This window comes from Mauremys mutica, chromosome 12 (genome assembly GCF_020497125.1).
Source record: "Mauremys mutica isolate MM-2020 ecotype Southern chromosome 12, ASM2049712v1, whole genome shotgun sequence".
NCBI classification, from domain to species: domain Eukaryota; kingdom Metazoa; phylum Chordata; order Testudines; family Geoemydidae; genus Mauremys; species Mauremys mutica.
This window is the reverse complement of record NC_059083.1, coordinates 30,926,263-30,997,340: the sequence shown is the minus strand read 5'-3', so window position 1 is coordinate 30,997,340 and position 71,078 is coordinate 30,926,263. Positions and strand designations below refer to the sequence as shown.

Below are 71,078 nucleotides of genomic sequence, written 5' to 3'. Positions count from 1 at the left end.
CCCTTTTCTTTAACAAAACACAGTGATCCTGTCTGATTGGTTACCCTGAGATATCTGTTAATTGGCACTCCTGTTTTGTCCCATGTAAGATTGTGTTGGACTGGATCTTTTACTTTAGCCGGTGGCATCCAAGTCATATTAGCAGTGGTCAGGGGAATGGGTGTGAAGGGGAGTCCCTGTTCTGCATTTACTGGAAATTGAGTACATACCCAGCAATTACTTCTATTTCCTAAAATACGAGTTTTAACCTCGTGGGAATATCTAATAAAAGCATTATCTTTATAAGCAGAAAATAAACTAAAAAGGCATGATAAAAAACATACAGTTGTCAGAATAAAAGGTCCTCTCATTTTTTTCGAGTCAATTTAAGTCTGATGTCTGAAAGAGGTAAGCTGGTTTACTGGTCAGAGGCAGTGTCCTCAGTGGTGGCAAGAGCTGCTGGTCCGTCACTGTGGTCCACTACGGCTGGCTTGACGTGGGAGTGGTGGATCCAGGATTTGCGTCCTTCCAGGAACACTGCAGTCTGGGTTGTTAAAAGAACCTGGTGGGGTCCAGTAAACCTCGGCTGGAGGGCGTCGCCACGAACGAACTTTTTGGCCCAGACAAAGTCCCCTGGTTGGAACGGGTGGATCTGTTTTTCTAGTGGCACGGTCTGGGAAAACTGCGAGGCTTTCCAAAGGGTACGGAGGCGAGCCTGTAGGGAGAGAAACTGGCACGCGGTCATATGATCCCCTCTCAATAGTGAAACATCAGCATGTGGTAGCGCCCCGCCTTTGAAAGGGGTGTGTCCATAGAGCAGTTTAAAGGGGGATAATCCCAATACACGGGTTGGGCGAGTACGAAGGTGAAACCGGACCAAGGGAAGTACCTGAGGCCACTTTAACCCTGTTTCCTGACAGTATTTAGCCAATGTAAGCTTAAGCTCCCTATTTATACGCTTAACTTTTCCGCTAGACTGGGGGTGGTAGGGTGTATGAAAGGAGTGTGAAATGCCCAGTCCTTGTTCTAAACGGCCAAGGACATTACCAGTAAAGTGGGGTCCGCGATCTGAATTAAGTATGAGAGGGATGCCAAAACGGGGTACAATGTCTCTAAGGAGGATCTTCGCCACTGTGGCAGCAGTACAATTAGCAGTAGGAAAAGCTTCGACCCATGAAGTCAGAGGGCAAACCAAAACAAGGAGGTGCTTTTTTCCAAAAGCCTTTGGCATATCTGCAAAGTTAATTTGAAGATGTTGAAATGGAGCAGCAGGCGGAGGTCTTTTACCCTTAATTTTGTTAAGAGGCGGAGCAGGTTCATTACGCTGACATGTGCTGCATGCTTTCACTATTGACAGGCAGTAGGGTTGAATGCCTGGAGCATACCAAAAGCGAGTGATGGTGTCCACAAGGGCGTGCGTGCCGTAGTGCCCCCCCTTATCATGGTGCCAGCGAACTGCCACGGGGTATGTGGAGCGAGGGAGGCAGGCTCGGCCATCCGGCATAAGCCAGGTCCCTTTGACCAGAGTGGCTCCGAGGCTCTCCCACGACTGTAGTTCAGCAGCGGGTACCAGTACGGGGTGCGGTGGAGTAAAGGAGGAGGTTACAACAGCCAACGTGGGCATGGCTAAGGATAAGACGGCAGCCGCCTTGGTGGAGGCGTCAGCCAGGGCATTCCCACGGGTGACGGGGCTATCATTTTTAGTATGGGCCCGGCAGTGAACTACAGCCAGGACCGAGGGTTCTTGGAGGGCATTCAAAAGCTTGTGGATGAGGGGGAGGTGCTGAATGGGTTTACCGGCAGCTGTCTGGAAACCTTGAAACTTCCAGAGGTGGATGTGACAATGCACAACTCCAAAAGCATACTTGCTATCAGTAAAAATGGTAACGGTCTTACCAGCGGCCAACTGGCAAGCTCGGGCCAGGGCATAGAGTTCGGCGGCTTGGGCTCCCCAGTTGCCTGGCAGTGAGGCGGCCTCTTGAATATCCCATTCAGAGGTGACTGCATAACCGGTGAAACGCTTGCCATTAACATAGAAGGAGCTTCCGTCCGAGAAGAGGATGCAATCAGGGTTGTCCAGTGGCAAGTTAAACAGGTTGTTTCTTATCTGTAAGATGCTATGAACTACTTCCACACAGTTGTGCTGATCCTGGAGGACTGGCAGGTTAGGAAGCAAGGTAGCTGGATTAAGGGGCCCACACCTTTTAAAAATTAGGTTAGTGTTTTCTAGGAGTTCGGCCTTTAGCTGCTGCTGACGATGGGCCGAAAAGACTTGGGTCGTGCCCCTACGCAGAAGGGCTGACAAGGCATGAGAGGTCCAGACCGTGGTAAAATGACCCAGGGTCAGGCTCTTTGCCTTTGTGATCAGCAGGGCAGCTGCTGCCAGAGTCCGGGTGCAGGATGGGGTTCCCTGAGCGACAGGGTCGATCTGCTGGGAGTAAAAAGCAAGCGGGAAATGGTGGGGCCCGCTCAGCTGGGTAAGGACGCCACTAGCAATTCCGCCCCTCTCGTGGACAAAAAGGTGAAAGGGTTTGCTGTAATTGGGGGGGCGGAGAGACATGGAGGAGGCCACACTGTCCTTGAGTAACTGAAAGGCTTGGATCGTGTCTGGGGACCACTGCAAAGGGTCAGGAGCAAGGTTAGCAGAGAGTCGGTGGAGCGGTTTGCTCAACTCCCCGCAGGACGGCAACCAAGGGCGACAGAAGCCAATTAATCCTAAGAAACCTCGAAGTTGTTTCTTGGTGTTTGGCAGAGGGCAGTTTTGGATAGTCTTTATGCGGACTGGGTCCATTTGTTTCCCCTCTGGGGTTAACAGGAAGCCCAGATATCGGACCTTCTGTGAGACCCACTGAATCTTGTTAGGGTTTACCTTGTGGCCTCTGGTGTGTAGGTATAATAAAAGTGCCTTACCATCGATGCGGAGGGCGGCTTTTTCGCAGTTACCTAGTAGGATGTTATCTACGTATAGGACTAACGTGGATCCCTGCGGACTGGTGAAGCCTTCCAAGTCGTGGCGGAGGCATTGGCTGAAAATCGTGGGGCTGTCTCTGTAGCCTTGAGGAAGTCGTTGCCAGACATAACTTTGTCCCTCCCAGGTGAAACCAAAGAGATATTGAGAGTCTGGGTGCACAGGAATGCTGAAAAAGGCTGATTTTAAGTCAATAACAGTGAACCACTCAGCATCCCAGGGGATTTGGCTGATGATAGTAGCTGGATCAGGAACTACTGCATGAAGAGGGACCACATACTGATTAATAACCTGTAGATCCTGTACAAAGCGCCAACGAATAGGGTCTCCGTCCTTTTTAGGAGGCTTTTTGACAGGCAGTATAGGGGTATTACAGGGAGTGCGCTGAGGGCGGACTAGCTTTTGTGCAATGAATCCCTTGACAATGGGGCGGATGCCCTTCCAGGCTTCCAGCGACAGGGGGTATTGGGGGACTGACGGGGGGGCTAAGGAGGGCTTCACTTGAATCCTTACTGGCTCTGCCGAAAGGAGCAGGCCAACATCAGTGTCAGAAATTCCCCAGAGGGTTGAAGGCAAGTCAGTGAGGTCAGGGGAGGGGGGGGGGGGTTCCAATTACCCTGAGTTGGGGCCGGATCTCCTAACACTGTCATCAATAATCCTACCCCTTCAGGAGTGCAGGTTAAAGTAGCCTCAAGCTTACAGAGTAAATCCCGGCCCATCAAAGGGATCGGACAAGCTGGGGAAAAAAGAAAACGGTGAGAAAAACATTTATCAGCATAAATAACATTTAGAGGCAAAGTGAGTCCCAGAGACTGTGGGTTGCCTTCCACCCCAGTTGCAGTTTTAACCTCAGAGGATAGCCAGGGAGAGGGGGCATGATTTAAAAGAGAGAAAGTAGCTCCAGTATCAATGAGGAAAGAGACAGGCAGTCCTTGGACTGAAAGGGTTAGACGAGGCTCTTTGCTGGGAGGGGAGAAAGTGAGGAAGGAGCCGGCTAAAGACATTAAGGAAATAAGACCATCACATTGTTTGCCTTCGCTCCCGGGGTACCGTCATTGAGAAGGCTGAGTTTGCTGCAGCTGCTGCTGTTGCCCGTAGTTGATCCAGGCCTGAGGAACGGGCTGGGCTGGTGGTGCAGGGGTGTATTCGTCCCTGGTGTAAGTATCTGCGGATGCGACCGGACCCTCTGGGCGTTCCCAGGGGCATTCACGTTTAAAGTGACCGGGCTGTCCGCACTGAAAACAATTTCCTGGTGGCTGGGGTTGCCAGGACCCTCTTCCCCGAGCACCCTGAAATCCCCTGCCACGGCCACGGCTTCTGCCTCGAATACCACCGCGAAAAGCTAAAGCCATCAACTTATATTCTTCCTTTTTTTTTCTTTTTACTACTTTCCCTTTCTTTCTCCCATGCAAAATCAGCTACATCCAACACTGAAGTGACTGACTCACCTTCCCAGCCAGGGCGAAACTTTAAGAAATAATCCCTTACAGGGGGTACTGACTGATTCACAAAAAATGAAATAAGAGTAGGGTGGTCTGCTTCTCTCTCAGGATTCATCTGAGTGAACATTCGGGCCCCCTCCAATAGCCTCGACCAGAACTTTCTGGGTGGCTCATCAGATTCCTGCCGAATCTGCATGAACTTAGCCTGATTAGGCGAGCGGCGAGCCATTTCTTTGAGTTTCTCTAACAATCGCTCTCGATCTGTCCACAGCTGAGTCAGCCTTTGCTGACTCCAGTCTAGGGGATTCCAGCCAGCGGCTTGATCCCGCCTATCCATCCAAGTGGTATTAACCGCATTGCTATCCCCCCATGTCCTTTTTGCCATCCACAATTTACTACGTTCCTCTCCGGTCAAAACTCTACTTAACAACTGATCTACATCCGTATAAGTAGGATTATGACTTGAAAACAATCTTTCTAAAAGTTCAGTGATCTTTCGGGGATTTTTCCCAAAGGACCCTGACAACCGTCCCCACTCTTTCAAGTCCCATTCTAGCCATCCTTTATATTCCACAATATTAGTATGTTGTAACTGGCCATTATTGTTCACAAAAGGTTGGTCGTGCACCTGTAAAGGCATTTCTTTACTCACAAAAAGTTTGGCAGAGGCAGCCTCTGGGCTATCCTCAGGGGAGGGGTATGCATCCTGCTGCATCTGCTTGATCTTTTGCCTAGTAATTACTCCTCCCAAGGTGTGCCCCTCCATTTCCTCCTTATCACTCTGCAGAGATTCCAATTTGGAGTCCTGCAGATTCCCCTCTGCGCTCTGGAGAGAGTCCCCTTGCGGAGGAATATGGGCAGGATTCAGTGGGGACCAACTGATGAGTTAAAACACGCCTTCATCGAAATAACATGGAGGGGGTTCACTCTCGGGAGAATACCTGACTGCCATAATTTTTAAAGATTTTCACAGCTCTGCTGCTGTGTCCCAACAAAACCAGTAACATAACTGTCCCGGATGGTCTTTTTCGATCTGCCTCCTTACTCCTCTTAAGGCAGCCTGTTCGAAAGAGCCATACGAAGGCCACCTCATCTCCGGGTCGGCCAATACCGCGGTATACCCAGTCCAATTCCTTACACACAGTGTGTACAACTTCCTCCTAGACATTCCTGTCTGTACTGGGAGTTTCCCTTCATTCCATAACTTATTTACAATTCCCAGCGGACTCTCAAGAGGCACGCTAGTCCCTTGACCCATGGTGTCTGACAGGAGCCCTCCAACTGGCGTTTATCCTGCTGTCCAGTACACGACCCCTCAATATTGAATTGACTGGGAGAAATCTCCCGTGGCGCCTGCCAATTCGTATGTGAGTGGTCTGGCCACTGGACAGAGGCACCGCACCAGAAGAAAATCCCGGACGAGCCCCCAAATTGTTAGGTAAAAAGCAAGTCCTTACTCACCTCTCCAGCACCCGAGTTTGTGCGGAGTTGGTATGGGGCTCACAATCTGTCAGAGACCAGACAACAATTCGTTGATCAACGGGCTCACACCATTCTTAGCTTAAAAAAAGCTTCGGAGTAAGTGTGGCAAGTTTATTAGGGGTGAGCATCAATGTTTATACACAGAAGTAAACAAAGTGATTAACAGATCATAATGGTCATGCATAATCAATCAAGATTCTACAGGTTAAAATGTAAATTAGAGAAGACAAAGGGGGAAATGGCTACTTAAAGGGAGGGGGGGTGTCATGAGCAGTTCGCAGGTCAGAGCTTTGATTAAAAGTTTCAGATAGAGACATCAAGTCTGGAGTAAGTTTAAACTCATGAAAAGTTCAGACTCAACATAATCATAGTATATTAAAATCAATTTTTTGTGCAAAGTTCAAAAAGGTTTCAGTTACAAATATATGTACATATATTTCTGCCTCAACAATGCAATTGCAAACAAAGGAATTCTCTTTTATCAATCACAGTTTTGTTTTTTAAGTTTTTTTTTAATTTGTTATTAAAAAAAAAAAAGTAAGGGAAAACCTCAACATTAAGGTAAAGATAATATTAACAAATGTCAATTTCTTGTTTGGGCTTTTTATATACTTGTTTGCACTTTTAATTATAGTTATAAGAATGTCATTACCAAAATGTTTTAAAATAACAATTTATGCATAAAGCTAACCAAACAATTTCAACAGGTTTCCACATTTTCAACAGGTTTCCACCTTTGGTTCCCAAACATAACAAAGCATCATAAAAGTATACCCTCAAAGTATTTGCATGTATCTGTATTTAAAATTTATTTTGGTTTAATTTTATAGTTGGTTTGTATTTGTTATACTGCTCTCCCTCACAACATCTTTGCTCACTGCTCTCCCTCACAACATCTTTGCCCACAGAGCCCTTAGGTGAGGGTGGACTACAAACTTGGTTTGCCACCTACTGGGTGCAGGAGGTCAGCGGAAACCAGTCCCTGTCAGCGCTGAGTCCAGAAGATTGTCTTGTTTGCTCCACTCAGTTCTCACCTAAATATCCATTACCCTTTCAATTTGTACCAATAGTTTATAATTTTTCTTCATTTAATATATCTAGTGTAAATTGTTCCCCCCCTCCCATGTGCGGTGGGCTGCTTCTAGTGTTTGGAATAATTGTTCTTCACAATTTAATTCTTATGTGTTTCCGGTTTTTAATGCTTCAGGTCGAAGTGATCATAGCTTTCCTTTAATTGAGAGTATTAAAGTTTCAGCATCTCATTGTTGGATTTTTATTGGTAATAGTTTAACCCCAGCCCTTCTTGGGTTGGTACTTATTCTAATTGTTCTATGTGGAGTTTCACTTATGCTAATACCTCCCTAACTAAACCCACTCTTAATTTTACCTACCCCCCTCCCATTAATTTTCTTATCGTCTTAATTATAATATTTTTTTGGAACCTCCTATACCTCCATAACACATACGTATCTGTTTCATGCCCAGCATATGCATCATGCTGAGGCTGCATGTATCAATCGTGCATCCAGCTTTTATTCTGTAACCAATAATGGGTGGAGCCATACCACAGTTTCTTCCTTAAGACCCAGTCATTTTTGGATTTGTGATAATGTTGCATTTGCTGTGCTTCCTCCCAATCCCCGGGGTATATGCACCATTGGCACCCTGTATCTACAGGGCGGAGGTATTTATACCTTGCCATCTAGCCACCGAAGCCATTGTAGCACCCACTCTTTTTGGACCTGTTTGCAAACAGCAGCTTCCTCCCTCGCCGCCTCTATTGTTAGTTTTAACCCTGTTGGTTATATGATGTTACGTGATCAAGTGCTGTTTCAATCCCTTGCTATTGAAATGCTTGCTAATACTACGGGCAAGGGCCTCTTCTTAATTAATCAGCAGTTAACTTCCCTTGTTCAGTATAGTATTCAAAATAGATTAATGATTCAATATTTGTTACAATCTTCCTCATTTTGTACTAAATTTGCTGAAGTATATCCCAACTTTGCTGATAAATGCTGCGTTTCTTTGCCTTCTATTTCTCCTAATTTGTCCTCAATTGTTAAAGACCTGCAAATATTGAGCTCTACTGTCAGAGAGTCACGAGAGTCCTTCCAGTTTTGGTCATGACTCGATTGGCTTGGCCTTGCGCCCTACAAATCCTATTTCCAATCCCTGTTTGTGTCCCTTCTGGTTGGGCTCGCTCTTCTCTGTCTCGGATGTTCCTTCATTAAAGCCTGCATTCACAAGTTTGTTGCCTCGGCCTACATCGCTTCCACCCCCGAAGCGCATCCCCTCGTAGGTGGGGATGAGGAGTCGGACTCGGAAGTTTAGTTTTTCGGCCTAACTATTTCGGCCAGAGCACGGGGGCATGCTGAGATGAGTTCCTGTCTGCATCCTGTAAAACTTGACCATACCGGTATTGCCCTGGCCTCTTCTTTTGTCATTCAGTGTTGAATGCATTCTAAAACAATATGCATTTCCTCACCTTTTGGGGGCGAAGCCAGACTTTAAGGCACCTGCTCCCCTACTTGGTGTAAACTTTGCTTGTGCCAATCAGAAACGAACACAAACAGGTTTTGGGCCCCGTCCCCTATGACACTTCTATGATGTCATAGTTGGTACTTTAGGCCTGCCTGCCATGTACAGGCAGGGAGAGGAGAAAGAAAAACGAATCCTGTGTATCCTGTGTACACCCGTAACCGAGCCTGATCACCTCGAAGCCTCTCTCTCAGCTCACGTGTATCAAACAGAGCTTCTACGTTTACTGGTCATTATGCGTTGGTTTGTGTTTGTAAGTATCAGTTATTACTAAATGCTGCATCTTTGTTTATAAATATTGTTAGTAGATATTTAGTCATTGTGTGTTTTAAGTTTCATTAACTCTATTAGCTAATCATACGCTGCTCCCTTACCCCTTGTAATTATCCCCAATAAAACTTTAAATTGATTAATTTTAGTTGTGTGTGTGTGTCTGCAGTTTGCATCGTGGCCCATACTCTCCTTGCATCCCTTACCAATATAGTCTATTGCCACGTGCAGCCTGGTAAATAACAGGCCTGCATTTTCTTTCGCCCCTGCGTGTACATGGCAATCCACACTGACCTGGGCTGGTGTCTGGGGGGCCTGGGAGCAGCCCCCAGGCCATGTTTACACTCCCCAGAGTGCATCACCCCAGGGCAGGTGGAAGGTGCAGGGTTCCCCAGTACTGTCAGAGCTCCCTGAGTGACAGCTGAGCTCTGGCTTCTGGCCTGGCCAGGGCCTTGGGGGAAGCAGGGGTGGGGTCTGAGAGGGGCCAGTGCTGGAAAGAGGCTGCGACCTCACCCTGTCTGTGTGCCCCGAGTGGTTCCCCTCTTTTTGTCTCCAGTGCAGACGGCAGAGTGTCCGGAGGGGGAAAGGATAAGAGAGGGGAGATTTCAGGCTTTCGTATTTATACCAGCATCCCCACTCTGAACTCAGAGCTGTGTTTTCATCATGACAGAGAGACCCAGAGACACACTCAGATATTTAATATAAAAAGGTCTGAAACTGTCTCTTTCCTCTCTCATTCAAGCACCTCTCAGCAATGGAACCAACATCCTTGCAGTCTCACAACCATCCCAGGACCTACAATCTGCAAGTGCGATTTGCTTTTCACCTCATCATCCCTTCCCTCCCTTCAAACTTCACTTACTGCGTTTTGGCACAACCCAGATACAGATCATACAAAGACATCGTCATAAGAGCAACTTTACCCACTTTGGTCCCTTTGACACTAACCGGGATGTTGAGAGGCTGGAATTGCTCTGGGCCCATTGGAATGATTTTTAGAGTAGGGGGGCGGTGCCCCCTTATCCCTCTCTGTGCCCCCTATACCCCCTTGAGTGGGGCCGGGAGCAGGGCCATGGCTCTGGGAGGGGGGGAGTCAGGACACAGGGGTAAGGGGCCTGAGGCTGGACGTGGAAGCTGATGAAGTCATCCACATCCTACTGGCATTTGCCCCCTGCCATGGCCTGCACCCCGTGGAACCCTGGGGGCGGGGGCAGGGACAGAACTAGGTCAGCAACCAGTAGTGCTCAAAGATTACAAGTCTGCCCCCCACCCCTCCAATAAATTTACAGAGTTTACCAAGTTCGAGGGCTTTTTATCTGCCCTCTGGATTTGCACCTTTCCAGGGACACCGGGAAGAAGGGTCCTGTCACCTAGAGCCTGAGGGCGTGTGGCCACCGCCAGAGCAGGTCTCTGACCTGCAGCATCCCTGCAGCACAGCCAGGGCCTGGGCAGGAGGCCTGGGACGGGGGAGGGACAGACTGTGACCTGCCTGGGCATCCCACAGATGCTGTTTGTGCTTCCCCCAGGCCCGCAGAGTGGGGTGAAGTGTTTTCCTTTCACCTTCCCCGTTGTTTCCTGATTTCTTTTATTAGCTGCTGTTTAGTAAATTGCATTTGTTCTGGGGTATAGACAATGGTCAGGGAAGCGTCCAGAGTGGAGGAAGTGCCCCAGAGTGGGGACGCTCTAGCCCCTGTCCTGAGTGGTCACAACCAGGGTGGGGGACGAGCCCCACAGGAAGCCTGGGCCCAGCCTTGTCGGGGATATAAGGACTTTGCCACACAGCAGAGTGGAGGGGGAGCCCTCGAGGTGAGGCAGGCTCTGGGTGAAGGGCGCGAGGACTCAGATCCTTCTGCTATTCGATTCCACCCGGGGCGTGTTTAAGTCAGGAAAGTTCCCCCCAATAGTGGGGTCATTTCCCCGCTTACCTCTGCGCATCTTTACTGGATTCCCCTAAAGTTCAGTAAGTATTTTAGAAAAACGTGTCACCCATTCCCCCCGCTAGATGGAAGAGGGTCCCTCCCTTCTGACCTTAGAGCCTGGGAGTGGAACAGGAGCCGGAGCCAGAGATGCTGCAGCGCGATCCCTTCAGCGCTAGGACCCAGGAACAGCCGGGAGGCGGCTCCGGGCAGCGAGCGCTGGGCTCAGGCCAGGCCGCAGGAAGTGACTCGCAGCCGCTGCGGTGACTCTGGCTCCCAGGCTCCTGGCGAGATCCCCGAGCCCCGGGGGGCGGCTGGTGCTGGGAGCCCGGAGCCCTGGCTGCAGCCGGGAGAGGGGAATCTCCAGCAGGGCCCTTCCCGCTGCTCCCCCCACAGGAGCCTCTCCCAGGGCAGAGCCCCCAGCCCGGCCCGGCCCCTGCCCCGGGGGGCCCCGCTCGGAGGGAAGGTGAGAGAGACCCGCCCCCCCCGGCACCCCCGGGCTGCAGGGGGAGGTTTGGCCCCAGGCTGCTCCCCGCGGAGCTGGCTGCGATTCCCGCCCGGGGCCCGGGAAAGCTGCCGCCGGGATCACGTTACCCCCCGCCCCCCATCCGCTGCTTTGTTTCCCTGCCCCTGGCTGCAGCTCAGGGAGATCTGAGGCGGGGGGAGGGAGGGGGCGATATTGCCCCACCTGCTGAGCGCGTGGGCCCAGCCTGAGCCCCGGGGCAGCCTAAGGAGAAACCTGACCCGCTCCCCACAGGGGCCCTGCACCCACCTCCGCACTCAGCTGTGACTCTCAGCTGGCCTGGAAAACAGAAGGTTTATTGGTCGCTGGGAACACAGGGTAGAACAGAGCTTGTTAGCACAGAAATCAGGAGCTCCCAGCAAAGTCCGTCTGGGGGGGAATCCAGAGTCCTGAGCCCTGGACTCTCCCCGCTGAGTCCCAAACCAGGAGGAAACTGAGGCACACACACTGTATTCAGAGAAAATATTAAGAACATTCCTGATTCATCCCACCCCCCTGAGACCAACCCAGTGGCACTTTCTCCAGTGGCTGGAACCCCTCTAACCACACCAGCCCCTGAGCCTCCAGGTGATGGAGAGACCTGGGGAAAGGGCTGGAGCCGGGCAGGGAAATGACTCTGCACAAAGGGCCCCTTTTGCGGGACCAGCTGGGGAGTTTGGCCTACAGGGGGAGGGGCTCCCTGCGTTGGTGAGTCTCAGAGCTGCTGCCCTCAGTGGCACAGCCGGGTTCAACCCCCGTTAGCAGTGTCAGTGGCTGAGCTGCCTGATGAGAGCAAAGGCCCAGGGCAATGGGGCATCGCCTGTTCTCCCAGGGCAAGGGAGAAGATAAAAGGGAGAGCGGAGAGACTGGAAGGGGCTGCTGGAACAGGTCAGTGGCAAGTGGGGGGAAGAGGAAACATTCCCCCATTTCTAAACGAGGACTCTGCCCTGCTCCGTGTGCTGGGGGGACAAAGAGCTCTCATCTTCTCCCACCTCCTGAAGCCTCCTGGCTGCTCTGAGCAGGGTGGGAGTGGGATTCTGTTTCTCCAGGCCTCTCCCCCTCCCGCCCCCGTGACTAGCAGGATTGTGCCTGGGGCAGCAGGTGCTGAGCGGGGGACTCTTCTTGTTTCAGATGCCGGTGACCTTTGACGATGTGGCTGTGTATTTCACACAGGGGCAGGGGGCTCTGCTGGACCCCACCCAGAGAGCCCTCTACAGGGAAGTCATGCAGGAGAACTACGAGACAGTGACCTCGCTGGGTAAGGGATTCCCGTCCCCTTGCATATTGGAAGCTGCAGAGGGTCTGTGTGTCTGACACCGCAATGAGACCAGGGTGTCAAAACCTAAGGCACAGGGGTTTAACGCTGGAGCTGGGTGTGCACCACAATTCCCCTCATCTCCCCAGACGTCTGCCTCCCCCAAGGGGGCTCAGTGACCACATTCCCCAGCAGAGCACAGGGACAGGTGTCGCTCACGGAATGTCCTTTCTTACAAATACTCCCACTTTCGGAGAGACGCTCTCAGTCCTCCACACACCCTGATCTGATTTCACTCCCTGCACAGGATTCCCCCTTCCCAAACCTGACCTGATCAGCCGACTGGAACGAGGGGAAGAGCCGTGGGTGCCTGATCTCCAGTCCTGTGAGAGAAGAGAGATTCTGAGAGGTGCCCACACAGGTGAGGACTGACACAGAAACCATCTGGTGAATGAAGGAAAAAGTTGAGAATCCCCAAAATGAGGTATCAGTAAATGCCCTTAGTTCCTTCCTCTTCTCACCCAGGGCGGGCTGCAGGCAGCAGATGTCACTGACATCGCTTCCCACATGTCCTGTTCACTGCAGGAGTTTCCTTCCCTACTTTCCTTCTTTTTAAAAGTATGGGTGGGAAGTGGAGGCAGAATCCAGTTGCTCCGTCTGTGCAGCTTTAGTATGTTGGGTTTTCCCTTGGTGCTATTCCTCTGAATTTCTCCCCAGCACAATGACTCCTATTTGGATTGTGTCTCTCTCCCAGCAGGTGACGAGACAGTGAGTGAGACCGAGGAGGGGAATCAAGAGAAGGAAGTTCCTGGGCACGGAGAATCACAGGGGACCTTTTTGGGAAGAGCTGAAGGGAATTTTTCCCAGTGCTGGGAACAGGGAGATGATGGGGGAAATTGGCGGAGGTCAGATAGGCTTCCGGGAAACCACTCAAGGAAGCAAATGGATAAATCTATTATATGTGGGGAAGGACACAGCGATCCCACAGCCCGACAGACAACCTCCAAGAAAGACAAAAGCTATGAATGTCTTGGTTTTGGGAAAGGAATCGTTCTGAGACCACAGCTTGTTACACCTCAGGAAATCCAAACTGGAAAGAAATCACTTAAATGCTTGGACCGTGGGGAAAGCTTCAATAACCGCTCAGATCTTAATAACCATGGGAGAAGCCACACAGGAGAGAGACCCTCTCAGTGCCTTGAGGGCAGGAATTATTTAAATTTGAAGTCAACACTGATTACACATGAGACAGTCCACACTGGAGAGAGACCCCATAAGTGCTTAGAGTGTGGGAAAAGTTTCGTATGGAGGTCAGTCCTACTTAGTCATCAGGCAATCCACACTGGAGAGAGACCCCATAAGTGCTTAGAGTGTGGGAAAAGTTTCGTATGGAGGTCAGCCCTACTTAGTCATCATGCAATCCACACTGGAGAGAGACCCCATCAATGCTTAATCTGTGGGAAAAATTTCATACGGAGGTCAACCCTTCTTATACATCAAGCAGTCCACACTGGAGAGAGACCCCATAAGTGCTTAATCTGTGGGAAAAGTTTCATGTGGAGGTCAGGCCTTGTTTTTCATCAGAGAAAACACACGGGAGAGAGACCTCATAAGTGCTTAGAGTGTGGAAAAAGTTTCATAGAGAGGTCAGGCCTTGCTAAACATCAGATCATCCACACAGGAGAGAGATCCCATAAGTGTTTGGACTGTGGGAAAAGTTTCCCACAAAGATCAAATCTTATGGAACATCAGATAATCCACACAGGAGAGAGATCCCATACGTGCTTAGACTGTGGGAAAAGTTTCACACGGAGATCTGCCCTCGTTAAACATGGGAGAATCCACACTGGAGAGAGACCCCACAAGTGCTTAGACTGTGGGAAGAGTTTCACATGGAGATATGCCCTCATTAAACATGGGAAAATCCACACTGGAGAGAGACCCCACAAATGCTTAGACTGTGGGAAAAGTTTTATACAGAGATCAGCCCTTCTTCTTCATCAGGCAGTCCACACTGGAGAGAGACCCCATAAGTGCTTAGAGTGTGGAAAAAGTTTCATACAGAAGTCACACCTTGTTGCACATCAGGTAATCCACACTGGAGAGAGACCCCATCAATGCTTAATCTGTGGGAAAAGTTTCATGTGGAGGTCAGGCCTTGTTTTTCATAAGAGAAAACATACGGGAGAGAGACTTCATAAGTGCTTAGAGTGTGGAAAAAGTTTCATAGCGAGGTCAGGCCTTGCTAAACATCAGATCATCCACACAGGAGAGAGATCCCATAAGTGTTTGGACTGTGGGAAAAGTTTCATACAGAAATCAACCCTTCTTCTTCATCAGAAAATCCACACAGGAGAGAGACCCCACAAATGCTTAGACTGTGGGAAAAGTTTTATACAGAGATCAGCCCTACTTAGTCACCAGGCAATCCACACTGGAGAGAGACCCCATAAGTGCTTAGAGTGTGGAAAAAGTTTCATACAGAAGTCACACCTTGTTGCACATCAGGCAGTCCACACTGGAGAGAGACCCCATCAATGCTTAATCTGTGGGACAAGTTTCATACGGAGGTCAGACCTTCTTGCACATCAGGAAATCCACACTGGAGAGAGACCCCATAAGTGTTTAGACTGTGAAAAAAGTTTCGTACGGAGATCAACCCTACTTGTACATCAAAAAATCCATACCGGAGAAAGACCCCATAAGTGCTTAGACTGTGGGAAAAGTTTCATACGGAGGCCTGACCTTGTTAAACATCAAGCAATCCATACAAGAGGGAGACCATAAGAGTTCAGAAAGTGTGTAAATGGTATTTGGGACCATTCCAAGAAATAGAGACTAGAGCTTTGAAATGTAACCTGGTGTTGTTAAGAAATTGAAAGCAGATAGTAGTGCTGTTGATTAATTGCAATTGACTCAAGTAATTAACTCAAAAAAAATTCATTGTGGTTAGAAATATGAATCTTGATGAGTCACATTGTTAAATAAAAGAAGAGCAATTGGAATTTTTTTGGATGTTTTTCTACGTTTTCTTATATATTGATTTCTACCTCAACAAAGAAGAGAAAGTGTACAGTGCTCACTTTATATTATTTTTATTACAAATATGTGTACTGTAAACATGCAAAATAAAAATAGTATTTTCCAGTTCACCTCATACAAGTACTGTAGTGCAATCGCTTTATCAGGAAAGTGTAGCTTAAAAACAGATTATTTTACTTACATAAGTGCACTCAAAAATAAAGCAGTTAAAAATTTAGAACTAGATGTCTACTGTTCATTTTCTGCCGATCACTAAAGCAAACAAGTTTGTTTACATTTATGGGGGAGAATGCTGCCTGCTTTTAATTTATGATGTCACCAGAAAGTGTGAGAAGGTGTTCACATGGCATGTTTGTAGCTGGCCGTGCAGGTATTTATGTGCAAGATATGCTAAACCTGCCTACGTCCCTTCATGCTTCAGCCACCATTCCAGTGGACATGCTTCCATGCTGATGATGCTCACTTAAAAAAAGAATGTATTAATTAAATTTGTGACTGAACTCCTTGGAAGAGAATTGTATGTCCCCTGTTCTGTTTTACACACATTCTGGCAAATATTTCATAATATGGCAGTCATGGATAATGACCTAGCACATGTTCATTTTAAGGACACTTTCACTGCAGATTTGACAAAACACAAAGGAAGTAACCATCTGAGATTTCTAAAGGTAGCTACAGCATTCGGCCCACGGTTTAAGAATCTGAAATACCTTCTAAAATCTGAGAGGGACGAGGTGTGAAGCATGCTTTCAGAAATCTTAAAAGAGCAACACACTGATTGGGAAACTACAGAACCCGAACCATCAAAATAGAAAATCAGCCCTCTGCTGGTGGCATCTGACTCAGTTGATGGAAATGAACACGTGTTGGTCTGGTCTGCTTTGGATCATTATTGATTAGGACCCGTCATTAGCATGGAGGCATGTCCTCTGGAATGGCGGTTCCAGCAGGAAGGGACACATGACTCTTTAGCGCGTCTGGCACATAAATATCTTGCGACGCCAGCTGCAATAGTGCCACGAGAACGCCTGTTCTCACTTTCAGGTGACATTGTAAACAAGAAGCGGGCAGTATTATCTCCTGCAAATTGTAACCACACTTGTTTTTCTGAGTGATTGGCTGTATAAGAAGGAGGACTGAGTGGCGTTGTAGGCTCTAGTTTTATATTGTTTTATTTTTCAACGCAGGTATTTTTTGTACGTAATACTACATTTGTAAGTTCAACTTTCATGATAAAGAGATTGCACTACAGTACTTGCACTTGGTGAATTGAAAAATACTATTCTTTTGGTTTTTTACAGTGTAAAAGCATGGAGAATGGCGTGGATTGCACCCTCAGCAAGTTTGCAGATGACACTAAACTGGGAGGAGTGGTAGATGTGCTGGAGGGTAGGGATAGGATATAGAGGGACCTGATGAGGTTCAGCAAGGACAAGTGCAGAGTCCTGCATTTATGAAGGAAGAATCCCGGACACTGCTACAGACTAGAGACCCAGTGGCTAGGCAACAGTTCTGCAGAAAAGGACTTAGGGGTTACAGTGTACGAGAAGCTGGATATGAGTCAACAGTGTGCCCTTGCTGCTAAGAATACATACAGCCCCAAATGCTGTTAAAGTAGGAACATTGCCAGCAGATTGAGGGACATGATAATTCCCCTCTATTTGGCATTGGTGAGGCCTCACCTGGAGTATTGTGTCCTGTTTGGGGCCCCACACTACAAGAAGGATGTGGAAAAATTGGAAAGAGTCCAGCGGAGGGCAACAAAAATGATGGAGCACATGATTTATGAGGAGAGACTGAGAGAATTGGGATTATTTAGTCTGCAGAAGAGAAGAATAAGGGGGGATTTGATAGCTGCTTTCAACTACCTGAAAGGAGGTTCCAAAGAGGATGGATCTAGACGGTTCTCAGTGGTAGCATAGGACAGAACAAGAAGTATTGGTCTCAAGTTACAGTGAGGGAGGTTTAGGTTGATATTAGGAAAAAGTTTTTCACTAGGAGAGTGGGGAAGCACTGGAATGGGATATGTAAGGAGGTGGTAGAATCTCCTTCCTTAGAGGTTTTTAAGGTCAGGCTTGACAAAGCCCTGTCTGGGTTGATTTAGTTGGGGATTAGCTCCTGCTTTGAGCAGGGGGTTGGACTAGATGACCTCCTGAGGTCCCTTCCAACCCTGATATTCTATGATTCTATAGGGATAATTACTTTGTTAATCCATGTAGTTTAATTACCTGTGATGTTTGGGAAATAGGAGGTTACTTCTACAACCTATTGTTCATCCAAGGACTGCCTGCTGTGAAGAGGCTGCAAAAATGTCTATATAAATTCTTGAGACCTGATCCTTTTATCTCAGATCTTCTTAAGCTTTATTCGGGGGGCGCTTGAGTCTTAAGACTGAGATCTCCAGTCCCCTCTGGACTGCTCTGATATTGAACATTTGGACATTGGACTAGAACGTGATGAAATGATTCTGAAAAGGACAATTTTCAGTTCTAACCCGCCATCTCTGGTGAAACTGACCTAAGGACTCTATTTGCATTTGTATGTCTAATGATCTTTTTGCCAATACTGTCTTTTCTTCTTTTAATAAATCGTAGTTTAGTTCACAGGACTTGGCCGTAAGTGTGTACAGTAACTCCTCATTTAACGTTGTAGTTCTGTTCCTGAAAAATGCGACTTTAAGTGAAACGATGTTAAGCGAATCCAAGTTCCCCAATAAGAATGAATGTAAAGGGGGGGAGGGGTAGGTTCCAGGGATTTATTTTTTTTTGCCATACAGTACAGTACTGTAGTTGGGAGGTGCCCCTGCCTTACCCCACTCAGGCACAGCCCACTGGCACTGGAGATGAGTCAGGCAAGGAGGCTGAAGGTGCTGTAGGCTCGGAGAAGCACGTTGCACAGCAGCAATGGCAGCTTCCCCTACTCTGCAAGCACCAGGGGTGGGGAGCTCAACCCTCAGCCTGCTCACTCCACCCCTTCCCCCCAAACCTCCATCCTTGACCTGCCTCTTCCCCCCCCCACTTTACTCCACATGCCGCATCCTTGCTCCTCCCCGTTCCCTCCCCTGTCCGCGGCAATCAACTGGCTTGCGGCATTCAACGGAGGAGCAAGGACGCAGCACGCAGGCTCCCCTCTCTCCCCTGCCTCCTGAATGCTGCAAGCCAGCTGATTGCTGCGGACAGGAGGCGGGAGGAGAAGGAGGAATGCACTGATCCATGGGGTCTGCCAGCAGGCGGGAGGTGCTGTGCGGGGAGGGCATAGGGAAGAGGATAGGGGGCTGCCAGCTGTGGACAAAGCAGGCAGCCAAATGATGTTATAGTGAAGCATTGCACAACTTAAAATGGAGCATGTTCTGTAATTGAGCAGGGACGTAAGATTGAAACAACATTAAGCGAGAGGACGTTAAGTGAGGAGTTCCTGTGGTTGGGTAAGAATTGAAGTTTCATTAACTTGATGGGTAATTTGTCTGCTCCTTGGGGATTGGTAGAATTCTTGATATGACGACAATTTTCAGGAATCTCCATCAGAATCTCAGAGGACATTTTCCCACATCAGGTATCATTAAAAGACTTGCCTCTGTTGCCACTCTGTCAAATCAGTTATTTTGTTACAGCATCTCCCATACCCTGAAGGGTTTACAGAGCTGAATGATGTGTCATGCCTGTGCCAGGGAACTTTCAGTGAAATTAGCCTGTCATTAAAATCCAAAGCTAAGTTATTACCCATTAAACTTAACAGCAGTTCCCTACCTTGTACTCCTGGGCAGCCTCTTCTATGGGAACCACCATGTGAGCTCTTTGAGCCCGAGACAGATGGCAAACCAGACAGATGGAAGTTTGATCCTCTTCACAGAAGTTTCAGAGCCTCCTGGTGGTCCCCACCCACCCCTTTCCCTCCTGCTCCTTTTGCTGCCTGGAAACTCAGCTGCTTGGCGATTTCTACCATGTTTGCCAGCTGCATGTTCAGCTTGATGTTTCTCTGTTGCACAGGTTCTGAGGCCAGGAGACGGCTGTATCGGATTCCTCCCAGCACTGACTGACCTGCCTGTACTGCAGAGTGACAGCTTCTGTGAATACTGCAGACAAATGGGACGTGGAGCTTCCTCCTGGAGACTTTCCAGGGGGTTCTCTGCAGCCATGGCTCCCTCTGGAGTATTTAGTGGAAAATGTACCGCTAGGGCTCTGGTCTTGCAATCAGAGGCACCCCGCTGTGAGGATGAGCCTGCAGGAGCAGGCGCTGAGTGTCTAAGGCATGATAGGCTTGGTAGAATTTTTTTTATATATTTAATATATATAAAATGCTAAAAATATCTGTCAAAATTTTATATTTATTGATTTAAACTTTCACAGTTGCACAAAAATTTGGGTTTAAGCATTTCATTCCAATTGTTGTTAAGGGAAAGGCCAGCTAGTGAAGGAGTCAGTGTGAAATCAGGAAAGTTTGCAACAACCCCAATGTGATGTTTTGTGATTTGACGTGAACAGGAAACAGCTGCATGTGTGTAGCTATTGCAGGCCCCTATCTGGCCCCCATCACGGCACTACCTGAGCGCAAACTTCTTCAAACTTCTTATCCCCATTTTAGAAACAGGAAAGTCAGGCCCAGGCAGAATTGGTAATTCACCTCCATGAGAAGCATAGAGCTTTCTGCGCCAGGGCTGGAGCGCCGTGGTGCCAGTGTGGATGCTCTGATCTATTACTGCACTCTGATTGGCCTCCAGGATGTGTCCCAAAATGCCTGTTCTAACCACTCTGGTCATCACTTTGAACTCTACTGCCCTGTCCTCATGTGACCAACCATCAGACCCGCCCTTTAAATTCTCTGGGAATTTTGAAAATCCTCTTCCTGTTTGCCCAGCCAGGCGTGGAGTGCTCTCAGCCCATCTTTCCACATGACCGTGGCTCCACACACCGGGCGATCACCAGCCTGGAACAAGGCTGAGGTTCTGGACTCAGCAGTGTTTGGGAAGAGGAAGCTGTCCACTCCCAGCTGCCCTCCAGCCATAGGAATTACGATACCTAGGAGCAGATATCAAGGGCCATGATGGAAAGGAGCCATGACCGGGACGCAGTGCAGGGTTAAAGTGAAGGAGCTGCGGAATGCCTACCACAAAGCGAGGGAGGCAAACCACCACTCTGGTGCTGCCCCCACGAGCTGCCGGTACTACAAAGAGCTGGTGAGCCCACCTCTACTCCAAAGAGCATCGGACACTTCAGAGGCTGTGCCAGCCCAGAGTGCAATGAGCCAGGAGGTGGAAAGCGGAATGAGGAAGAAGGGGGTTGTTGGGTGTGGTCTGTTGGGGCAAGTAGGGTTGCAGAAAGAAGGATTGGGGCTGTGTGCATGCCTGAATGCGGAATAGGGCATTGATGTGCTCTCTCCCGTCGCAGTAATCAGCCTCCGTGATCTCATCGAAGGTCTGATGCAGAAGCTGGCCAATCTGCTTGTGCAGGTTCCTTGGCAGCACAGCTGTGCTCCCGGTCCCAGTAAGGGTAACACACCCACGCCACTGTGCCATGAGTTGGGGGCGGAGACCATTGCTGCACACAGGCAAGCCACATAAGGGCCAGGGCAGAAACCGCATTGTTGCAGAAGACCCTCCCTGGCTTCCCAGGTCACCCTCAGCAGTGAGATATCTTCCAGGAGGAACCCAGCCTGTGGAAAAAGGACTATTCAAATTAAGTGCTTCCTCAGGACTGACAATAAACCCTGGGAGACACCAATCCACATCTGATGAGCCTTCCTGGGAACATTCAAGGTATCAGGTGGACAATGGCTGCTACCTGTAAGGAACTGAGTCATGCATGAGCATGTGACTTGCCCATGTGACCCAAAACTCCATTTTGCTGTTGTGATTTTCCAAGGGGTTTTCCTTCTATATGACAAAGGGTATAAAAGGCCCTGGAAACCCTTCCATTTTGTCTTCTCTCTTGCTTCTGGAGGAACTTTGCTACAAACTGAAGCTCTAAACAAGAACTAAGACCTTTGCAATTGTTGTATGTATTTGATTCCTTTAACTGATTATAACTCTCATCTATATTTTGTTCTTTTTATGAATAAACCTTTAGATTTTAGGTTCTAAAGGATTGGCAACATCATGATTTGGGGGTAAGAGCTGATTTGTATGTTGACCTGGGTTTGTGCTAGTTCTTTGGGATCAGGAGAACCTTTAATTGGGGATACTGGTTTTCACAATCAGTCATCCCTGTAAGGAGTGCTCCCAGTGCGACAAGGGGGCTGCAGGATCTGAGGGAATTGCTTGTATGGCTTCTTGTTAGCTAGTGTGGTGAAACCGAAGTGCTGGTTTGGTGTGCCTTAGAGGTGGAGAATCACCAGGCTGGGGCTGTAACGGCCCTGTTTCTTAGCAATTTGCCCTGAATTGGCACTCTCAGTAGTGTCCCACTAGAGCACACCTTGTTACACTGCCATCACCACACCCGCCTGTCCCCAGCTGTTAATTTTGCCCCCAATCCGACATCACCTCTGCCACCAGCCCCTCCCTACGTTCCGAATCTTCAGCCTCCACATCTGCCCCTCAGGACTCCTCTGCTTCTTGAAGCTCCAAGGGTTCTTCCCCTTCCCCCTCTCATCTCTGGGGCTGCAGGAAATAATCGGGGAGAAGCTTCCAAGGGTCATAGAATTAAGAGGCCAGAGGTTTGGGTAGACAGGAGTCCTCCAGGCTGTAGGGGCTAGGTTAACGTGGGAAGAGAAGCCCATTTTTCCATCCCCAACATGTCTCAGTGACACTGTCTGACCCAGGATCCCCAGAGTCCTCCTGGATCATAGAGGACGGTGGCAAACAGGCTGAACAATCCCTGGGGCAATGATGAGGTTGTCTTCTCTACCTCAGTCACTGAATGGTTTGACAGTTCAGAGGCTGCACAGAGCTGAGTCTGGAAGCAACATTTAGGCTTATAGAGACAGCATGGTAGAAAGTCCACAGGCAGAGGTCATACAGACTAGGGTGTGTGAGGCTAGAGAGGCTGATCACAGGGTCCCTAGTGGGATATTCCCCCTCCCCTCACCCCCCATGTCTCCCCCCCACCTCCACCTTCCAGCAATATCTCCCCGATGCAAATCCCTCACAGCCCAGCACACAGAGCTCAGTGTCAAATCTCTCAGGGGTGATGGGCAGTCGCTGCCATCTGTCTCCCTGTCTCACGCTTTTCCAATCCTTAGCCTACGTCTTCACTACCCGCCGTATCGGCAGGTAGCGATCGATTTTTCAGGGATCGATATATCGCGTCTCATCTAGACGCGATATATCGATCCCCGAAGGCGCTCCTGTCGATTCCGGAATTCCACCACCGCGAACGGCGGTGGCGGAGTCGACATGGAGAGCCCCGGACATCGATCCCGCGCCGTGAGGACGGGTAAGTGATCGATATAAGATACTTCGATTTCAGCTACGTTATTCACGTAGCTGAAGTTGCGTATCTTATATCGATTTTCCCCCTTAGTGTAGACCAGCCCTTAGATAGGATGAGTTCGGGATGAGCCGTGTCTGGATCCAGAGTCATATTCAGTGGGGTGAGGGTATAATAGAATCAGAGCGTTAGGGGCAGAGCTCAGCCCTGGGGGAGGCTGAGACAATTTTTCATTCTCCCCAGCAGCCCTGTTCTCACTGTCGCTGGGACAGGCCTCCATCCCAGGGGGCTGCCTCTGTCCTGGCCACATGAGGCTGAGCAGAGATATGTCTGCGGTTCCTCAGCCAGTTTCTCATTTTTTTTTGCAAAAGCTTCAGCTCCCAGCTCCCCCTGCTGGGGCTGCTCCATTCCCAGCAGCAGAGAAACAGCCAGGAAGGCGTCAGAAGCTTTTATTGAGGAGGGGATGGGTACCAGCTTAAAAACCCAGTGAGAAACTCCCTCCCCTAAGGCAGCCTCCACTCCCAGGCCAGGGAACAGAGAGGAAGATGCAGCAGTGGGGAAGAGCCGTTTAACATCAGAGAGTAGGAGGTGGCATTGGGTGGGGAAGCCCCATCCCCAGCCCAGAGAAGAGGGAGGAGCTGCCAGCCTCACAGGGAGAACATCTCCCCAATCCAGGAAGCAGTGAGCAGCTCCAATGGGGAGCCCAGAGCCCTTTAAATCCCAGCCGCGGCCGGGAGTCAGAGGGCTCTGGGCTGCCCGCGGCTGCTGGCAGCCCAGAGCCCTCCGATTCCCGGCCGTGGCCGCTGATTGCCCCCTCCCCAGACCCCTGCCCCAACTGCCTCTCAGGACCCCCACCCCCTATCTAAGCACCACTGGTCCTTGTCCCTGGATTACCCCCTCCCGAGACCCCTGCCCCTAACTGCCCCTTGGGACCCCAGCCCCTATCTAAGCCTCCCTTCTCCTTGTCCCCAACTGCCCCCTCCTGAGACCCCACCCAACTTCCCCCCAGGACCCTCCTACCTGTCCCCTGATAAACCTCCTGGACTCCCATGCCTATCCAATTGCTGCCTGTCCCCTGACTACCCCTTCAAACCTCTGCCCCATCCAACCCCCCCTGCTCCTTGTCCCTTTACTGCCCCCTGGAACTCCCTACCTCTTCTCCAACCCCCAAACCGCTTACTGTGCCACTCAGACCAGCGTGTCTGGCTCCGTACAGCTCCAGACAGTTGCTGCCATGCTCCCCCATGGAGCCCACAGCCCTCTCCCACCCCCAGCACCTGCCTTCCAGATTTGAACCCCTCAAAATTCAGGAGTGCTCAACCTCGGTTTGGGCAGCTTTTACTTCATTTCTCCCAAATCAGTTTCCCCTGCAAGGTGCCAACTGAAGGTGTTGGAGAACAGAGAGATCAGGTGGCCTCCTAATGCCTGGAAAAGAGACAAAGGGCTTGGCTACACTTACAAATTTGCAGTGCTGCAGCAGGGTGTGAAAACACACCCTCTCCAGCGCTGCAAATTGCGGCGCTGCAAAGCGCCAGTGTGGTCAAAGCCCCAGCGCTGGGAGCGCGGCTCCCAGCGCTGTCCGTTATTCCCCACAGGGAGGTGGAGTACGGACAGCGCTGGGAGAGCTCTCTCCCAGCACTGGTGCTTTGACTACACTTAGCGCTTCAAAGCGCTGCCGCGGCAGCGCTACCGCGGCAGCGCTTTGAAGTGCTAAGTGTAGCCACAGCCAAAGGCCGGAGGAGGGAGTGTCAGTGCCTGTGCGGACTTCTGGGAAGTGCATGGTGTGGAAGGGGATGCTGTGATGCTTTGGAACAACTCCATACAAAGCCAGTCAGGACTCTGGGGGAGCCTCCTCTCTCTGAGCATACTGTCTCCAGGGCAAGAAGCTTACACCTTCCTGGGTCTGACCTCAGAGCATTCAGCTTGCCCTTCCACATCATGCACTTTCCACAGCGAGTCTGCCCAGGCGGGTCCTGGTGCAACCAGAGGTCCCTGCACCCCAACTCCGCAGTCAGATGTGACTCTCAGCCAGACAGTAAAACAGAAGTTTTATTAGATGACGGGAACACAGTTTAAACAGAGCTTGTTGGTACAGAAAACAGAACCCCTCTGTCAGGTCCATCTTGGGGGCTGGGGAGCCCAGAACCAAGTTCTGGGTCTCTCCCCATTTCCCCAGCCAGCTCCAAACTGACACTCCCTCTGGCCTCTGTGTCTCTTCCGGACAGGGAGGCCACCTGATCTCTTTGTCCCCAACACCTTCAGTTGGCATCTTGCAGGGGAAACTGAGGCACCCACACAGTATTCAGAGAAAATATTAAGAACATTCCCAGTTCATCACAACAGGTGCAACAAAATATAATACTGTATAGTGAAGTAGGCAAGTGCTGCTTCTGACTTTCCACTTTTAATTGACCCTTGTAATCTTGTGGCACTGACACGTTGTAGCTTCATTTTATATCAGCTTACAGGGCGGGAGCGGGGGGGGGGCACCACCATTTTGGGCCCCACCAAAAATTATACTAACCTGCCGCCTATGCTCTCAGCTCACGTGTATCAAACAGAGCTTCTACGTTTACCGGTCATTATGCTTTGGTTTGTGTTTGTAAGTATCAGTTATTACTAAATGCTGCATCTTTGTTTATAAATATTGTTAGTAGATATTTAGTCATTGTGTGTTTTAAGTTTCATTAACTCTATTAGCTAATCATACGCTGCTCCCTTACCCCTTGTAATTATCCCCAATAAAACTTTAAATTGATTAATTTTAGTTGTGTGTGTGTGTCTGCAGTTTGCATCGTGGCCCATACTCTCCTTGCATCCCTTACCAATATAGTCTATTGCCACGTGCAGCCTGGTAAATAACAGGCCTGCATTTTCTTTCGCCCCTGCGTGTACGTGGCAATCCACATGGCGTCACGAACAGGATGCAGGGGAGTTGGGCCATGCCCGTGGCATGCTACAGACCGCGCAGATAATGAAACTGAACAGTTCCAACATTTGCAGTTTCACCTTTTTACTAGCCAAAATTCGACTAATCCAAAAATAGGATGGATCTGTTCCCTTGGCTCGGGCAAAACTCTAAAAGGCTATACTGTGCCATTAACCCTGGCAGATACTCTGAGGATGTTTCCACAGTCCTGTTTAGCATGATATGCAAGGCCCTTGATCTGTGCTCTGTCCTCCACGGGGGCACAATGTTTGCAGCTAAACAGGCAGCCCCAGGCTCTCCTAAAGATGATAATGAGGAGAAGACAGAAAAGGTAGAGCTCATCACTCCTGCCCCCAAGTCCCTCTCAGAAAATTTTGCCACCCCCATATGAAGCTCCTAAAACTCCTCTGTATCCAGCTCTGCCAACAGCCCCAGAATTTACTGAATCTAAAACTGTAGCAGAAGCTTTGCCTATTGCGATAACTAACCTCGATGGAGTTAATCTTTCTTGGCTCAGGTCTCGCTACCTTCCTAGGTTGCTCTTCACCCCCCCTCCTTCCCCCTCTCCGCCTCTCCTCACTTTGGCTCTCTCTTTTTGTTTTAAAAATTAAAAGCTATAGTTTTTACAGAAACCTCCAAAAAATAAAGCAATTGAAAACAGAACAAAACAAGAAACAAAAAGAAAACAAGGTAAAAACTTTAAATACAGTAAATTAATTATTTTAACCCTTCAGGAATGCAACAGCTGGAATTATTCCTAACTTTCTTGAAGATATGGTTGCCAAGCAACAGAAGTGCACTCTCTGCTTCTTATTCTAACCACTAACTAATATTTGAAACATGGGCTTTTCTTATTTCCATATAGCAGAGTTTTAAAATAATGTTAAATATAAAGTAATGCAAAATTCCTTGTTACCGAATTAATACAATACATTTGGCAAATACTAATATATTTTTATCAAATTTATGCTACAAGTTTTAAATAAGGTAATAATTTGTTTATTCAAATGTTTAACCCTTTTTATTTTTGGTTGTGTTATTTTGTATAAATATGAATAGAATTTTGGAGCCATTTGTTTTTAATTGTAAGTTTGTCCTGTATGTCATGTGTGTGTGTTGTGTCTATGTTGTGTGTGTCACGTGACTATTTTTTTTTCTTTTCAAAAAATTATTTTTATTTTGTTGCAACAAAAGTCAATTTTATACCCTTTTAAAAATATATATATATAAGATGTGGTACCACACTATTTTAAAATCATGGTTGGGGTGTAATTGTTAGGTAAAAAGCAAGTCCTTACTCACCTCTCCAGCACCCGAGTTCGTGCGGAGTTGGTATGGGGCTCAGAAATCTGTCAGAGACCAGACAACAATTCGTTGATCAACGGGCTCACACCATCCTTAGCTTAAAAAAAGCTTCGGAGTAAGTGTGGCAAGTTTATTAGGGGTGAGCATCAATGTTTATACACAGAAGTAAACAAAGTGATTAACAGATCATAATGGTCATGCATAATCAATCAAGATTCTACAGGTTAAAATGTAAATTAGAGAAGACAAAGGGGGAAATGGCTACTTAAAGGGAGGGGGGGTGTCATGAGCAGTTCGCAGGTCAGAGCTTTGATTAAAAGTTTCAGATAGAGACATCAAGTCTGGAGTAAGTTTAAACTCATGAAAAGTTCAGACTCAACATTCCTCCATTTGTAGCTTTGGGATAACTATTTACCAAAGCTACAACCCATTTTAAGGAGCCAAGGGCCGCTTGGCAATTTCAGCCTGGGCCAACTCGAAGAGAGTAAGGCCTTTGGCTGAAGTAGGAAAAGAATAAACTGACCCACATGAGTTTATGAGGGAGGGGATACACTGAATACAGCAACACAGTATTATAAGGATTACTATGGCCCCAACAATACCCACCAAGAGTTTTTTAACCCACCCAAATCCAGGCAGCCAATTTCATAAGGCTTCCCACCAATCATAAGGTGGCTGGCCAGAGGAGTAGTTCTTAGCCATTTTTCTTAGATGTTTGGTACGTTGAAAAGTGTCAGGGTAGGTATCGTTTACAAAAACACAGCATTTTTTATTTATGAGGGCGCAAGTTCCTCCTTGGGCTGCTAACATTATGTCTAAAGCCATTTGGTTTTGCAAAGCTAACTGGCGCAGCTGGGACATTTTCCCGGCCTGATTTTCAAATAGGGTCGCAGTTTCATTGGTTAAAGATTCTAGTAGTCCCTGTAGACGGATGACACCACCCCTTAAGCTAATAAGACCAGCCCACCGCTGCCACGACAAACCATCACGGATATTAATATTTCTGAAGGTTTCACGGATGTTACGAACGTGGGGAAAATGGGGGGGGGGGTGAGGGAGATGCGAGAAGGCGGTGTGAGCCACGCTAAATAACATGACCCTGCCCAATCAGGGGAGAGAAAGTAATAAGCTTTGGGCCCGCACACCCAGTATGTTTCATACATTGCGTTTCGGGTATTCCATTTCTCAAAGTAGGAGGTAACCCACCACCCGTTGGACCACTGTTCCCCTGGTAACGCAGAGGGGTCGTTGTGCGAACCGCAGAGGCACAATTTGGTAGTGGTGTTTTTAAAGTGCAGTGTAGTACTGCTTGAGCAGTTGTAGAAGGCAATCGTATATCCCTTAACAATTAGTTGGACACCCTTGTGATCTGAGCAGGGTTTCTTAAAAGCTGACTCTGAAGCCTTGTGAGGGATTCACATATGGGATAAGTGGGATGCGCAAGGCTTGAAGCCAAGATTTTTACTAAAGGCGGTGCCATTAAAATACATGTTGCATTTACTTGTTCCCACAAAAGTTGACCCCTTTTCTTTAACAAAACACAGTGATCCTGTCTGATTGGTTACCCTGAGATATCTGTTAATTGGCACTCCTGTTTTGTCCCATGTAAGATTGTGTTGGACTGGATCTTTTACTTTAGCCGGTGGCATCCAAGTCATATTAGCAGTGGTCAGGGGAATGGGTGTGAAGGGGAGTCCCTGTTCTGCATTTACTGGAAATTGAGTACATACCCAGCAATTACTTCTATTTCCTAAAATACGAGTTTTAACCTCGTGGGAATATCTAATAAAAGCATTATCTTTATAAGCAGAAAATAAACTAAAAAGGCATGATAAAAAACATACAGTTGTCAGAATAAAAGGTCCTCTCATTTTTTTCGAGTCAATTTAAGTCTGATGTCTGAAAGAGGTAAGCTGGTTTACTGGTCAGAGGCAGTGTCCTCAGTGGTGGCAAGAGCTGCTGGTCCGTCACTGTGGTCCACTACGGCTGGCTTGACGTGGGAGTGGTGGATCCAGGATTTGCGTCCTTCCAGGAACACTGCAGTCTGGGTTGTTAAAAGAACCTGGTGGGGTCCAGTAAACCTCGGCTGGAGGGCGTCGCCACGAACGAACTTTTTGGCCCAGACAAAGTCCCCTGGTTGGAACGGGTGGATCTGTTTTTCTAGTGGCACGGTCTGGGAAAACTGCGAGGCTTTCCAAAGGGTACGGAGGCGAGCCTGTAGGGAGAGAAACTGGCACGCGGTCATATGATCCCCTCTCAATAGTGAAACATCAGCATGTGGTAGCGCCCCGCCTTTGAAAGGGGGGTGTCCATAGAGCAGTTTAAAGGGGGATAATCCCAATACACGGGTTGGGCGAGTACGAAGGTGAAACAGGACCAAGGGAAGTACCTGAGGCCACTTTAACCCTGTTTCCTGACAGTATTTAGCCAATGTAAGCTTAAGCTCCCTATTTATACGCTTAACTTTTCCGCTAGACTGGGGGTGGTAGGGTGTATGAAAGGAGTGTGAAATGCCCAGTCCTTGTTCTAAACGGCCAAGGACATTACCAGTAAAGTGGGGTCCGCGATCTGAATTAAGTATGAGAGGGATGCCAAAACGGGGTACAATGTCTCTAAGGAGGATCTTCGCCACTGTGGCAGCAGTACAATTAGCAGTAGGAAAAGCTTCGACCCATGAAGTCAGAGGGCAAACCAAAACAAGGAGGTGCTTTTTTCCAAAAGCCTTTGGCATATCTGCAAAGTTAATTTGAAGATGTTGAAATGGAGCAGCAGGCGGAGGTCTTTTACCCTTAATTTTGTTAAGAGGCGGAGCAGGTTCATTACGCTGACATGTGCTGCATGCTTTCACTATTGACAGGCAGTAGAGTTGAATGCCTGGAGCATACCAAAAGCGAGTGATGGTGTCCACAAGGGAGTGCGTGCCGTAGTGCCCCCCCTTATCATGGTGCCAGCGAACTGCCACGGGGTATGTGGAGCGAGGGAGGCAGGCTCGGCCATCCGGCATAAGCCAGGTCCCTTTGACCAGAGTGGCTCCGAGGCTCTCCCACGACTGTATTTCAGGAGCGGGTACCAGTACGGGGTGCGGTGGAGTAAAGGAGGAGGTTACAACAGCCAACGTGGGCATGGCTAAGGGTAAGACGGCAGCCGCCTTGGCGGAGGCGTCAGCCAGGGCATTCCCACGGGTGACGGGGCTATCATTTTTAGTATGGGCCCGGCAGTGAACTACAGCCAGGACCGAGGGTTCTTGGAGGGCATTCAAAAGCTTGTGGATGAGGGGGAGGTGCTGAATGGGTTTACCGGCAGCTGTCTGGAAACCTTGAAACTTCCAGAGGTGGATGTGACAATGCACAACTCCAAAAGCATACTTGCTATCAGTAAAAATGGTAACGGTCTTACCAGCGGCCAACTGGCAAGCTCGGGCCAGGGCATAGAGTTCGGCGGCTTGGGCTCCCCAGTTGCCTGGCAGTGAGGCGGCCTCTTGAATATCCCATTCAGAGGTGACTGCATAACCGGTGAAACGCTTGCCATTAACATAGAAGGAGCTTCCGTCCGAGAAGAAGATGCAATCAGGGTTGTCCAGTGGCAAGTTAAACAGGTTGTTTCTTATCTGTAAGATGCTATGAACTACTTCCACACAGTCGTGCTGATCCTGGAGGACTGGCAGGTTAGGAAGCAAGGTAGCTGGATTAAGGGGCCCACACCTTTTAAAAATTAGGTTAGTGTTTTCTAGGAGTTCGGCCTTTAGCTGCTGCTGACGATGGGCCGAAAAGACTTGGGTCGTGCCCCTACGCAGAAGGGCTGACAAGGCATGAGAGGTCCAGACCGTGGTAAAATGACCCAGGGTCAGGCTCTTTGCCTTTGTGATCAGCAGGGCAGCTGCTGCCAGAGTCCGGGTGCAGGATGGGGTTCCCTGAGCGACAGGGTCGATCTGCTGGGAGTAAAAAGCAAGCGGGAAATGGTGGGGCCTGCTCAGCTGGGTAAGGACGCCACTAGCAATTCCGCCCCTCTCGTGGACAAAAAGGTGAAAGGGTTTGCTGTAATTGGGGGGGCGGAGAGACATGGAGGAGGCCACACTGTCCTTGAGTAACTGAAAGGCTTGGATCGTGTCTGGGGACCACTGCAAAGGGTCAGGAGCAAGGTTAGCAGTCAGTCGGTGGAGCAGTTTGCTTAACTTCCTGCAGGACGGCAACCAAGGGCGACAGAAGCCAATTAATCCTAAGAAACCTCGAAGTTGTTTCTTGGTGTTTGGCAGAGGGCAGTTTTGGATAATCTTTATGCAGACTGGGTCCATTTGTTTCCCCTCTGGGGTTAACAGGAAGCCCAGATATCGGACCTTCTGTGAGACCCACTGAATCTTGTTAGGGTCTACCTTGTGGCCTCTGGTGTGTAGGTATAATAAAAGTGCCTTACCATCGATGCGGAGGGCGGCTTTTTCGCAGTTACCTAGTAGGATGTTATCTACGTATAGGACTAACGTGGATCCCTGCGGACTGGTGAAGCCTTCCAAGTCGTGGCGGAGGCATTGGCTGAAAATCGTGGGGCTGTCTCTGTAGCCTTGAGGAAGTCGTTGCCAGACATAACTTTGTCCCTCCCAGGTGAAACCAAAGAGATATTGAGAGTCTGGGTGCACAGGAATGCTGAAAAAGGCTGATTTTAAGTCAATAACAGTGAACCACTCAGCATCCCAGGGGATTTGGCTGATGATAGTAGCTGGATCAGGAACTACTGCATGAAGAGGGACCACATACTGATTAATAACCCGTAGATCCTGTACAAAGCGCCAACGAATAGGGTCTCCGTCCTTTTTAGGAGGCTTTTTGACAGGCAGTATAGGGGTATTACAGGGAGTGCGCTGAGGGCGGACTAGCTTTTGTGCAATGAATCCCTTGACAATGGGGCGGATGCCTTCCCGGGCTTCCAGCGACAGGGGGTATTGGGGGACTGTCGGGGGGGCTAAGGAAGGCTTCACTTGAATCCTTACTGGCTCTGCTGAAAGGAGCAGGCCAACATCAATGTCAGAAATTCCCCAGAGGGTTGAAGGCAAGTCAGTGAGGTCAGGGGAGAGGGGGGGGGGGTCCAATTACCCTGAGTTGGGGCCGGATCTCCTAACACTGTCATCAATAATCCTACCCCTTCAGGAGTGCAGGTTAAAGTAGCCTCAAGCTTACAGAGTAAATCCCGGCCCATCAAAGGGATCGGACAAGCTGGGGAAAAAAGAAAACGGTGAGAAAAACATTTATCAGCATAAATAACATTTAGAGGCAAAGTGAGTCCCAGAGACTGTGGGTTGCCCTCCACCCCAGTTGCAGTTTTAACCTCAGAGGATAGCCAGGGAGAGGGGGCATGATTTAAAAGAGAGAAAGTAGCTCCAGTATCAATGAGGAAAGAGACAGGCAGTCCTTGGACTGAAAGGGTTAGACGAGGCTCTTTGCTGGGAGGGGAGAAAGTGAGGAAGGAGCCGGCTAAAGACATTAAGGAAATAAGACCATCACATTGTTTGCCTTCGCCCCCGGGGTACCGTCATTGAGAAGGCTGAGTTTGCTGCAGCTGCTGCTGTTGCCCGTAGTTGATCCAGGCCTGAGGAACGGGCTGGGCTGGTGGTGCAGGGGTGTATTCGTCCCTGGTGTAAGTATCTGCGGATGCGACCGGACCCTCTGGGCGTTCCCAGGGGCATTCACGTTTAAAGTGACCGGGCTGTTCGCACTGAAAACAATTTCCTGGTGGCTGGGGTTGCCAGGACCCTCTTCCCCGAGCACCCTGAAATCCCCTGCCACGGCCACGGCTTCTGCCTCGAATACCACCGCGAAAAGCTAAAGCCATCAACTTATATTCTTCCTTTTTTTTTTCTTTTTACTACTTTCCCTTTCTTTCTCCCATGCAAAATCAGCTACGTCCAACACTGAAGTGACTGACTCACCTTCCCAGCCAGGGCGAAACTTTAAGAAATAATCCCTTACAGGGGGTACTGACTGATTCACAAAAAATGAAATAAGAGTAGGGTGGTCTGCTTCTCTCTCAGGATTCATCTGAGTGAACATTCGGGCCCCCTCCAATAGCCTCGACCAGAACTTTCTGGGTGGCTCATCAGATTCCTGCCGAATCTGCATGAACTTAGCCTGATTAGGCGAGCGGCGAGCCATTTCTTTGAGTTTCTCTAACAATCGCTCTCGATCTGTCCACAGCTGAGTCAGCCTTTGCTGACTCCAGTCTAGGGGATTCCAGCCAGCGGCTTGATCCCGCCTATCCATCCAAGTGGTATTAACCGCATTGCTATCCCCCCATGTCCTTTTTGCCATCCACAATTTACTACGTTCCTCTCCGGTCAAAACTCTACTTAACAACTGATCTACATCCGTATAAGTAGGATTATGACTTGAAAACAATCTTTCTAAAAGTTCAGTGATCTTTCGGGGATTTTTCCCAAAGGACCCTGACAACCGTCCCCACTCTTTCAAGTCCCATTCTAGCCATCCTTTATATTCCACAATATTAGTATGTTGTAACTGGCCATTATTGTTCACAAAAGGTTGGTCGTGCACCTGTAAAGGCATTTCTTTACTCACAAAAAGTTTGGCAGAGGCAGCCTCTGGGCTATCCTCAGGGGAGGGGTATGCATCCTGCTGCATCTGCTTGATCTTTTGCCTAGTAATTACTCCTCCCAAGGTGTGCCCCTCCATTTCCTCCTTATCACTCTGCAGAGATTCCAATTTGGAGTCCTGCAGATTCCCCTCTGCGCTCTGGAGAGAGTCCCCTTGCGGAGGAATAGGGGCAGGTGCAGTGGGGACCAACTGATGAGTTAAAACACGCCGTGGTTTACACCCTTCATCGAAATAACATGGAGGGGGTTCACTCTCGGGAGAATACCTGACTGCCATAATTTTTAAAGATTTTCACAGCTCTGCTGCTGTGTCCCAACAAAACCAGTAACATAACTGTCCCGGATGGTCTTTTTCGATCTGGCTCCTTACTCCTCTTAAGGCAGCCTGTTCGAAAGAGCCATACGAAGGCCACCTCATCTCCGGGTCGGCCAATACCGCGGTATACCCAGTCCAATTCCTTACACACAGTGTGTACAACTTCCTCCTAGACATTCCTGTCTGTACTGGGAGTTTCCCTTCATTCCATAACTTATTTACAATCCCCAGCGGACTCTCAAGAGGCACGCTAGTCCCTTGACCCATGGTGTCTGACAGGAGCCCTCCAACTGGCGTTTATCCTGCTGTCCAGTACACGACCCCTCAATATTGAATTGACTGGGAGAAATCTCCCGTGGCGCCTGCCAATTCCTATGTGAGTGGTCTGGCCACTGGACAGAGGCACCGCACCAGAAGAAAATCCCGGACGAGCCCCCAAATTGTTAGGTAAAAAGCAAGTCCTTACTCACCTCTCCAGCACCCGAGTTCGTGCGGAGTTGGTATGGGGCTCACAAATCTGTCAGAGACCAGACAACAATTCGTTGATCAACGGGCTCACACCATTCTTAGCTTAAAAAAAGCTTCGGAGTAAGTGTGGCAAGTTTATTAGGGGTGAGCATCAATGTTTATACACAGAAGTAAACAAAGTGATTAACAGATCATAATGGTCATGCATAATCAATCAAGATTCTACAGGTTAAAATGTAAATTAGAGAAGACAAAGGGGGAAATGGCTACTTAAAGGGAGGGGGGGTGTCATGAGCAGTTCGCAGGTCAGAGCTTTGATTAAAAGTTTCAGATAGAGACATCAAGTCTGGAGTAAGTTTAAACTCATGAAAAGTTCAGACTCAACATAATCATAGTATATTAAAATCAATTTTTTGTGCAAAGTTCAAAAAGGTTTCAGTTACAAATATATGTACATATATTTCTGCCTCAACAATGCAATTGCAAACAAAGGAATTCTCTTTTATCAATCACAGTTTTGTTTTTTAAGTTTTTTTTTAATTTGTTATTAAAAAAAAAAAAGTAAGGGGAAACCTCAACATTAAGGTAAAGATAATATTAACAAATGTCAATTTCTTGTTTGGGCTTTTTATATACTTGTTTGCACTTTTAATTATAGTTATAAGAATGTCATAACCAAAATGTTTTAAAATAACAATTTATGCATAAAGCTAACCAAACAATTTCAACAGGTTTCCACATTTTCAACAGGTTTCCACCTTTGGTTCCCAAACATAACAAAGCATCATAAAAGTATACCCTCAAAGTATTTGCATGTATCTGTATTTAAAATTTATTTTGGTTTAATTTTATAGTTGGTTTGTATTTGTTATACTGCTCTCCCTCACAACATCTTTGCCCACTGCTCTCCCTCACAACATCTTTGCCCACAGAGCCCTTAGGTGAGGGTGGACTACAAACTTGGTTTGCCGCCTACTGGGTGCAGGAGGTCAGCGGAAACCAGTCCCTGTCAGCGCTGAGTCCAGAAGATTGTCTTGTTTGCTCCACTCAGTTCTCACCTAAATATCCATTACCCTTTCAGTTTGTACCAATAGTTTATAATTTTTCTTCATTTAATATATCTAGTGTAAATTGTTCCCCCCCTCCCATGTGCGGTGGGCTGCTTCTAGTGTTTGGAATAATTGTTCTTCACAATTTAATTCTTATGTGTTTCCGGTTTTTAATGCTTCAGGTCGAAGTGATCATAGCTTTCCTTTAATTGAGAGTATTAAAGTTTCAGCATCTCATTGTTGGATTTTTATTGGTAATAGTTTAACCCCAGCCCTTCTTGGGTTGGTACTTATTCTAATTGTTCTATGTGGAGTTTCACTTATGCTAATACCTCCCTAACTAAACCCACTCTTAATTTTACCTACCCCCCTCCCATTAATTTTCTTATCGTCTTAATTATAATATTTTTTTTGGAACCTCCTATACCTCCATAACACATACGTATCTGTTTCATGCCCAGCATATGCATCATGCTGAGGCTGCATGTATCAATCGTGCATCCAGCTTTTATTCTGTAACCAATAATGGGTGGAGCCATACCACAGTTTCTTCCTTAAGACCCGGTCATTTTTGGATTTGTGGTAATGTTGCATTTGCTGTGCTTCCTCCCAATCCCCGGGGTATATGCACCATTGGCACCCTGTATCTACAGGGCGGAGGTATTTATACCTTGCCATCTAGCCACCGAAGCCATTGTAGCACCCACTCTTTTTGGACCTGTTTGCAAACAGCAGCTTCCTCCCTCGCCGCCTCTATTGTTAGTTTTAACCCTGTTGGTTATATGATGTTACGTGATCAAGTGCTGTTTCAATCCCTTGCTATTGAAATGCTTGCTAATACTACGGGCAAGGGCCTCTTCTTAATTAATCAGCAGTTAACTTCCCTTGTTCAGTATAGTATTCAAAATAGATTAATGATTCAATATTTGTTACAATCTTCCTCATTTTGTACTAAATTTGCTGAAGTATATCCCAACTTTGCTGATAAATGCTGCGTTTCTTTGCCTTCTATTTCTCCTAATTTGTCCTCAATTGTTAAAGACCTGCAAACATTGAGCTCTACTGTCAGAGAGTCACGAGAGTCCTTCCAGTTTTGGTCATGACTCAATTGGCTTGGCCTTGCGCCCTACAAATCCTATTTCCAATCCCTGTTTGTGTCCCTTCTGGTTGGGCTCGCTCTTCTCTGTCTCGGATGTGCCTTCATTAAAGCCTGCATTCACAAGTTTGTTGCCTCGGCCTACATCGCTTCCACCCCCGAAGCGCATCCCCTCGTAGGTGGGGATGAGGAGTCGGACTCGGAAGTTTAGTTTTTCGGCCTAACTATTTCGGCCAGAGCACGGGGGCATGTTGAGATGAGTTCCTGTCTGCATCCTGTAAAACTTGCCCATACCGGTATTGCCCTGGCCTCTTCTTTTGTCATTCAGTGTTGAATGCATTCTAAAACAATATGCATTTCCTCACCTTTTGGGGGCGAAGCCAGACTTTAAGGCACCTGCTCCCCTACTTGGTGTAAACTTTGCTTGTGCCAATCAGAAACGAACACAAACAGGTTTTGGGCCCCGTCCCCTATGACACTTCTATGATGTCATAGTTGGTACTTTAGGCCTGCCTGCCATGTGCAGGCAGGGAGAGGAGAAAGAAAAACGAATCCTGTGTATCCTGTGTACACCCGTAACCGAGCCTGATCACCTCGAAGCCTCTCTCTCAGCACACGTGTATCAAACAGAGCTTACATAAGAACATAAGAGAGGCCGTACCGGGTCAGACCAAAGGTCCATCTAGCCCAGTATCTGTCTACCGACAGTGGCCAATGCCAGGTGCCCCTGAGGGAGTGAACCTAACAGGCAATGATCAAGTGATCTCTCTCCTGCCATCCATCTCCATCCTCTGACGAACAGAGGCTAGGGACACCATTCTTACCCATCCTGGCTAATAGCCATTTATGGACTTAGCCACCATGAATTTATCCAGTTCCCTTTTAAACATTGTTATAGTCCTAGCCTTCACAACCTCCTCAGGGAAGGAGTTCCACAAGTTGACTGTGCGCTGCGTGAAGAAGAACTTCCTTTTATTTGTTTTAAACCTGCTGCCTATTAATTTCATTTGGTGACCCCTAGTTCTTGTATTATGGGAATAAGTAAATAACTTTTCCTTATCCACTTTCTCAACATCACTCATGATTTTATATACCTCTATCATGTCCCCCCTTAGTCTCCTCTTTTCCAAACTGAAGAGTCCTAGCCTCTTTAATCTTTCCTCATATGGGACCCTCTCTAAACCCCTAATCATTTTAGTTGCTCTTTTCTGAACCTTTTCTAGTGCTAGAATATCTTTTTTGAGGTGAGGAGACCACATCTGTACACAGTATTCGAGATGTGGGCGTACCATGGATTTATATAAGGGCAATAATATATTCTCAGTCTTATCCTCTATCCCCTTTTTAATGATTCCTAACATCCTGTTTGCTTTTTTGACCGCCTCTGCACACTGCGTGGACATCTTCAGAGAACTATCCACGATAACTCCAAGATCTTTTTCCTGACTCGTTGTAGCTAAATTAGCCCCCATCATGTTGTATGTATAGTTGGGGTTATTTTTTCCAATGTGCATTACTTTACATTTATCCACATTAAATTTCATTTGCCATTTTGTTGCCCAATCACTTAGTTTTGTGAGATCTTTTTGAAGTTCTTCACAATCTGCTTTGGTCTTAACTATCTTGAGTAGTTTAGTGTCATCTGCAAACTTTGCCACCTCACTGTTTACCCCTTTCTCCAGATCATTTATGAATAAATTGAATAGGATTGGTCCTAGGACTGACCCTTGGGGAACACCACTAGTTACCCCTCTCCATTCTGAGAATTTACCATTAATTCCTACCCTTTGTTCCCTGTCCTTTAACCAGTTCTCAATCCATGAAAGGACCTTTCCTTTTATCCCATGACAGTTTAATTTACGTAAGAGCCTTTGGTGAGGGACCTTGTCAAAGGCTTTCTGGAAATCTAAGTACACTATGTCCACCGGATCCCCCTTGTCCACATGTTTGTTGACCCCTTCAAAGAACTCTAATAGATTAGTAAGACACGATTTCCCTTTACAGAAACCATGTTGACTATTGCTCAAGAGTTTATGTTTTTCTATGTGTCTGACAATTTTATTCTTTACTATTGTTTCAACTAATTTGCCCGGTACCGACGTTAGACTTACCGGTCTGTAATTGCCAGGATCACCCCTAGAGCCCTTTTTAAATATTGGCGTTACATTAGCTAACTTCCAGTTTACCGGTCGTTATGCGTTGGTTTGTGTTTGTAAGTATCAGTTATTACTAAATGCTGCATCTTTGTTTATAAATATTGTTAGTAGATATTTAGTCACTGTGTGTTTTAAGTTTCATTAACTCTATTAGCTAATCATACGCTGCTCCCTTACCCCTTGTAATTATCCCCAATAAAACTTTAAATTGATTAATTTTAGTTGTGTGTGTGTGTCTGCAGTTTGCATCATGGCCCATACTCTCCTTGCATCCCTTACCAATATAGTCTATTGCCACGTGCTGCCTGGTAAATAACAGGCCTGCATTTTCTTTCACCCCTGCGTGTACGTGGCAATCCACACTGACCTGGGCTGGTGTCTGGGGGGCCTGGGAGCAGCCCCCAGGCCATGTTTACACTCCCCAGAGTGCATCACCCCAGGGCAGGTGGAAGGTGCAGGGTTCCCCAGTACTGTCAGAGCTCCCTGAGTGACAGCTGAGCTCTGGCTTCTGGCCTGGCCAGGGCCTTGAGGGAAGCAGGGGTGGGGTCTGAGAGGGGCCAGCGCTGGAAAGAGGCTGCGACCTCACCCTGTCTGTGTGCCCCGAGTGGTTCCCCTCTTTTTGTCTCCAGTGCAGGCGGCAGAGTGTCCGGAGGGGGAAAGGATAAGAGAGGGGAGATTTCAGGCTTTCGTATTTATACCAGCATCCCCACTCTGAACTCAAAGAGCTGTGTTTTCATCATGACAGAGACAGACAGAGAGACCCAGAGACACACTCAGATATTTAATATAAAAAGGTCTGAAACTGTCTCTTTCCTCTCTCATTCAAGCACCTCCCAGCAATGGAACCAACATCCCTGCAGTCTCACAACCATCCCAGGACCCACAATCTGCAAGTGCGATTTGCTTTTCACCTCATCATCCCTTCCCGCCCTTCAAACTTCACTTACTGCGTTTTAGCACAACCTAGATACAGATCATGCAAAGAAATCATCATAAGAGCAACTTTACCCACTTTGGTCCCTTTGACACTAACCGGGATGTTGAGAGGCTGGAATTGCTCTGGGCCCATTGGAATGATTTTTAGAGTAGGGGGGCGGTGCCTCCTTATCCCTCTCCGTGCCCCCTATACCCCCTTGAGTGGGGCCAGGAGCAGGGCCATGGCTCTGGGAGGGAGGGAGTCAGGACACAGACAGGGGTAAGGGGCCTGAGGCTGGACGTGGAAGCTGATGAAGTCATCCACATCCTACTGGCATTTGCCCCCTGCCATGGCCTGCACCCCGTGGAACCCTGGGGGCGGGGGCAGGGACAGAACTAGGTCAGCAACCAGAAGTGCTCAAAGATCACGAGTCTGCCCCCCACCCCTCCAATAAATTTACAGAGTTTACCAAGTTCAAGGGCTTTTTATCTGCCCTCTGGGTTTGCACCTTTCCAGGGACACTGGGAAGAAGGGTCCTGTCCCCTAGAGCCTGAGGGCGTGTGGCCACTGCCAGAGCAGGTGTCTGACCCGCAGCATCCCTGCAGCACAGCCAGGGCCTGGGCAGGAGGCCTGGGACTGGGGAAGGACAGATTGTGACCTGCCCGGGCATCCCACAGACGCTGTTTGTGCTTCCCCCAGGCCCGCAGAGTGGGGTGAAGTGTTTTCCTTTCGCCTTCCCCATTGTTTCCTGATTTCTTTTATTAGCTGCTGTTTAGTAAATTGCATTTGTTCTGGGGTAGAGACAATGGTCAGGGAAGCGTCCAGAGCGGAGGAAGTGCCCCAGAGTGGGGACGCTCTAGCCCCTGTCCTGAGTGGTCACAACCAGGGTGGGGGACGAGCCCCACAGTAAGCCTGCGCCCAGCCTTGTCGGGGATATAAGGACTTTGCCACACAGCAGAGTGGAAGGGGAGCCCTCGGGGTCAGGCAGGCTCTGGGTGAAGGGAGCGAGGACTCAGATCCTTCTGCTATTCGATTCCACCCGGGGGGTGTTTAAGTCAGGAAAGTTCCCCCCAATAGTGGGGCCATTTCCCCGCTTACCTCTGTGCATCTTTACTGGTTTCCCTAAAGTTCAGTAAGTATTTTAGGAAAACGTGTCACCCATTCCCCCCGCTAGATGGAAGAGGGTCCCTCCCTTCTGTCCTGAGAGCCTGGGAGTGGAACAGGAGCCGGACCCAGAGATGCTGCAGCGCGATCCCTTCAGCGCTAGGACCCAGGAGCAGCCGGGAGGCGGCTCCGGGGCAGCGAGCGCTGGGCTCCGGCCCGGCAGCAGGAAGTGACTCGCAGCCGCTGCGGTGACTCTGGCTCCCAGGCTCCTGGCGAGATCCCCGAGCCCCGGGGGCGGCTGGTGCTGGGAGCCCGGAGCCCTGGCTGCAGCCGGGAGAGGGGAATCTCCAGCAGGGCCCTTCCCGCTGCTCCCCCCCCAGGAGCCTCTCCCAGGGCAGAGCCCCCAGCCCGGCCCGGCCCCTGCCCCGGGGGGCCCCGCTCGGAGGGAAGGTGAGAGAGACCCGCCCCCCCCCGGCACCCCCGGGCTGCAGGGGGAGGTTTGGCCCCAGGCTGCTCCCCGCGGAGCTGGCTGCGATTCCCGCCCGGGGCCCGGGAAAGCTGCCGCCGGGATCACGTTACCTCCCCGCCCCCCCATCCGCTGCTTTGTTTCCCTGCCCCTGGCCGCGCTGGTGCGGACGGAGGCTGCAGCTCAAGGAGATGCGGGCGGGGAACCCAGCCTGAGCCCTGGGGGCAGCCTAAGGAGACGCCTGACCCGCTCCCCACAGGGGCCCTGCACCCACCTCCGCACTCAGCTGTGACTCTCAGCCGGCCTGGAAAACAGAAGGTTTGTTGGTCGCTGGGAACACAGCGTAGAACAGAGCTTGTTAGCACAGAAATCAGGAGCTCTCAGCAAAGTCCATCTGGGGGGGAATCCAGGGTCCCGAGCCCTGGACTCTTCTCCTGTGAGTCCCAAACCAGGAGGAAACTGAGGCACACACATGGTATTCACAGTAAATATTAAGAGCATTCCTGCTTCATCCCACCCCACTGAGACCAGCCCAGGGGCACTTTCTCCAGTGGCTGGAACCCCTCTAACCACACCAGCCCCTGAGCCTGCAGGTGATGGAGAGACCTGGGGAAAGGGCTGGAGCCGGGCAGGGAAATGACTCTGCACAGAGGGTCCCTTTTGCGGGACCAGCTGGGGAGTTCGGCCTACAAGGGGAGCGGCTCCCTGTGTCGGTGAGTCCCAGAGCTGCTGCCCTCAGTGGCACAGCCGGGTTCAACCCCCGTTAGCAGTGTCAGTGGCTGAGCTGCCTGATGAGAACAAAGGCCCAGGGCAATGGGGCAGTCGCCCGTTCTCCCAGGGCGAGGGAAGAAGATAAAAGGGAGAGCGGAGAGACTGGAAGGGGCTGCTGGAACAGGTCAGTGGCAAGTGGGGGGAGGAGGAAACATTCCCCCATTTCTGAACCAGGACCCTGCCCTGCTCCATGTGCTGGGGGGACAAGGAGCTCTCACCTTCTCCCACCTCCTGAAGCCTCCTGGCTGCTCTCAGCAGAGTGGGGGTGGGATTCTGTTTCTACAGGCCTCTCCCCCAGCCCCCCATGACTAGCAGAATTGTGGCTGGAGCAGCAGGTGCTGAGCGGGGGACTCTTCTTGTTTCAGATGCCGGTGACCTTCGAGGATGTGGCTGTGTATTTCACCCAGGGGCAGGGGGCTCTGCTGGACCCCGCTCAGAGAGCCCTCTACAGGGACGTCATGCAGGAGAACTATGAGACAGTGACTTCGCTGGGTAAGGGATTCCTGGCCCCTTGCATATTGGAAGCTGCAGAGGGTCTGTGTGTCTGACACCGCAATGAGACCAGGGTGTCAAAACCTAAGGCACAGGGGTTTAACACTGGAGCTGGGTGTGCACCACAATTCCCCTCACCTCCCCAGACGTCTGCCTTCCCCAAGGGGGCTCAGTGACCATATTCCCCAGCAGAGCACAGGGACAGGTGCCGCTCACGGAATGTCCTTTCTGACAAATACTCCCACTTTCAGAGAGACGCTCTCAGTCCTCCACACACCCTGATCTAATCTGATTTCACTCCCTGCACAGGATTCCCCCTTCCCAAACCTGACCTGATCAGCCAGCTGGAACGAGGGGAAGAGCCGTGGGTGCCCGATCTCCAGTCCTGTGAGAGAAGAGAGATCCCGAGAGGTGCCCACACAGGTGAGGACTGACACAGAAACCATCTGGTGAATGAAGGAAAAAGTTGAGAATCCCCAAACTGAGGTATCAGTAAATGCCCTTAGTTCCTTCCTCTTCTCACCCAGGGCAGGGCAGCAGGCAGCAGATGTCACTGACATCGCTTCCCACATGTCCTGTTCACTGCCAGAGTTTCCTTCCCTACTTTCCTTCTTTTTAAAAGTTTGGGTGGGAAGTGGAGGCAGAATCCAATTGCTCCGTCTGTGCAGCTTTAGTATGTTGGGTTTTCCCTCGGTGCTATTCCTCTGAATTTCTCCCCAGCACAATGACTCCTCTTTGGATTGTGTCTCCCAGCAGGTGACGAGACAGTGAGAGAGAACGAGGAGGGGAATCAAGAGAAGGAAGTTCCTGGGCACAGAGAATCACAGGGGACCTTTTTGGGAAGAGCTGAAGGGAATTTTTCCCAGTGCTGGGAACAGGGAGATGATGGGGAAAATTGGCGGAGGTCAGATAGGCTTCCGGGAAACCACTCAAGGAAGCAAATGGATAAATCTATTATATGTGGGGAAGGACACAGCGATCCCACAGCCCGACAGACAACCTCCAAGAAAGACAAAAGCTATGAATGTCCTGGTTTTGGGAAAGGAATCGTTCTGAGACCACAGCTTGTTACACCTCAGGAAATCCAAACTGGAAAGAAATCACTTCAATGCTTGGACCGTGGGGAAAGCTTCAATAACCGCTCAGATCTTAATAACCATGGAAGAAGCCACACAGAAGAGAGACCCTCTCAGTGCCTTGAGGGCAGGAATTATTTAAATTTGAAGTCAACACTGATTACACATGAGACAGTCCACACTGGAGAGAGACCCCATAAGTGCTTAGAGTGTGGGAAAAGTTTCGTATGGAGGTCAGTCCTACTTAGTCATCAGGCAATCCACACTGGAGAGAGACCCCATAAGTGCTTAGAGTGTGGGAAAAGTTTCGTATGGAGGTCAGCCCTACTTAGTCATCATGCAATCCACACTGGAGAGAGACCCCATCAATGCTTAATCTGTGGGAAAAATTTCATACGGAGGTCAACCCTTCTTATACATCAAGCAGTCCACACTGGAGAGAGACCCCATCAGTGCTTAATCTGTGGGAAAAGTTTCATGTGGAGGTCAGGCCTTGTTTTTCATCAGAGAAAACACACGGGAGAGAGACCTCATAAGTGCTTAGAGTGTGGAAAAAGTTTCATAGAGAGGTCAGGCCTTGCTAAACATCAGATCATCCACACAGGAGAGAGATCCCATAAGTGTTTGGACTGTGGGAAAAGTTTCATACAGAAATCAACCCTTCTTCTTCATCAGAAAATCCACACAGGAGAGAGACCCCACAAATGCTTAGACTGTGGGAAAAGTTTTATACAGAGATCAGCCCTACTTAGTCACCAGGCAATCCACACTGGAGAGAGACCCCATAAGTGCTTAGAGTGTGGAAAAAGTTTCATAGAGAGGTCAGGCCTTGCTAAACATCAGATCATCCACACAGGAGAGAGATCCCATAAGTGTTTGGACTGTGGGAAAAGTTTCCCACAAAGATCAAATCTTATGGAACATCAGATAATCCACACAGGAGAGAGATCCCATAAGTGCTTAGGGTGTGGGAAAAGTTTCACACGGAGATCTGCCCTCATTAAACATGGGAGAATCCACACTGGAGAGAGACCCCACAAGTGCTTAGACTGTGGGAAGAGTTTCACATGGAGATATGCCCTCATTAAACATGGGAAAATCCACACTGGAGAGAGACCCCACAAATGCTTAGACTGTGGGAAAAGTTTTATACAGAGATCAGCCCTTCTTCTTCATCAGGCAGTCCACACTGGAGAGAGACCCCATAAGTGCTTAGAGTGTGGAAAAAGTTTCATACAGAAGTCACACCTTGTTGCACATCAGGTAATCCACACTGGAGAGAGACCCCATCAATGCTTAATCTGTGGGAAAAGTTTCATGTGGAGGTCAGGCCTTGTTTTTCATCAGAGAAAACACATGGGAGAGAGACCTCATAAGTGCTTAGAGTGTGGAAAAAGTTTCATAGAGAGGTCAGGCCTTGCTAAACATCAGATCATCCACACAGGAGAGAGATCCCATAAGTGTTTGGACTGTGGGAAAAGTTTCATACAGAAATCAACCCTTCTTCTTCATCAGAAAATCCACACAGGAGAGAGACCCCACAAATGCTTAGACTGTGGGAAAAGTTTTATACAGAGATCAGCCCTACTTAGTCACCAGGCAATCCACACTGGAGAGAGACCCCATAAGTGCTTAGAGTGTGGAAAAAGTTTCATACAGAAGTCACACCTTGTTGCACATCAGGCAGTCCACACTGGAGAGAGACCCCATCAATGCTTAATCTGTGGGACAAGTTTCATACGGAGGTCAGACCTTGTTGCACATCAGGCAGTCCACACTGGAGAGAGACCCCATACGTGTTTAGACTGTGAAAAAAGTTTCGTACGGAGATCAACCCTACTTGTACATCAAAAAATCCATACCGGAGAAAGACCCCATAAGTGCTTAGACTGTGGGAAAAGTTTCATACGGAGGCCTGACTTTGTTAAACATCAAGCAATCCATACAAGAGGGAGACCATAAGAGTCCAGAAAGAGTATAAATGTTATTGGGACCATTCCAAGAAATAGAGACTAGAGCTTTGAAATGTAACCTGGTGTTGTTAAGAAATTGAAAGACGATAGTAGTGCTGTTGATTAATTGCAATTGACTCAAGTAATTAACTCAAAAAAAATTCATTGTGGTTAGAAATATGAATCTTGATGAGTCACATTGTTAAATAATAAAAGAGCAATTGGAATTTTTTTGGATTTTTCTACGTTTTCTTATATATTGATTTCTACCTCAACAAAGAAGAGAAAGTGTACAGTGCTCACTTTATATTATTTTTATTACAAATATTTGTACTGTAAACATGCAAAATAAAAATAGTATTTTCCAGTTCACCTCATACAAGTACTCTAGTGCAATCGCTTTATCAGGAAAGTGTAGCTTAAAAACACAGATTATTTTACTTACATAAATGCACTCAAAAATAAAGCAGTTAAAAACTTTAGAACCTAGATGTCTACTGTTCATTTTCTGCCGATCACTAAGGCAAACTAGTTTGTTTACATTTATGGGGGAGAATGCTGCCTGCTTTTAATTTATGATGTCACCGGAAAGTGTGAGCAGGTGTTCACATGGCATGTTTGTAGCTGGCCGTGCAGGTATTTATGTGCAAGATATGCTAAACCTGCCTATGTCCCTTCATGCTTCAGCCACCATTCCAGTGGACATGCTTCCATGCTGATGATGCTCATTTAAAAAAATAATTAATTAATTTAATTTGTGGCTGAACTCCTTGGAGGAGAATTGTATGTCCCCTGTTCTGTTTTACACACATTCTGCCAAATATTTCATAATATGGCAGTCACGGATAATGACCTAGCACATGTTCATTTTAAGGACATTTTCACTGCAGATTTGACAAAACGCAAAGGAAGTAACCATCTGAGATTTCTAAAGGTAGCTACAGCATTCGGCTCACTGTTTAAGAATCTGAAGTACCTTCCAAAATCGGAGAGGGATGAGGTGTGAAGCATGCTTTCAGAAATCTTAAAAGAGCAACACACTGATTGGGAAACTACAGAACCCGAACCACCAAAATAGAAAATTAGTCCTCTGCTGGTGGCATCTGACTCAGTTGATGGAAATGAACACATGTTGGTCTGGTCTGCTTTGGATCGTTATCAATTAGAACCCGTCATTAGCATGGAGGCAGGTCCCCTGGAATGGTGGTTCCAGCAGGAAGGGACATGTGACTCTTTAGCGCATCTGGCACATAAATATCTTGCGACGCCAGCTGCAATAGTGCCACGAGAACGCCTGTTCTCACTTTCAGGTGACATTGTAAACAAGAAGCGGGCAGCATTATCTACTAAAAATTGTAACCACACTTGTTTTTCTGAGTGATTGGCTGTATAAGAAGGAGGACTGAGTGGAGTTGTAGGCTCTAGTTTTATATTGTTTTATTTTTCAACGCAGGTATTTTTTGTACGTAATACTACATTTGTAAGTTCAACTTTCATGATAAAGAGTTTGCACTACAGTACTGGCACTTGGTGAATTGAAAAATACTATTTTGTTTTTTTACAGTGCAAAAAAAGGCATGGAGAATGGCGTGGATTGCACCCTCAGCAAGTATGCAGATGACACTAAACTGGGAGAAGTGGTAGATATGCTGGAGGGTAGGGATAGGATATAGAGGGACCTGATGAGGTTCAGCAAGGACAAGTGCAGAGTCCTGCACTTACAAAGGAAGAATCCTGGACACTGCTACAGACTAGAGACCCAGTGGCTAGGCAACAGTTCTGCAGAAAAGGACTTAGGGGTTACAGTGTACGAGAAGCTGGGTATGAGTCAACAGTGTGCCCTTACTTCTAAGAAGACTAACAGCATTTTGGGCTGTATAAGTAGGAGCATTGCCAGCAGATCGAGGGACGTGATCATTCCTCTCTATTTGGCATTGGATTAGCTCCTGCTTTGAGCAGGGGGTTGGACTAGATGACCTCCTGAGGTCCCTTCCAACCCTGATATTCTGTGATTCTATAGGGATAATTACTTTGTTAATCCATGTAGTTTAATTACCTGTGATGTTTTGGAAATAGGAGGTTACTTCTACAACCTGTTGATCATCCAAGGACTGCCTGCTGTGAAGAGGCTGCAAAAATGTCTATATAAATTCTTGAGACCTGATCCTTTTATCTCAGATCTTCTTAAGCTTTATTCAGGGGGCGTTTGAGTCTTAAGACTGAGATCTCCAGTCCCCTCTGGACTGCCCTGATGTTGAACATTTGTACATTGGACTAGAACGTGATGAAATGATTCTGAAAAGGACAATTTTCAATTCTAACCGGCCATCTCTGGTGAAACTGATCTAAGGACTCTATCTGCATTTGTATGTCTAATGGTCTTTTTGCCAATACTGTCTTTTCTTCTTTTAATAAATCGTAGTTTAGTTCACAAGAATTGGCCGTAAGCGTGTACAGTAACTCCTCACTTAACATTGTAGTTCTGTTCCTGAAAAATGCGACTTTAAGTGAAACGATGTTAAGTGAATCCAAGTTCCCCAATAAGAATGAATGTAAATGGGATGGGGGGGGGGTTCCAGTGATTTTTTTTTTGCCATACAGCACAGTACTATAGTTGGGAGGTGCCCCCGCCTTACCCCACTCAGGCACAGCCCACTGGCACTGGAGATGAGTCAGGCAAGGAGGCTGAAGGTGCTGTAGGCTTGGAGAAGCACGTTGCACAGCAGCAATGGCAGCTTCTCCTACTCTACAAGCAGTGATTTCCCTACACCCCCCCTGAATTTTCCCAACCCCCCCCCAGTTTTGTGAGCTAGTTACATACCAATTTAGTGACTGTTTGGAAATCTGAATTTAAACTGAAACATTAATACACACTTTAAAAGCTTATACAGTGTATGATAAAATATGTGTATCTGAAAAAGTATAATAGATTTGAAAAGTATGAACATAGACTAGCTTCCTTGCTTCCTTATACAGCTGTTTTTTATGATGTCAGTGCATTCATTTCAGTGATGTTGGCCAACCTAATAATTTCAAATGATGGTTTGTAAGCAAAGTCTAAATGAGTTCTCCCTGACAGCTAGTGATGAGCTGGGGGCTAAGGCTTCAGGGCCAGATTATATTTACATTCACACCTAATCTACCTAGGGATCCAGCAAACAGAGCTGTGTTGTCCAAGTGATAGATTTTGGCTGGGGTTGGGTTACAAACCACTTGAATGTGGGGGGCAGGGGGGATGAAATGTTGTTCTTATTGTATGAGTAAAGGGCAGTAGAACTGTACTTAGTCTGTCATGATTTGAAGGCATCAAGAGAGAGGGTGGGCACCTGTCCCTCTCCACTGTTTAAAGACAGAGCTGATTAGGCTCCAATAGATAGTCTTTTGTTCTGTTAAGTGACCACTGCAGCTGAAATCACTGACAATCAGGTCTAAGTGCTTAGTCCTGTTGTGGGGACAGTGTTCCTGTGGGTACAGTGTTTTTGTGTAAGAGACAGCCCAGACTGCACTAGCAGCGAGGTTCCCGCACTGAGGGCTCAGCTGAAATCACTGAGAGCTGGTGGAACCTCAAGAGACCAACTCCCAGCGGTCACAGTGGCAGGTGACAGCAGAAGGTGACTGTGCAGGGTCATTGGCAACAGAGTGGTGGAGTGAAAGGTGGCACAATGAACAGCCGTGGCCAGAGCAAACCCCTCCTTTTTGTCCCCCACCTGGAAGGTGTATTCACGTGAAAGCACCTCTGAACTCTGAGTCTCCACTGACCAAGGACAACACCGGTGAGTGGAGTGCGGTGGAGGGAAAAGTGAGGGGCATGTTAAATAAACATTTGTTTGTTGGACTATATTTTAGTCACTTTGCTCCAGAATGCTGGATTTGTGACTGGGAATGGAAACTTACATAAATATGTTTCCCAGTAGGCCAAGATTTTTAAAATGCAGTATTTGCCAAGGTTGTTATCTCACATTGTTGCTAGCTTGGGAGGTCATTATGTTGGGGAGTTTCTGTACTAAACATTTTTATTATAATTAATTTTTACATAAGAATGGTCATATTGGGTCAGACCCATGGTCCATATAGCCCCGTACCCTGTCTTACAACAGTGGTCAAGGCCAGGTGCTTCAGAGGGAATGAATAGAACAGGGAATCATCAAGTGATCCATCCCCTGTTGCCCATTCCCAGCTTCTGGCAAATAGGCTAGGGACACTCAGAGCATGGCGTTGCATCCCTCTCATCCTGGCTAATAGCCACAGATGGACCTGTTCTCCAGGAATTTATCTAGTTCTTTTTAAAATCCTGTTATAGTTTTGGTCTTCACAGCATCCCCTGGCAAAGAGTTCCCTGGGCTGACTTTATATTGTGTGAAGAAATACTTCCTTTTGTTTTTTTAAAACCTGCAGCCTATTAATTTCATTGGGTGACTGCTAGTTCTTGTGTTATGTGAAGGATTAAATAAAATTTCCTTATTCACTTTCTTCGCACCAGTCAAGATTTTGTAGACCTCTATCATATCCCCATTAGTCATCTCTTTTCTAAGCTGAAAATTCCCAGTTACTTTAATCTCTCCTCCTGTTTCATACCCCTCATCATTTTAGTTGCCCATCTCTGTACCTTTTCCAATTCCAATATATATATTTTTAGGATGGGTGACCAGATCTACACACACTATTAAAGGTGTGCACGTACCATGTATTTATATAGAGGCAATATGATATTTTCTGTCTTATTATCTATCCCTTTCTTAATGATTCCCAACATTGTTTGCTTTTGTGACTGTTGCTGCACATGGAGTGGATGTTTTCAGAGAACTATCCACAATGACTCCAAGATCTTTTCCTTGAGTGTTAACAGCTAATTCGGATGCCATCATTTTGTATGTATAGTTGAGATTGCAAAGTAATGCACGTTGGAAAGCATTTATCAACATTGAATTTAATTTGCCATTTTGTTGCCCAGTCACCCAGTTTTGTGAGATCCCTTTGTAGCTCTTCGCAGTCTGCCTGGGACTTAACTATCTTGAATAGTTTTGTATCATCTGCAAATTTTGCCACCTCACTGTTTACCCATTTTTCCAGATGAAATATGTTGAATAGGACTGGTCCCAGTACTGACCCCTCAAGGATACCACTATTTATCTCTCTCCTTTCTGAAAACTGATAATTTATTCCTACCCTTTGTTTCCCATCTTTTAACCAGTTACTGATCCATGAAAGGATCTTCCCTCTTACCCCATGATGGCTTACTTTTCAAAAGTCAATTTAAATTAAATACATTTTTTTTAAATTATATATTTTTTTTAAAATCTAGATCTGTTATGTGTTTTGGTGTAACTTGCATTATTCTTATGTTAAATTTGCATTATCCTAACAAAACATTTACTTTATTCACTTTCTTCACATCAGTCAAGATTTTATAGACCTTTAGAATATCCCCCCGTAGTCGTCTCTTTTCTAAGCTGAAAATTCCCAGTCATTTTAATTTCTTCTCCTGTTTCATACCTCTAATCATTTTAGTTGCCCATCTCTGACTTTTTTGCATTTCCAGTATGTCTTTTTTGGGATGGGGTAACCAGATCTGCACACAGTATTCAAGGTGTACATATGCCATGGATTTATATAGAGGCAATATGATATTTTCTGTCTTATCTAGCCCTTTCTTAAAAAAGCAAAGGTTTCAGAGTAGCAGCCGTGTTAGTCTGTATTGCAAAAAGAACATAAGCTTTCGTGGGCTACATCCGATGAAGTGGGCTGTAGCCCACGAAAGCTTATGCTCAAATACATTTGTTAGTCTCTAAGGTGCCACAAGTGCTCCTGTTCTTTTTAAAAAAGCAAACAGAATGTTGGGAATCACTGACTGCCGCTGCACACTGAGTGAATGTTTTCAGAGAACTATCCACAATGACTATTTCTTGATTGTTAGCGCTAATTCAGACTCCTTCATTTTGTATGTATAGTTGGGATTGTTTTCCAATGTACATTACTTTGCATTTATCAACATTAAATTTCATCTGCCATTTTTCTTGCCCAGTCACCCAGTTTTATGAGATCCCTTTGTAATTCTTCGCAGTCTGCCTGGGACTTACCTATCTTGAATAGTTTTGTATCATCTGCAAATTTTGCCACCTCACTGTTTACCCATTTTTCCAGATCATTTATGAATATGTAGAAAAGCACTGGTCCCAGTACCGACCCCTCAGGGATACCAGTATTTATCTTATCATATCTCTTTTATATATCTCATTGGTCCTGACACCCCCCCTGTAAATTCGAACACCCCCCCTAATTTCAATTCCTGGGGAAACCACTGGCCATCACCACACCCGCCTGTCCCCAGACCAGCTGTTAATTTTGCCCCCAATCCGGCATCACCTCTGCTGCCAGCCCCTCCCTATGTTCCAATTCTTCAGCCCCCACATCTGCCCCTCAGGACCCCTCTGCTTCTTGCAGCTCCAGGGGTTCTTCCCCTTCCCCCTCTCATCTCTAGGGCTGCAGGAAGTAATCGGGGAGAAGCTTCCAGGGGTCATAGAATTAAGAGGCCAGAGGTTTGGGTAGACAGGAGTCCTCCAGGCTGTAGGGGCTAGGTTAACGTGGGAAGAGAAGCCCATTTTTCCATCCCCAACATGTCTCAGTGACACTGTCTGACCCAGGATCCCCAGAGTCCTCCTGGATCATAGAAGACAGTGGCAAACAGGCTGAACAATCCCTGGGGCAATGATGAGGTTGTCTTCTCTACCTCAGTCACTGAATGGTTTGACAGTTCAGAGGCTGCACAGAGCTGAGTCTGGAAGCAACATTTAGGCTTATAGAGACAGCATGGTAGAAAGTCCACAGGCAGAGGTCATACAGACTAGGGTGTGTGAGGCTAGAGAGGCTGATCACAGGGTCCCTAGTGGGATATTCCCCCTCCCCTCACCCCCCATGTCTACCCCCCACCTCCACCTTCCAGCAATATCTCCCCAATGCGAATCCCTTACAGCCCAGCACACAGAGATCAGTGTCAAATCTCTCAGGGGTGATGGGCAGTCGCTGCCATCTGTCTCCCTGTCTCACGCTTTTCCAATCCTCAGACAGGATGAGGTCAGGATGAGCCGTGTCTGGATCCAGAGTCATATTTGCTGGGGTGAGGGTATAATAGAATCAGAGCGTTAGGGGCAGAGCTCAGCCCTGGGGGAGGCTGAGACAATTTTTCATTCTCCCCAGCAGCCCTCTTCTCACTGTTGCTGGGACAGGCCTCCATCCCAGGGGGCTGCCTCTGTCCTGGCCACATGAGGCTGAGCAGAGATATGTCTGCAGTTCCTCAGCCAGTTTCTCATTTTTTTTTGCAAAAGCTTCAGCTCCCAGCTCCCCCTGCTGGGGCTGCTCCATTCCCAGCAGCAGAGAAACAGCCAGGAAGAGATCAGAAGCTTTTATTGAGGAGGGGACAGGTACCAGCTTAAAAACCCAGTGAGAAACTCCCTCCCCTAATGCAGCCTCCACTCCCAGACGAGGGAACAGAGAGGAAGATGCAGCACTGGGGAAGAGCCGTTTAACATCAGAGAGTAGGAGGTGGCATTGGGTGGGGGAGCCCCATCCCCAGCCCAGAGAAGAGGGAGGAGCTGCCAGCCTCACAGGGAGAGCATCTCTCCAATCCAGGAAGCAGTGACCAGCTCCAATGGGGAGCCCAGAGCCCTTTAAATCCCAGCCACGGCCGGGAGTCAGAGGGCTCTGGGCTGCCCGCGGCTGCTGGCAGCCCAGAGCCCTCCGATTCCCGGCCGTGGCCGCTGATTGCCCCCTCCCCAGACCCCTGCCCCAACTGCCTCTCAGGACCCCCACCCCCTATCTAAGCACCACTGGTCCTTGTCCCTGGATTACCCCCTCCCGAGACCCCTGCCCCTAACTGCCCCTTGGGACCCCAGCCCCTATCTAAGCCTCCCTTCTCCTTGTCCCCAACTGCCCCCTCCTGAGACCCCACCCAACTTCCCTCCCCAGACCGCACCCCCTACCTGTCCCCTGATAAACCCCCTGGACTCCCATGCCTATCCAATTGCTGCCTGTCCCCTGACTGCCCCTCCAAACCTCTTCCCCATCCAACCCCCCCTGCTCCTTGTCCCTTGACTGCCCCCTGGAACTACCTACCTCTTCTCCAACCCCCAAACCGCTTACTGTGCCACTCAGACCAGCGTGTCTGGCTCCGTGCAGCTCCAGACAGTTGCTGCCATGCTCCCCCGCGGAGCCCACAGCCCTCTCCCACCTCCAGCACCTGCCTTCCAGATTTGAACACCTCAAAATTCAGGAGTGCTCAAGCTCGGTTTGGGCAGCTTTTACTTCATTTCTCCCAAATCAGTTTCCCCTGCAAGGTACCAACTGAAGGTGTTGGAGAACAGAGAGATCAGGTGGCCTCCTAATGCCTGGAAAAGAGACAAAGGCCGGAGGAGGGAGTGTCAGTGCCTGTGCGGACTTCTGGGAAGTGCACGGTGTGGAAGGGGATGCTGTGATGCTTTGGAACACCTCCATACAAAGCCAGTCAGGACTCTGGGGGAGCCTCCTCTCTCTGAGCATACTGTCTCCAGGGCAAGAAGCTTACACCTTCCTGGGTCTGACCTCAGAGCATTCAGCATGCCCTTCCACGTCATGCACTTTCCACAGCGAGTCTGCCCAGGCGGGTCCTGGGGCAGCCAGAGGTCCCTGCACCCCAACTCCGCAGTCAGATGTGACTCTCAGCCAGACAGTAAAACAGAAGGTTTATTAGATGATGGGAACACAGTTTAAACAGAGCTTGTTGGTACAGAAAACAGAACCCCTCTGTCAGGTCCATCTTGGGGGGTGGGGAGCCCAGAACCAAGTTCTGGGTCTCTCCCCATTTCCCCAGCCAGCTCCAAACTGACACTCCCTCCTCTGGCCTCTGTGTCTCTTCCGGACAGGGAGGCCACCTGATCTCTTTGTCCCCAACACCTTCAGTTGGCATCTTGCAGGGGAAACTGAGGTACCCACACAGTATTCAGAGAAAATATTAAGAACATTCCCACTTCATCACAACAGGTGCAACAAAATATAATACTGTATATTGAAGTAGGCAAGTGCTGCTTCTGACTTTCCACTTTTAATTGACCCTTGTAATCTTGTGGCACTGACGCGTTGTAGCTTCATTTTATATCGGCTTACAGGGTGGGAGTGGGGGGGGGCACCATTTTGGGCCCCACCAAAAATTATACTAACCTGCCGCCTATGCTCTCAGCTCACGTGTATCAAATAGAGCTTCTACGTTTACCGGTCATTATGCTTTGGTTTGTGTTTGTAAGTATCAGTTATTACTAAATGCTGCATCTTTGTTTATAAATATTGTTAGTAGATATTTAGTCATTGTGTGTTTTAAGTTTCATTAACTCTATTAGCTAATCATACGCTGCTCCCTTACCCCTTGTAATTATCCCCAATAAAACTTTAAATTGATTAATTTTAGTTGTGTGTGTGTGTCTGCAGTTTGCATCGTGGCCCATACTCTCCTTGCATCCCTTACCAATATAGTCTATTGCCATGTGCAGCCTGGTAAATAACAGGCCTGCATTTTCTTTCGCCCCTGCGTGTACATGGCAATCCACATGGCGTCACGAACAGGATGCAGGGGAGTTGGGGCATGCCCGTGGCATGCTGCAGACCGCGCAGATAATGAAACTGAATAGTTCCAACATTTGCAGTTTCACCTTTTTACTAGCCAAAATTCGACTAATCCAAAAATAGAATGGATCTGTTCCCTTGGCTCGGGGAAAACTCTAAAAGGCTATACTGTGCCATTAACCCTGGCAGATACTCTGAGGATGTTTCCACAGTCCTGTTTAGCATGATATGCAAGGCCCTTGATCTGTGTTCTGTCCTCCACAGGGGCACAATGTTTGCAGCTAAACAGGCAGCCCCAGGCTCTCCTAAAGATGATAATGAGGAGAAGACAGAAAAGGTAGAGCCCATCACTCCCCCCCCCAGTCCCTCTCAGAAAATTTTGCCACCCCCATATGAAGCTCCTAAAACTCCTCTGTATCCAGCTCTGCCAACAGCCCCAGAATTTACTGAATCTAAAACTGTAGCAGAAGCTTTGCCTATTGCGATAACTAACCTTGATGGAGTTAATCTTTCTTGGCTCAGGTCTCGCTACCTTCCTAGGTTGCTCTTCACCCCCCCCTTCCCCCTCTCCTCACTTCGGCTCTCTCTCTTTGTTTTAAAAATTAAAAGCTATAGTTTTTACAGAAACCTCCAAAAAATAAAGCAATTGAAAACAGAACAAAACAAGAAACAAAAAGAAAACAAGGTAAAAACTTTAAATACAGTAAATTAATTATTTTAACCCTTCAGGAATGCAACAGCTGGAATTATTCCTAACTTTCTTGAAGATATGGTTGCCAAGCAACAGAAGTGCACTCTCTGCTTCTTATTCTAACCACTAACTAATATTTGAAACATGGGCTTTTCTTATTTCCATATAGCAGAGTTTTAAAATAATGTTAAATATAAAGTAATGCAAAATTCCTTGTTACCGAATTAATACAATACATTTGGCAAATACTAATATATTTTTATCAAATTTATGCTACAAGTTTTAAATAAGGTAATAATTTGTTTATTCAAATGTTTAACCCTTTTACTTTTTATTTTTGGTTGTGTTATTTTGTATAAATATGAATAGAATTTTGGAGCCATTTGTTTTTAATTGTAAGTTTGTCCTGTATGTCATGTGTGTGTGTTGTGTCTATGTTGTGTGTGTCACGTGACTATTTTTTTTTCTTTTCAAAAAATTATTTTTATTTTGTTGCAACAAAAGTCAATTTTATACCCTTTTAAATATATATATATATAAGATGTGGTACCACACTATTTTAAAATTATGGTTGGGGTGTAATCATAGTATATTAAAACCAATTTTTTGTGCAAAGTTCAAAAAGGTTTCAGTTACAAATATATGTACATATATTTCTGCCTCAACAATGCAATTGCAAACAAAGGAATTCTCTTTTATCAATCACAGTTTTGTTTTTTAAGTTTTTTTTAAATTTGTTATTCAAAAAAAAAAGTAAGGGGAAACCTCAACATTAAGGTAAAGATAATATTAACAAATGTAAATTTCTTGTTTGGGCTTTTTATATACTTGTTTGCACTTTTAATTATAGTTATAAGAATGTCATAACCAAAATGTTTTAAAATAACAATTTATGCATAAAGCTAACCAAACAATTTCAACAGGTTTCCACATTTTCAACAGGTTTCCACCTTTGGTTCCCAAACATAACAAAGCATCATAAAAGTATACCCTCAAAGTATTTGCATGTATCTGTATTTAAAATTTATTTTGGTTTAATTTTATAGTTGGTTTGTATTTGTTATACTGCTCTCCCTCACAACATCTTTGCCCACTGCTCTCCCTCACAACATCTTTGCCCACAGAGCCCTTAGGTGAGGGTGGACTACAAACTTGGTTTGCCGCCTACTGGGTGCAGGAGGTCAGCGGAAACCAGTCCCTGTCAGCGCTGAGTCCAGAAGATTGTCTTGTTTGCTCCACTCAGTTCTCATCTAAATATCCATTACCCTTTCAGTTTGTACCAATAGTTTATAATTTTTCTTCATTTAATATATCTAGTGTAAATTGTTCCCCCCCTCCCATGTGCGGTGGGCTGCTTCTAGTGTTTGGAATAATTGTTCTTCACAATTTAATTCTTATGTGTTTCCGGTTTTTAATGCTTCAGGTCGAAGTGATCATAGCTTTCCTTTAATTGAGAGTATTAAAGTTTCAGCATCTCATTGTTGGATTTTTATTGGTAATAGTTTAACCCCAGCCCTTCTTGGGTTGGTACTTATTCTAATTGTTCTATGTGGAGTTTCACTTATGCTAATACCTCCCTAACTAAACCCACTCTTAATTTTACCTACCCCCCTCCCATTAATTTTCTTATCGTCTTAATTATAATATTTTTTTTGGAACCTCCTATACCTCCATAACACATACGTATCTGTTTCATGCCCAGCATATGCATCATGCTGAGGCTGCATGTATCAATCGTGCATCCAGCTTTTATTCTGTAACCAATAATGGGTGGAGCCATACCACAGTTTCTTCCTTAAGACCCGGTCATTTTTGGATTTGTGGTAATGTTGCATTTGCTGTGCTTCCTCCCAATCCCCGGGGTATATGCACCATTGGCACCCTGTATCTACAGGGCGGAGGTATTTATACCTTGCCATCTAGCCACCGAAGCCATTGTAGCACCCACTCTTTTTGGACCTGTTTGCAAACAGCAGCTTCCTCCCTCGCCGCCTCTATTGTAAGTTTTAACCCTGTTGGTTATATGATGTTACGTGATCAAGTGCTGTTTCAATCCCTTGCTATTGAAATGCTTGCTAATACTACGGGCAAGGGCCTCTTCTTAATTAATCAGCAGTTAACTTCCCTTGTTCAGTATAGTATTCAAAATAGATTAATGATTCAATATTTGTTACAATCTTCCTCATTTTGTACTAAATTTGCTGAAGTATATCCCAACTTTGCTGATAAATGCTGCGTTTCTTTGCCTTCTATTTCTCCTAATTTGTCCTCAATTGTTAAAGACCTGCAAACATTGAGCTCTACTGTCAGAGAGTCACGAGAGTCCTTCCAGTTTTGGTCATGACTCGATTGGCTTGGCCTTGCGCCCTACAAATCCTATTTCCAATCCCTGTTTGTGTCCCTTCTGGTTGGGCTCGCTCTTCTCTGTCTCGGATGTGCCTTCATTAAAGCCTGCATTCACAAGTTTGTTGCCTCGGCCTACATCGCTTCCACCCCCGAAGCGCATCCCCTCGTAGGTGGGGATGAGGAGTCGGACTCGGAAGTTTAGTTTTTCGGCCTAACTATTTCGGCCAGAGCACGGGGGCATGTTGAGATGAGTTCCTGTCTGCATCCTGTAAAACTTGCCCATACCGGTATTGCCCTGGCCTCTTCTTTTGTCATTCAGTGTTGAATGCATTCTAAAACAATATGCATTTCCTCACCTTTTGGGGGCGAAGCCAGACTTTAAGGCACCTGCTCCCCTACTTGGTGTAAACTTTGCTTGTGCCAATCAGAAACGAACACAAACAGGTTTTGGGCCCCGTCCCCTATGACACTTCTATGATGTCATAGTTGGTACTTTAGGCCTGCCTGCCATGTGCAGGCAGGGAGAGGAGAAAGAAAAACGAATCCTGTGTATCCTGTGTACACCCGTAACCGAGCCTGATCACCTCGAAGCCTCTCTCTCAGCACACGTGTATCAAACAGAGCTTACATAAGAACATAAGAGAGGCCGTACCGGGTCAGACCAAAGGTCCATCTAGCCCAGTATCTGTCTACCGACAGTGGCCAATGCCAGGTGCCCCTGAGGGAGTGAACCTAACAGGCAATGATCAAGTGATCTCTCTCCTGCCATCCATCTCCATCCTCTGACGAACAGAGGCTAGGGACACCATTCTTACCCATCCTGGCTAATAGCCATTTATGGACTTAGCCACCATGAATTTATCCAGTCCCCTTTTAAACATTGTTATAGTCCTAGCCTTCACAACCTCCTCAGGTAAGGAGTTCCACAAGTTGACTGTGCGCTGCGTGAAGAAGAACTTCCTTTTATTTGTTTTAAACCTGCTGCCTATTAATTTCATTTGGTGACCCCTAGTTCTTGTATTATGGGAATAAGTAAATAACTTTTCCTTATCCACTTTCTCAACATCACTCATGATTTTATATACCTCTATCATGTCCCCCCTTAGTCTCCTCTTTTCCAAACTGAAGAGTCCTAGCCTCTTTAATCTTTCCTCATATGGGACCCTCTCTAAACCCCTAATCATTTTAGTTGCTCTTTTCTGAACCTTTTCTAGTGCTAGAATATCTTTTTTGAGGTGAGGAGACCACATCTGTACACAGTATTCGAGATGTGGGCGTACCATGGATTTATATAAGGGCAATAATATATTCTCAGTCTTATCCTCTATCCCCTTTTTAATGATTCCTAACATCCTGTTTGCTTTTTTGACCGCCTCTGCACACTGCGTGGACATCTTCAGAGAACTATCCACGATAACTCCAAGATCTTTTTCCTGACTCGTTGTAGCTAAATTAGCCCCCATCATGTTGTATGTATAGTTGGGGTTATTTTTTCCAATGTGCATTACTTTACATTTATCCACATTAAATTTCATTTGCCATTTTGTTGCCCAATCACTTAGTTTTGTGAGATCTTTTTGAAGTTCTTCACAATCTGCTTTGGTCTTAACTATCTTGAGTAGTTTAGTGTCATCTGCAAACTTTGCCACCTCACTGTTTACCCCTTTCTCCAGATCATTTATGAATAAATTGAATAGGATTGGTCCTAGGACTGACCCTTGGGGAACACCACTAGTTACCCCTCTCCATTCTGAGAATTTACCATTAATTCCTACCCTTTGTTCCCTGTCCTTTAACCAGTTCTCAATCCATGAAAGGACCTTTCCTTTTATCCCATGACAGCTTAATTTACGTAAGAGCCTTTGGTGAGGGACCTTGTCAAAGGCTTTCTGGAAATCTAAGTACACTATGTCCACCGGATCCCCCTTGTCCACATGTTTGTTGACCCCTTCAAAGAACTCTAATAGATTAGTAAGACACGATTTCCCTTTACAGAAACCATGTTGACTATTGCTCAAGAGTTTATGTTTTCCTATGTGTCTGACAATTTTATTCTTTACTATTGTTTCAACTAATTTGCCCGGTACCGACGTTAGACTTACCGGTCTGTAATTGCCAGGATCACCCCTAGAGCCCTTTTTAAATATTGGCGTTACATTAGCTAACTTCCAGTTTACCGGTCGTTATGCGTTGGTTTGTGTTTGTAAGTATCAGTTATTACTAAATGCTGCATCTTTGTTTATAAATATTGTTAGTAGATATTTAGTCACTGTGTGTTTTAAGTTTCATTAACTCTATTAGCTAATCATACGCTGCTCCCTTACCCCTTGTAATTATCCCCAATAAAACTTTAAATTGATTAATTTTAGTTGTGTGTGTGTGTCTGCAGTTTGCATCATGGCCCATACTCTCCTTGCATCCCTTACCAATATAGTCTATTGCCACGTGCTGCCTGGTAAATAACAGGCCTGCATTTTCTTTCACCCCTGCGTGTACGTGGCAATCCACACTGACCTGGGCTGGTGTCTGGGGGGCCTGGGAGCAGCCCCCAGGCCATGTTTACACTCCCCAGAGTGCATCACCCCAGGGCAGGTGGAAGGTGCAGGGTTCCCCAGTACTGTCAGAGCTCCCTGAGTGACAGCTGAGCTCTGGCTTCTGGCCTGGCCAGGGCCTTGAGGGAAGCAGGGGTGGGGTCTGAGAGGGGCCAGCGCTGGAAAGAGGCTGCGACCTCACCCTGTCTGTGTGCCCCGAGTGGTTCCCCTCTTTTTGTCTCCAGTGCAGGCGGCAGAGTGTCCGGAGGGGGAAAGGATAAGAGAGGGGAGATTTCAGGCTTTCGTATTTATACCAGCATCCCCACTCTGAACTCAAAGAGCTGTGTTTTCATCATGACAGAGACAGACAGAGAGACCCAGAGACACACTCAGATATTTAATATAAAAAGGTCTGAAACTGTCTCTTTCCTCTCTCATTCAAGCACCTCCCAGCAATGGAACCAACATCCCTGCAGTCTCACAACCATCCCAGGACCCACAATCTGCAAGTGCGATTTGCTTTTCACCTCATCATCCCTTCCCTCCCTTCAAACTTCACTTACTGCGTTTTAGCACAACCTAGATACAGATCATGCAAAGAAATCATCATAAGAGCAACTTTACCCACTTTGGTCCCTTTGACACTAACCGGGATGTTGAGAGGCTGGAATTGCTCTGGGCCCATTGGAATGATTTTTAGAGTAGGGGGGCGGTGCCTCCTTATCCCTCTCCGTGCCCCCTATACCCCCTTGAGTGGGGCCAGGAGCAGGGCCATGGCTCTGGGAGGGAGGGAGTCAGGACACAGACAGGGGTAAGGGGCCTGAGGCTGGACGTGGAAGCTGATGAAGTCATCCACATCCTACTGGCATTTGCCCCCTGCCATGGCCTGCACCCTGTGGAACCCTGGGGGCGGGGGCAGGGACAGAACTAGGTCAGCAACCAGAAGTGCTCAAAGATCACGAGTCTGCCCCCCACCCCTCCAATAAATTTACAGAGTTTACCAAGTTCAAGGGCTTTTTATCTGCCCTCTGGGTTTGCACCTTTCCAGGGACACTGGGAAGAAGGGTCCTGTCCCCTAGAGCCTGAGGGCGTGTGGCCACTGCCAGAGCAGGTGTCTGACCCGCAGCATCCCTGCAGCACAGCCAGGGCCTGGGCAGGAGGCCTGGGACTGGGGAAGGACAGATTGTGACCTGCCCGGGCATCCCACAGACGCTGTTTGTGCTTCCCCCAGGCCCGCAGAGTGGGGTGAAGTGTTTTCCTTTCGCCTTCCCCATTGTTTCCTGATTTCTTTTATTAGCTGCTGTTTAGTAAATTGCATTTGTTCTGGGGTAGAGACAATGGTCAGGGAAGCGTCCAGAGCGGAGGAAGTGCCCCAGAGTGGGGACGCTCTAGCCCCTGTCCTGAGTGGTCACAACCAGGGTGGGGGACGAGCCCCACAGTAAGCCTGCGCCCAGCCTTGTCGGGGATATAAGGACTTTGCCACACAGCAGAGTGGAAGGGGAGCCCTCGGGGTCAGGCAGGCTCTGGGTGAAGGGAGCGAGGACTCAGATCCTTCTGCTATTCGATTCCACCCGGGGGGTGTTTAAGTCAGGAAAGTTCCCCCCAATAGTGGGGCCATTTCCCCGCTTACCTCTGTGCATCTTTACTGGTTTCCCTAAAGTTCAGTAAGTATTTTAGGAAAACGTGTCACCCATTCCCCCCGCTAGATGGAAGAGGGTCCCTCCCTTCTGTCCTGAGAGCCTGGGAGTGGAACAGGAGCCGGACCCAGAGATGCTGCAGCGCGATCCCTTCAGCGCTAGGACCCAGGAGCAGCCGGGAGGCGGCTCCGGGCAGCGAGCGCTGGGCTCCGGCCCGGCCGCAGGAAGTGACTCGCAGCCGCTGCGGTGACTCTGGCTCCCAGGCTCCTGGCGAGATCCCCGAGCCCCGGGGGGCGGCTGGTGCTGGGAGCCCGGAGCCCTGGCTGCAGCCGGGAGAGGGGAATCTCCAGCAGGGCCCTTCCCGCTGCTCCCCCCCCAGGAGCCTCTCCCAGGGCAGAGCCCCCAGCCCGGCCCGGCCCCTGCCCCGGGGGGCCCCGCTCGGAGGGAAGGTGAGAGAGACCCGCCCCCCCCCCCGGCACCCCCGGGCTGCAGGGGGAGGTTTGGCCCCAGGCTGCTCCCCGCGGAGCTGGCTGCGATTCCCGCCCGGGGCCCGGGAAAGCTGCCGCCGGGATCACGTTACCTCCCCGCCCCCCCATCCGCTGCTTTGTTTCCCTGCCCCTGGCCGCGCTGGTGCGGACGGAGGCTGCAGCTCAAGGAGATGCGGGCGGGGAACCCAGCCTGAGCCCTGGGGGCAGCCTAAGGAGACGCCTGACCCGCTCCCCACAGGGGCCCTGCACCCACCTCCGCACTCAGCTGTGACTCTCAGCCGGCCTGGAAAACAGAAGGTTTGTTGGTCGCTGGGAACACAGCGTAGAACAGAGCTTGTTAGCACAGAAATCAGGAGCTCTCAGCAAAGTCCATCTGGGGGGGAATCCAGGGTCCCGAGCCCTGGACTCTTCTCCTGTGAGTCCCAAACCAGGAGGAAACTGAGGCACACACATGGTATTCACAGTAAATATTAAGAGCATTCCTGCTTCATCCCACCCCACTGAGACCAGCCCAGGGGCACTTTCTCCAGTGGCTGGAACCCCTCTAACCACACCAGCCCCTGAGCCTGCAGGTGATGGAGAGACCTGGGGAAAGGGCTGGAGCCGGGCAGGGAAATGACTCTGCACAGAGGGTCCCTTTTGCGGGACCAGCTGGGGAGTTCGGCCTACAAGGGGAGCGGCTCCCTGTGTCGGTGAGTCCCAGAGCTGCTGCCCTCAGTGGCACAGCCGGGTTCAACCCCCGTTAGCAGTGTCAGTGGCTGAGCTGCCTGATGAGAACAAAGGCCCAGGGCAATGGGGCAGTCGCCCGTTCTCCCAGGGCGAGGGAAGAAGATAAAAGGGAGAGCGGAGAGACTGGAAGGGGCTGCTGGAACAGGTCAGTGGCAAGTGGGGGGGAGGAAACATTCCCCCATTTCTGAACCAGGACCCTGCCCTGCTCCATGTGCTGGGGGGACAAGGAGCTCTCACCTTCTCCCACCTCCTGAAGCCTCCTGGCTGCTCTCAGCAGAGTGGGGGTGGGATTCTGTTTCTACAGGCCTCTCCCCCAGCCCCCCATGACTAGCAGAATTGTGGCTGGAGCAGCAGGTGCTGAGCGGGGGACTCTTCTTGTTTCAGATGCCGGTGACCTTCGAGGATGTGGCTGTGTATTTCACCCAGGGGCAGGGGGCTCTGCTGGACCCCGCTCAGAGAGCCCTCTACAGGGACGTCATGCAGGAGAACTATGAGACAGTGACTTCGCTGGGTAAGGGATTCCTGGCCCCTTGCATATTGGAAGCTGCAGAGGGTCTGTGTGTCTGACACCGCAATGAGACCAGGGTGTCAAAACCTAAGGCACAGGGGTTTAACACTGGAGCTGGGTGTGCACCACAATTCCCCTCACCTCCCCAGACGTCTGCCTTCCCCAAGGGGGCTCAGTGACCATATTCCCCAGCAGAGCACAGGGACAGGTGCCGCTCACGGAATGTCCTTTCTGACAAATACTCCCACTTTCAGAGAGACGCTCTCAGTCCTCCACACACCCTGATCTAATCTGATTTCACTCCCTGCACAGGATTCCCCCTTCCAAACCTGACCTGATCAGCCAGCTGGAACGAGGGGAAGAGCCGTGGGTGCCCGATCTCCAGTCCTGTGAGAGAAGAGAGATCCCGAGAGGTGCCCACACAGGTGAGGACTGACACAGAAACCATCTGGTGAATGAAGGAAAAAGTTGAGAATCCCCAAACTGAGGTATCAGTAAATGCCCTTAGTTCCTTCCTCTTCTCACCCAGGGCAGGGCAGCAGGCAGCAGATGTCACTGACATCGCTTCCCACATGTCCTGTTCACTGCCAGAGTTTCCTTCCCTACTTTCCTTCTTTTTAAAAGTTTGGGTGGGAAGTGGAGGCAGAATCCAATTGCTCCGTCTGTGCAGCTTTAGTATGTTGGGTTTTCCCTCGGTGCTATTCCTCTGAATTTCTCCCCAGCACAATGACTCCTCTTTGGATTGTGTCTCCCAGCAGGTGACGAGACAGTGAGAGAGAACGAGGAGGGGAATCAAGAGAAGGAAGTTCCTGGGCACAGAGAATCACAGGGGACCTTTTTGGGAAGAGCTGAAGGGAATTTTTCCCAGTGCTGGGAACAGGGAGATGATGGGGAAAATTGGCGGAGGTCAGATAGGCTTCCGGGAAACCACTCAAGGAAGCAAATGGATAAATCTATTATATGTGGGGAAGGACACAGCGATCCCACAGCCCGACAGACAACCTCCAAGAAAGACAAAAGCTATGAATGTCCTGGTTTTGGGAAAGGAATCGTTCTGAGACCACAGCTTGTTACACCTCAGGAAATCCAAACTGGAAAGAAATCACTTCAATGCTTGGACCGTGGGAAAGCTTCAATAACCGCTCAGATCTTAATAACCATGGAAGAAGCCACACAGAAGAGAGACCCTCTCAGTGCCTTGAGGGCAGGAATTATTTAAATTTGAAGTCAACACTGATTACACATGAGACAGTCCACACTGGAGAGAGACCCCATAAGTGCTTAGAGTGTGGGAAAAGTTTCGTATGGAGGTCAGTCCTACTTAGTCATCAGGCAATCCACACTGGAGAGAGACCCCATAAGTGCTTAGAGTGTGGGAAAAGTTTCGTATGGAGGTCAGCCCTACTTAGTCATCATGCAATCCACACTGGAGAGAGACCCCATCAATGCTTAATCTGTGGGAAAAATTTCATACGGAGGTCAACCCTTCTTATACATCAAGCAGTCCACACTGGAGAGAGACCCCATCAGTGCTTAATCTGTGGGAAAAGTTTCATGTGGAGGTCAGGCCTTGTTTTTCATCAGAGAAAACACACGGGAGAGAGACCTCATAAGTGCTTAGAGTGTGGAAAAAGTTTCATAGAGAGGTCAGGCCTTGCTAAACATCAGATCATCCACACAGGAGAGAGATCCCATAAGTGTTTGGACTGTGGGAAAAGTTTCATACAGAAATCAACCCTTCTTCTTCATCAGAAAATCCACACAGGAGAGAGACCCCACAAATGCTTAGACTGTGGGAAAAGTTTTATACAGAGATCAGCCCTACTTAGTCACCAGGCAATCCACACTGGAGAGAGACCCCATAAGTGCTTAGAGTGTGGAAAAAGTTTCATAGAGAGGTCAGGCCTTGCTAAACATCAGATCATCCACACAGGAGAGAGATCCCATAAGTGTTTGGACTGTGGGAAAAGTTTCCCACAAAGATCAAATCTTATGGAACATCAGATAATCCACACAGGAGAGAGATCCCATAAGTGCTTAGGGTGTGGGAAAAGTTTCACACGGAGATCTGCCCTCATTAAACATGGGAGAATCCACACTGGAGAGAGACCCCACAAGTGCTTAGACTGTGGGAAGAGTTTCACATGGAGATATGCCCTCATTAAACATGGGAAAATCCACACTGGAGAGAGACCCCACAAATGCTTAGACTGTGGGAAAAGTTTTATACAGAGATCAGCCCTTCTTCTTCATCAGGCAGTCCACACTGGAGAGAGACCCCATAAGTGCTTAGAGTGTGGAAAAAGTTTCATACAGAAGTCACACCTTGTTGCACATCAGGTAATCCACACTGGAGAGAGACCCCATCAATGCTTAATCTGTGGGAAAAGTTTCATGTGGAGGTCAGGCCTTGTTTTTCATCAGAGAAAACACATGGGAGAGAGACCTCATAAGTGCTTAGAGTGTGGAAAAAGTTTCATAGAGAGGTCAGGCCTTGCTAAACATCAGATCATCCACACAGGAGAGAGATCCCATAAGTGTTTGGACTGTGGGAAAAGTTTCATACAGAAATCAACCCTTCTTCTTCATCAGAAAATCCACACAGGAGAGAGACCCCACAAATGCTTAGACTGTGGGAAAAGTTTTATACAGAGATCAGCCCTACTTAGTCACCAGGCAATCCACACTGGAGAGAGACCCCATAAGTGCTTAGAGTGTGGAAAAAGTTTCATACAGAAGTCACACCTTGTTGCACATCAGGCAGTCCACACTGGAGAGAGACCCCATCAATGCTTAATCTGTGGGACAAGTTTCATACGGAGGTCAGACCTTGTTGCACATCAGGCAGTCCACACTGGAGAGAGACCCCATACGTGTTTAGACTGTGAAAAAAGTTTCGTACGGAGATCAACCCTACTTGTACATCAAAAAATCCATACCGGAGAAAGACCCCATAAGTGCTTAGACTGTGGGAAAAGTTTCATACGGAGGCCTGACTTTGTTAAACATCAAGCAATCCATACAAGAGGGAGACCATAAGAGTCCAGAAAGAGTATAAATGTTATTGGGACCATTCCAAGAAATAGAGACTAGAGCTTTGAAATGTAACCTGGTGTTGTTAAGAAATTGAAAGACGATAGTAGTGCTGTTGATTAATTGCAATTGACTCAAGTAATTAACTCAAAAAAAATTCATTGTGGTTAGAAATATGAATCTTGATGAGTCACATTGTTAAATAATAAAAGAGCAATTGGAATTTTTTTGGATTTTTCTACGTTTTCTTATATATTGATTTCTACCTCAACAAAGAAGAGAAAGTGTACAGTGCTCACTTTATATTATTTTTATTACAAATATTTGTACTGTAAACATGCAAAATAAAAATAGTATTTTCCAGTTCACCTCATACAAGTACTCTAGTGCAATCGCTTTATCAGGAAAGTGTAGCTTAAAAACACAGATTATTTTACTTACATAAATGCACTCAAAAATAAAGCAGTTAAAAACTTTAGAACCTAGATGTCTACTGTTCATTTTCTGCCGATCACTAAGGCAAACTAGTTTGTTTACATTTATGGGGGAGAATGCTGCCTGCTTTTAATTTATGATGTCACCGGAAAGTGTGAGCAGGTGTTCACATGGCATGTTTGTAGCTGGCCGTGCAGGTATTTATGTGCAAGATATGCTAAACCTGCCTATGTCCCTTCATGCTTCAGCCACCATTCCAGTGGACATGCTTCCATGCTGATGATGCTCATTTAAAAAAATAATTAATTAATTTAATTTGTGGCTGAACTCCTTGGAGGAGAATTGTATGTCCCCTGTTCTGTTTTACACACATTCTGCCAAATATTTCATAATATGGCAGTCACGGATAATGACCTAGCACATGTTCATTTTAAGGACATTTTCACTGCAGATTTGACAAAACGCAAAGGAAGTAACCATCTGAGATTTCTAAAGGTAGCTACAGCATTCGGCTCACTGTTTAAGAATCTGAAGTACCTTCCAAAATCGGAGAGGGATGAGGTGTGAAGCATGCTTTCAGAAATCTTAAAAGAGCAACACACTGATTGGGAAACTACAGAACCCGAACCACCAAAATAGAAAATCAGTCCTCTGCTGGTGGCATCTGACTCAGTTGATGGAAATGAACACATGTTGGTCTGGTCTGCTTTGGATCGTTATCAATTAGAACCCGTCATTAGCATGGAGGCAGGTCCCCTGGAATGGTGGTTCCAGCAGGAAGGGACATGTGACTCTTTAGCGCATCTGGCACATAAATATCTTGCGACGCCAGCTGCAATAGTGCCACGAGAACGCCTGTTCTCACTTTCAGGTGACATTGTAAACAAGAAGCGGGCAGCATTATCTACTAAAAATTGTAACCACACTTGTTTTTCTGAGTGATTGGCTGTATAAGAAGGAGGACTGAGTGGAGTTGTAGGCTCTAGTTTTATATTGTTTTATTTTTCAACGCAGGTATTTTTTGTATGTAATACTACATTTGTAAGTTCAACTTTCATGATAAAGAGTTTGCACTACAGTACTGGCACTTGGTGAATTGAAAAATACTATTTTGTTTTTTTACAGTGCAAAAAAAGGCATGGAGAATGGCGTGGATTGCACCCTCAGCAAGTATGCAGATGACACTAAACTGGGAGAAGTGGTAGATATGCTGGAGGGTAGGGATAGGATATAGAGGGACCTGATGAGGTTCAGCAAGGACAAGTGCAGAGTCCTGCACTTACAAAGGAAGAATCCTGGACACTGCTACAGACTAGAGACCCAGTGGCTAGGCAACAGTTCTGCAGAAAAGGACTTAGGGGTTACAGTGTACGAGAAGCTGGGTATGAGTCAACAGTGTGCCCTTGCTGCTAAGAAGACTAACAGCATTTTGGGCTGTATAAGTAGGAGCATTGCCAGCAGATCGAGGGACCTGATCATTCCTCTCTATTTGGCATTGGATTAGCTCCTGCTTTGAGCAGGGGGTTGGACTAGATGACCTCCTGAGGTCCCTTCCAACCCTGATATTCTGTGATTCTATAGGGATAATTACTTTGTTAATCCATGTAGTTTAATTACCTGTGATGTTTGGGAAATAGGAGGTTACTTCTACAACCTGTTGATCATCCAAGGACTGCCTGCTGTGAAGAGGCTGCAAAAATGTCTATATAAATTCTTGAGACCTGATCCTTTTATCTCAGATCTTCTTAAGCTTTATTCAGGGGGCGTTTGAGTCTTAAGACTGAGATCTCCAGTCCCCTCTGGACTGCCCTGATGTTGAACATTTGTACATTGGACTAGAACGTGATGAAATGATTCTGAAAAGGACAATTTTCAATTCTAACCGGCCATCTCTGGTGAAACTGATCTAAGGACTCTATCTGCATTTGTATGTCTAATGGTCTTTTTGCCAATACTGTCTTTTCTTCTTTTAATAAATCGTAGTTTAGTTCACAAGAATTGGCCGTAAGCGTGTACAGTAACTCCTCACTTAACGTTGTAGTTCTGTTCCTGAAAAATGCGACTTTAAGTGAAACGATGTTAAGTGAATCCAAGTTCCCCAATAAGAATGAATGTAAATGGGATGGGGGGGGGGGTTCCAGTGATTTTTTTTTTGCCATACAGCACAGTACTATAGTTGGGAGGTGCCCCTGCCTTACCCCACTCAGGCACAGCCCACTGGCACTGGAGATGAGTCAGGCAAGGAGGCTGAAGGTGCTCTAGGCTTGGAGAAGCACGTTGCACAGCAGCAATGGCAGCTTCTCCTACTCTACAAGCAGTGATTTCCCTACACCCCCCCTGAATTTTCCCAACCCCCCCCCCCCCCCAGTTTTGTGAGCTAGTTACATACCAATTTAGTGACTGTTTGGAAATCTGAATTTAAACTGAAACATTAATACACACTTTAAAAGCTTATACAGTGTATGATAAAATATGTGTATCTGAAAAAGTATAATAGATTTGAAAAGTATGAACATAGACTAGCTTCCTTGCTTCCTTATACAGCTGTTTTTTATGATGTCAGTGCATTCATTTCAGTGATGTTGGCCAACCTAATAATTTCAAATGATGGTTTGTAAGCAAAGTCTAAATGAGTTCTCCCTGACAGCTAGTGATGAGCTGGGGGCTAAGGCTTCAGGGCCAGATTATATTTACATTCACACCTAATCTACCTAGGGATCCAGCAAACAGAGCTGTGTTGTCCAAGTGATAGATTTTGGCTGGGGTTGGGTTACAAACCACTTGAATGTGGGGGGCAGGGGGGATGAAATGTTGTTCTTATTGTATGAATAAAGGGCAGTAGAACTGTACTTAGTCTGTCATGATTTGAAGGCATCAAGAGAGAGGGTGGGCACCTGTCCCTCTCCACTGTTTAAAGACAGAGCTGATTAGGCTCCAATAGATAGTCTTTTGTTCTGTTAAGTGACCACTGCAGCTGAAATCACTGACAATCTGGTCTAAGTGCTTAGTCCTGTTGTGGGGACAGTGTTCCTGTGGGTACAGTGTTTTTGTGTAAGAGACAGCCCAGACTGCACTAGCAGCGAGGTTCCCGCACTGAGGGCTCAGCTGAAATCACTGAGAGCTGGTGGAACCTCAAGAGACCAACTCCCAGCGGTCACAGTGGCAGGTGACAGCAGAAGGTGACTGTGCAGGGTCATTGGCAACAGAGTGGTGGAGTGAAAGGTGGCACAATGAACAGCCGTGGCCAGAGCAAACCCCTCCTTTTTGTCCCCCACCTGGAAGGTGTATTCACGTGAAAGCACCTCTGAACTCTGAGTCTCCACTGACCAAGGACAACACCGGTGAGTGGAGTGCGGTGGAGGGAAAAGTGAGGGGCATGTTAAATAAACATTTGTTTGTTGGACTATATTTTAGTCACTTTGCTCCAGAATGCTGGATTTGTGACTGGGAATGGAAACTTACATAAATATGTTTCCAGTAGGCAAAGATTTTTAAAATGCAGTATTTGCCAAGGTTGTTATCTCACATTGTTGCTAGCTTGGGAGGTCATTATGTTGGGGAGTTTCTGTACTAAACATTTTTATTATAATTAATTTTTACATAAGAATGGTCATATTGGGTCAGACCCATGGTCCATATAGCC

At 47.6% G+C, this 71,078-nt stretch overlaps 3 protein-coding genes across 3 annotated transcripts; all 3 read left to right on the top strand.

The window, feature by feature from the left end:
- Positions 1-8,561: 8,561 nt before the first annotated feature.
- LOC123346670 (zinc finger protein 620-like) lies at positions 8,562-12,411 on the top strand. Its single transcript, XM_044984145.1, has 3 exons — positions 8,562-8,662; positions 9,422-9,487; positions 12,229-12,411. The coding sequence occupies exons 1-3, from the start codon at positions 8,645-8,647 to the stop codon at positions 12,409-12,411; spliced, it is 267 nt and encodes an 88-aa protein (XP_044840080.1). The 5' UTR covers positions 8,562-8,644.
- Positions 12,412-42,367: 29,956 nt separating this feature from the next.
- LOC123346008 (zinc finger protein 850-like) lies at positions 42,368-45,686 on the top strand. The gene is made up of 3 exons (XM_044983190.1): positions 42,368-42,421; positions 42,731-42,844; positions 43,175-45,686. Exons 1-3 carry the CDS (start codon positions 42,388-42,390, stop codon positions 45,457-45,459), a joined length of 2,433 nt encoding a protein of 810 aa, XP_044839125.1. The 5' UTR covers positions 42,368-42,387; the 3' UTR covers positions 45,460-45,686.
- Positions 45,687-65,095: 19,409 nt separating this feature from the next.
- Positions 65,096-67,233, top strand: LOC123346669 (zinc finger protein 850-like; the record flags this gene model as incomplete). The annotated part of the gene is made up of 2 exons (XM_044984144.1): positions 65,096-65,265; positions 65,350-67,233. Coding segments are annotated over 2 exons (1,827 nt in total), but the record flags the coding sequence as incomplete, so codon positions are not given.
- Between the last annotated feature and the right edge of the window lie 3,845 nt (positions 67,234-71,078).

What these genes read in the sequence shown, in the direction of transcription:
- LOC123346008 (XM_044983190.1), top strand. Translation starts at nt 42,388, where the DNA reads ATGCAGGAGAACTATGAGACAGTGACTTCGCTGG. An exon ending in TGAGACAGTGACTTCGCTGG is followed by an intron (nt 42,422 to 42,730) that starts GTAAGGGATTCC and finishes CTCCCTGCACAG; the next exon opens with GATTCCCCCTTCCCAAACCT. An exon ending in CCCGAGAGGTGCCCACACAG is followed by an intron (nt 42,845 to 43,174) that starts GTGAGGACTGAC and finishes TGTGTCTCCCAG; the next exon opens with CAGGTGACGAGACAGTGAGA.
- LOC123346670 (XM_044984145.1), top strand. An exon ending in CCAGGACCTACAATCTGCAA is followed by an intron (nt 9,488 to 12,228) that starts GTGCGATTTGCT and finishes TTCTTGTTTCAG; the next exon opens with ATGCCGGTGACCTTTGACGA.